General features: G+C 27.4%; 5 protein-coding genes across 5 annotated transcripts; 4 read left to right on the forward strand and 1 right to left on the reverse strand.

The window, feature by feature from the left end:
- Positions 1–20,889: 20,889 nt before the first annotated feature.
- On the forward strand, positions 20,890–22,333 carry LOC132926357 (uncharacterized). Its single transcript, XM_060990709.1, has one exon. The coding sequence runs from the start codon at positions 21,367–21,369 to the stop codon at positions 22,051–22,053; it is 687 nt and encodes a 228-aa protein (XP_060846692.1). The 5' UTR covers positions 20,890–21,366; the 3' UTR covers positions 22,054–22,333.
- Positions 22,334–25,761: 3,428 nt separating this feature from the next.
- LOC132927593 (uncharacterized) lies at positions 25,762–30,110 on the reverse strand. Its single transcript, XM_060992149.1, has 6 exons — positions 29,471–30,110; positions 29,230–29,353; positions 28,921–29,160; positions 28,681–28,839; positions 28,401–28,621; positions 25,762–25,919 (listed from the first exon to the last, which is right to left on the reverse strand). Exons 1-6 carry the CDS (start codon positions 29,732–29,734, stop codon positions 25,872–25,874), a joined length of 1,056 nt encoding a protein of 351 aa, XP_060848132.1. The 5' UTR covers positions 29,735–30,110; the 3' UTR covers positions 25,762–25,871.
- Positions 30,111–30,335: 225 nt separating this feature from the next.
- On the forward strand, positions 30,336–34,756 carry LOC132927594 (uncharacterized). The gene is given in 7 exon segments (XM_060992150.1): positions 30,336–31,043; positions 31,162–31,285; positions 31,355–31,383; positions 31,385–31,595; positions 31,677–31,835; positions 31,895–32,119; positions 34,602–34,756. Coding segments are annotated over 7 exon segments (1,056 nt in total). The 5' UTR covers positions 30,336–30,779; the 3' UTR covers positions 34,646–34,756.
- A 9,799-nt stretch (positions 34,757–44,555) lies between these two features.
- On the forward strand, positions 44,556–50,249 carry LOC132926560 (piwi-like protein Siwi). The gene is made up of 12 exons (XM_060990930.1): positions 44,556–44,796; positions 46,637–46,779; positions 46,841–46,880; positions 46,975–47,117; positions 47,179–47,218; positions 48,406–48,617; positions 48,858–49,043; positions 49,107–49,183; positions 49,255–49,369; positions 49,479–49,768; positions 49,826–49,980; positions 50,044–50,249. The coding sequence occupies exons 2-12, from the start codon at positions 46,645–46,647 to the stop codon at positions 50,139–50,141; spliced, it is 1,491 nt and encodes a 496-aa protein (XP_060846913.1). The 5' UTR covers positions 44,556–44,796; positions 46,637–46,644; the 3' UTR covers positions 50,142–50,249.
- Positions 50,250–64,133: 13,884 nt separating this feature from the next.
- Positions 64,134–65,060, forward strand: LOC132925052 (uncharacterized). The gene has a single exon (XM_060989479.1). The coding sequence runs from the start codon at positions 64,134–64,136 to the stop codon at positions 65,058–65,060; it is 927 nt and encodes a 308-aa protein (XP_060845462.1).
- The last annotated feature ends 7,029 nt before the right edge of the window (positions 65,061–72,089 follow it).

The raw sequence follows: 72,089 nt of genomic DNA on the forward strand, positions 1-72,089 counted from the left end.
TAAAAAAGCCATAATATCTGTTGAATTTCCATAAAATGTATTATAATTCTTTAAAAATTCATAAATTGCTATATAATTCTTAAAAAAAGTCCATTAAAATACTTTAAAAAGCCATATTATCCATTTGAATTCTATAAAAATCCTTCAAAAACCCGATAATTCTTTAAAAGAACCCATTAAATCCTTTAAATTCCATATATTTCATTAAATATTCCAATTAAATCCTTTAAAACAGTCATTAAATCCCAACTAATTCATTAAATAGTCCTATTAATTCCTTAAAAAAGCAGTAATATCTGTTTAATTTCCATAAAATATATTATAATTCTTTAAAAATTCATAAATTGCTATATAATTCTTTAAAAAGTCCATTAAAATCCGTTAAAAAGTTATAAAATCCATTTGAATTTTTTAAAATTCCTTCAAAAACCCCATAATTCTTTAAAAGAACCCATTAGATCCTTTAAATGCCATATATTTCATTAAATAGTCCAATAAAATCCTTTAAAACAGTCATTAAATCCAATAAAATTACAAATAATTCATTAAATAGTCTTATTAATTCCTTAAAAAAGCCATTACATCTGTTGAATTTCAATTAAATATATTATAATTCTTCAAAAATTCATAAATTGCCATATAATTCTTTAAAAAGTCCATTAAAATCCTTTAAAAAGCCATATAATCCATTTGAATTCTTTAAAATTCCTTCAAAAACCCCATAATTCTTTAAAAGAACCCATTAAATCCTTTTAATTATATATATTTCATTAAATATTCTAATTAATTCCTTACAAAAGCCATTATATCTGTTTAATTTCAATTAAATATATTATAATTCTTCAAAAATTCATAAATTGCTATATAGTTCTTTAAAAAGTCCATTAAAATCCGTTAAAAAGCCATAAAATCCATTTGAATTCTATAAAATTCCTTCAAAAACCCCATAATTCTTTAAAAGAACCCATTAAATCCTTTTAATTATATATATTTCATTAAATATTCCAATGAAACCCTTTAAAACATTTATTAAATCCATTAAAATTCCAAATAATTCGTTAAATAGTCTTATTAATTCCTTAAAAAAGCCATAATATCTGTTGAATTTCCATAAAATATATTATAATTCTTTAAAAATTCAATTCTTTAAAAGAACCCATTAAATCCTTTAAAGTTCAAATAATTCATTAAATAGTGTTATTAATTCCTTAAAAAAGCCATTATATCTGTTGAATTTCCATAAAATATATTATAATTCTTTAAAAAGTCCATTAAAATCCGTTAAAAAGCCATAAAATCCATTTGAATTCTATAAAATTCCTTCAAAAACCCCATAATTCTTTAAAGAACCCATTAAATCCTTTAAATTATATATATTTCATTAAATATTCCAATTAAATCCTTTAAAACAGTCATTAAATCCATTAAAATTCCAAATAAATCGTTAAATAGTCCTATTAATTCCTTAAAAAAGCCATAATATCTGTTGAATTTCCATAAAATGTATTATAATTCTTTAAAAATTCATAAATTGCTATATAATTCTTTAAAAAGTCCATTAAAATCCTTTAAAAAGCCATATAATCCATTTGAATTCTATAAAATTCCTTCAAAAACCCCATAATTCTTTAAAAGAACCCATTAAATCCTTTAAAGTTCAAATAATTCATTAAATAGTGTTATTAATTCCTTAAAAAAGCCATTATATCTGTTGAATTTCCATAAAATATATTATAATTCTTTAAAAAGTCCATTAAAATCCTTTAAAAAGCCATATAATCCATTTGAATTCTTTAAAACTCCTTCAAAAACCCCATAATTCTTTAAAAGAACCCATTAAATCCTTTTAATTATATATATTTCATTAAATATTCCAATTAATTCCTTAAAAAAGCCATTATATCTGTTAAATTTCAATAAAATGTGTTATATTTCTTTCAAAAAACATAAATTGCTATATAATTCTAAAAAAAAACCCAAAAAATCCTATAAATTCCATATATTTCATTAAATATTCCAATTAAATCCTTTAAAACAGTCATTAAATCCATTAAAATTCCAAATAATTCGTTAAATAGTCTTATTAATTCCTTAAAAAAGCCATTATATCTGTTGAATTTCCATAAAATATATTATAATTCTTTAAAAATTCATAAATTGCTATATAATTCTTTAAAAAGTCCATTAAAATCCTTTAAAAATCCATAAAATTCATTTGAATTCTTTAAAATTCCTTCAAAAACCCCATAATTCTTTAAAAGAACCCATTAAATCCTTTTAATTATATATATTTCATTAAATATTCCAATTAAATCCTTTAAAACAGTCATTAAATCCATTAAAATTCCAAATAATTCGTTAAATAGTCTTATTAATTCCTTAAAAAAGCCATAATATCTGTTGAATTTCCATAAAATGTATTATAATTCTTTAAAAATTCATAAATTGCTATATAATTCTTAAAAAAAGTCCATTAAAATACTTTAAAAAGCCATATTATCCATTTGAATTCTATAAAAATCCTTCAAAAACCCGATAATTCTTTAAAAGAACCCATTAAATCCTTTAAATTCCATATATTTCATTAAATATTCCAATTAAATCCTTTAAAACAGTCATTAAATCCCAACTAATTCATTAAATAGTCCTATTAATTCCTTAAAAAAGCAGTAATATCTGTTTAATTTCCATAAAATATATTATAATTCTTTAAAAATTCATAAATTGCTATATAATTCTTTAAAAAGTCCATTAAAATCCGTTAAAAAGTTATAAAATCCATTTGAATTTTTTAAAATTCCTTCAAAAACCCCATAATTCTTTAAAAGAACCCATTAGATCCTTTAAATGCCATATATTTCATTAAATAGTCCAATAAAATCCTTTAAAACAGTCATTAAATCCAATAAAATTACAAATAATTCATTAAATAGTCTTATTAATTCCTTAAAAAAGCCATTACATCTGTTGAATTTCAATTAAATATATTATAATTCTTCAAAAATTCATAAATTGCCATATAATTCTTTAAAAAGTCCATTAAAATCCTTTAAAAAGCCATATAATCCATTTGAATTCTTTAAAATTCCTTCAAAAACCCCATAATTCTTTAAAAGAACCCATTAAATCCTTTTAATTATATATATTTCATTAAATATTCTAATTAATTCCTTACAAAAGCCATTATATCTGTTTAATTTCAATTAAATATATTATAATTCTTCAAAAATTCATAAATTGCTATATAATTCTTTAAAAAGTCCATTAAAATCCATTTGAATTCTTTAAAATTCCTTCAAAAACCCCATAATTCTTTAAAAGAACCCATTAAATCCATTAAAATTCCAAATAATTCATTAAAAAGTCCTATTAATTCCTTAAAAAAGCCATTATATCTGTTGAATTTCAATTAAATATTTTATAATTCTTCAAAAATTCATAAATTGCCATATAATTCTTTAAAAAATCCATTAAAATCCTTTAAAAAGCCATAAAATTAATTTGAATTCTTTAAAATTCCTTCAAAAACCCCATAATTCTTTAAAAGAACCCATTAAATCCTTTAAATTCCATATAATTCATTAAATATTCCAATTAAATCCTTTAAAAAGCCATATAATCCATTTGAATTCTATAAAATTCCTTCAAAAACCCCATAATTCTTTAAAAGAACCTATTAAATCCTTTAAAGTCCAAATAATTCATTAAATAGTCTTATTAATTCCTTAAAAAAGCCATTATATCTGTTAAATTTCAATAAAATGTGTTATATTTCTTTCAAAAAACATAAATTGCTTTATAATTCTAAAAAAAAACCCAAAAAATCCTATAAATTATATAGATTTCATTAAATATTCCTATTAAATCCTTTAAAACAGTCATAAAATCCAATTAAATCCCAACTAATTCATTAAATAGTCCTATTAATTTCTTAAAAAAGCCATAATATCTGTATATAATTCTTTAAAAAAAACCCAATAAATCCTTTAAATTCCATAATATTACTTTAAAATCCTTAAAAAAAAACTCTTTGTCAACTTTCATATGTATTGATCACCATTTATGCACCATAGAATTCTTTTAAATAGCGTTAATAATCCGAAAAATTCCATATATTTCATTAAAATGTCCTATTAATTCCTTATAAAGCCATTATATCTGTTGAATTTCAATTAAATATATTATAATTCTTCAAAAATTCATAAATTGCCATATAATTCTTTAAAAAGTTTATTAAAATTATCCAGCTTTTCCAAAATCACTAAGGGAGTCAATTGAATAACTTAAAGCAATGGTAGATGACGATATAATAAATTTCCAAGGTAAACAATTTGTTTTCTTTCACGACAATAAATTGTTTGTTACGGAACAAAATCTTACTTTTATGTAAAGTACAAGTGAATTTTTCGCTGATAGTACTTTCAATTATGTACCAAAATTTTTTGTTCATCTTTATACAATCAATTGTTTTAAATATGGGTATATAAAATACCTGTATAGTATATTTTTTATTACCAAAAAAATCAAAGCAAATTTACGTAGACATGTTATTGTTTTTACAAGAATTATGTGAACAATTTATTTTTAAAAATGTATTGGTTCTTATACTACATTTGGATTTTAAAATCGGCGTCCATGAAGTGGCAAAAGAAGTTTTCCTTAACATTGAAATATATGCATGTCGTATTTATTTAGAACTGCCCTGGTGGCGCAAAGTGAGTTTATTGAATTAAATAAATTTAAATCAATATGTACATTTGGGATATTATGTAGATTAATTCTGAAAAAGAACTTCGTTTAGCCTACATAAAAAACTCCGGTTTGGAAAAATGGTTAAAACTTTTTTTTGAATTACCATTTTTACCCTTTCAAAATATCCAAAATGCGTTTAGTGAACTTATATCAATTTGTCCCGATTTAAATATCAGGAGTTTATTTTCCGACGAATTTTTAAATACATACGTGGAGGATGATTGTTTATTTCACCGGAAATTTGGGCACAAGAGCCAACCAAAAATTCCCGGTAAACATTCATATATAATAAAATGTCTATAATAAAAATAAATTTTGATTTGTTGCATGTTTTTTTTTTTTTTTTTTTGAAGTACGATAAATGGATCCGAAAGTTTTCATCGAACGTACAATGCCCAATTTCATTGCTCCCATCCTTCTGTCCATGTAGTTATTTCAATTCTAAAAGAAACGCAAGAGGAAACGTTTACCAAAATTAAATAAGTATTTAAAGAGGTTGGGTTAAAAAATAGAAAATGCTAATTTAATAAAAGAAACTATAAAAGAATATAAAAAGTATAAAATGCATAACAATATTATAACATATTTATCAAAAATTAATTATTTAAGAGGTACCAATGTATAACATTTTAAATTGAAATAAATATTATTATAATTATTATTTTTAATTATTTTATTGTATATACTTATAATATATTTGTCAACAATTATTTTTTAAGCGGTATCAATGAATCAATGTATAACATTTGGAATTGAAATAACTTATTATTTTTAATTATTTTATTTTATATACTATATTATACCTAACATATTTGTTAACATATTATTTTTAAATATTTTGGACTTAATTCATTTTTTCAATATTAGATTTTTATTGATCACAATAAATTTTAATCTTAATGTGGCAACGTTGTACAGCAAATCGTACGCAATCGTTTAACTTTTTGGGTAAATATTAAAGTTAATTGTTTAACGTACGCAATCGTGTTCCTTAAAAAATGCATCGTACGCAATCATGTGGTAGCCTAGCCAATAGGTGTGTTCAATTTGAAATTAATGATATATATTATTGTATACAAAAAACGATTCTTAGTAGAGACAATCAGTCAGCCTATATTAAAAAATAGGTAACATATATTTTTGAAATATGATTCATATATGATTTAATTTTTAATGAGTTTTGACGTATCGTTCATAATTATGCATTATAATAACTAAATAAGTTATTAACATTTGAATTTTGTATTTAATTTATAAAATGTCATCAATGAATAATAATAATAATAATATACATTTGTGCTTCTGTTATACGCCGATGCATTTGTGTACAACCTTAATAATCTTTAAGCTACCTAACTATCAATTTATTATAGTCATAAAATGTGTGTTTGGTATCTTAATTTAAGCTTAATATTACATAGATAAAATCGCATGATTGTATTGAAAAAAAAACAACGCATTAGATAATATAAAATAACCACATAATATTACAATACGTAATATATTGTATATTGTTCTATTTACAATCATAACATAATATTTGTTATTTATAATATAAAACGCATATCATACAGTAAATAAATAGGCAATAGCTATTTATACCAAATTGTTGTATAAATTATATTATACAGCATACAATTATTTAAAATTTATACAAATAGGTATTTTTCGACAAATTTAAGTACCTAAATATATTTTTTAATTTAAATAATAGGTAATAACTAGGGCCCGGAAGTTCATGCATCTACATGTTTTTACTGAGTAAATCAAAACGTTGCTGGATGAGATAAAAAATTTTAAAAATATATTCATACTTTAAAATAAAATTGCATTTTACTGCATTTTATTGAATTTTAGTACTATTTTTTTTATTATTATTATTATTATTAATATTTCATGATAATGTCGGACTTTGAGTATATTTCAATTTTCAAAATGTATTTGTTGAAAAATATGTGCGTATAACGTTGCCAATATAAAATAAAAACCTGATTAAAATTTTAGGTCGTTGCTTGGTCGGGTTAATAATTGTCATTCATTTGTATTTGAAACCCTATCAAAATATTAAAAATCCTTAGTTGTAAATTTTAATCTTAAAGTAAATATAACATATTAAATTATATTAAAATTGTGGATATTTTTCCCATCTTTTAATTATTATTTTTACCAAAAACGAAAAACACTTAAAACGTAAAAAAAACAAAACACATATTTTAATTATTTTAAACGCATATTTTGATAGTTTTTAATGCATAAACTTTCAGGCCCTATTAATACTATTATCATACCTACTTTTATATTTTGTTTGAATAAACTTAACATTAGATATACCATTTCTAAACACTGCAAAATGACAACATTGATTTCAAAAATTTGTATGATTAAATTTCGCGTTCAACATATAGCTAAATGATGCATAAAAATCAAACAGTTTTTGAAAGAACATCACCTTTTCACAATATAAAGATATGATTTATCCAATATTAAATAATAATAACTAAGGCTTGGATATTGTTACAACGATAAAAGTTATCAAATACTTAAGGTTATAGCTAGACTTCGTCACTTGGGAACTTGATCACATAAAATTCACACAATATTTACTTAACATTGGTAAAATACATTACATATAAATATATAATAAGTACCAATAAGAATTTTAATTTTTAAACTACATTTACATGACATTGTTTTCCTCTAATAAGTAAACTGTTTAATACATGCAAACTATATAGCTGCATATACATATTTATAAATATAATCAAGTCTGTCTAACTAGTAAACTAGTAATTACGTGTTTACGTTCCTGAGGAAAACTGTTAACTATCAATAAACAATATGTAAAGAAAATTAAAAATGATAAACAAAAATTGTAAATGATAAAAAAATATTGTAAGTGTTAATGTACCCTACCAACTGTAATTTTAATACTTCATATTATGTAGTTAAATAAAACTTGAGGCAGCAACATCGATCATTAGAACTTAAATAAAAACTCTTATGTATTTAATAATAATAATACAAAGAAAATAATTATACCTATAATTATAATACGTAAAAATAGAGTAATTTAAATTATAATATTTAAAAAAAAATTATATTATATTTTTAAAATTATATTTAAGTTTATAGTTATTATTATTAAATTTAATATATTATTACTTATTAGTACCACTTTTAAATGTTATACTATTGTTTTAAGTCTGGGATTAATGGAGAATTCGTTCTGATTTTTTGAACACATGTTTATCATTATTCATATTTTGCATAATAATTGCAAAATAAAAATTGATTAAACTTGGTCATCAAATTTGGAATAGATTTTTCATAATCCTAAGCTAATAAATTGTATTAACATTTTATATTAGTGGTCATTAATAATATATAAATAAATCAATGCAAATGGTTTTAACGCAAACAATTAATATTGTAAAACGTGAAAATATTTATGCATTAATAATACTACATAATATTATATCTATTGTCTGTGAATATGTTAATACATATAAATACTTTGAAAATTATATTGAGTATTTAAATATTTATAGTATATTTATAGTATTTATTATGAAAAAATGAAATGTCATCAATACAAGAAAATTATACAACTGATTACCCATTATCTAAATTAGATATTACAATATGTTATTATTGGTTTGACGTAGAAACTACAGGTACAAAATTCATCACTTGCGTCGATAGTCGATAACGAGTTTATTACTTATTATGAAAATATGTACCTCTTATTATTTATTAATTATTATTTATTACCCATGTGACTACTAGTACCTATTCAGAAACAAGAGGTATTATTAAAACCGAAAACCACCCAACTTTGAAAAACTGTATCTCGCTAACGAATTAACGAAAAATAATAATTTGTACGTTAAGATTCATAAAAAGAAATGCCTTACTATTTTATGACATTTTAAGTATAGGTTGCCATTTGAAAATCAAAAGTTGATAGTGATTTTACTATTAAATATATAAAGGTGAAAAAAATAAAAATATTATATAGTTTTAGAAAACCATGAAACTAAATATTTTGAAAAAAAAATTAAAAAAAGCTAACACTTTATGAAATAATGAGAGTACAATGATAAAATAATCACTCTGTATAAAGAAAAACAAATTAAAAATAAGTTTCCGTAACGTTTCCTCTGGTTGACGTACTAATTTATTATTCGACAAAGATACGTCTTTCACAAGAAGAAAAACAAAAATAATTGATCTACAGCTTATCAAAGTTCCTAAAATAGATAACGATAAATACATAACAATTAATAATATCTAGTAAATCATTACTTATTTTAGTAGCTGCCAAACCTATGTATTTTTATTGTTAGGTACTTAAATATTAATATTTTTATTTATTTGATATTTAGATAAATAGATCAGTTAATTATAATATGTTATATTTCAAGTAATAAAAATTTTCTTTTAAGTGTGTTAAATTCATTGAGTGTTGACTGTTGATCTATTTATCTAAATATCAAATAAATAAAAATATTAATATTTAAGTACATAACAATAAAAACACATAGTTTTAGCCGCTACTATAATAAGTGATATATGATTATATAATTTACAGATACACCATTTCCTCAAATTGACATACTTGAAATTAGTCGATACAATTAGAAACGTCTTTCACGAGAAGAAAGACGAAAATAAATAATTTATGATGGAGCTTACCAGTTTTAAAAACGAACGACATTATTTAGAGTACTTCTTTTGACTATTCCAGATCTTTTGACCATTCCAGATTTTTCCACTAAGCACATCAATATAATAATTGTATTAACTTAGAGTTTAAACACATTTTGTCCAAATATAATATGCTATTTCTAAATCAAGGATTATTATAATAAATCTATAAATAATATATTGTATAACTTTTTATGTATATTATTAAAATATAGCTTTCGTTTTTGCAATCGTTTTTTGTTATACCGATAGTACTGTGAATTTAAATTTAAAAATTAGATTTAGTTATCAGTGCTCGAATCGGTAAAAGAAATGAATGAACGTGACGTCAGATTGTTTTAACGGTTTGTATTATTTACTACCTACGTTTATAATGTTTATATGCAGCAGTTAATGCGCGCATTGTGTTAATTCGCAAAAACTGCTGCATATAAACGTAGTAATTGATACGTATAGTATATTGATAGAAAATAATGATATACGACCCACATTGCCAATATTCAAACCACTGGTAACCAGTAAAGCTTTAGAAGTAGGTAAAAAAAATATTGACAAATAAAATGTGTACAATATTACAATGTTATACCTCTATAACAATTTCGTTATTTTTCGTTAATTTTTTGAACTCCATGTCATATTTTTTTTCGTCCTTGTGTGAGACGTATCGAATTATCGGTGATTCATGGTGATGTATTCCCGAGGACTGCTATAAATAAATAGTTTTTAATTTTGCTATAAACTGTCATTAATTTTTTTTTACATTTATTAATATTTATTATTATTATTATTATTATTTACTAATTGATCACATCTTTATCATAATTGACATAACTATTTTAATTTCTGACACGGACTAAGATATACTATATCTAGTACTAGTTATAGTATATCTTAGTCTGTGATTTCTGACTTCTTTTCAAGGCTTCGTTGATTATACGTGTATAATATGCCTATATATTATAATACCAACGTTGTAGCCGCGAATCGAGCTATGATAAAGGAACTATAAGTTAACCATATTTTAAATAGGAATAACAAATTAACAACAAATAAAAATAATAATGACATAGATAAAAACATACATTTATTAATACAAAATTATTTAATTATTAGCCATTTTGTAGAGTTCATTTTTCTGAAAATATTGACGCTTCAACATTTGAATTTCATTAATCTCCTGATTTTTAATATTTTTTTCTAGTTTCAAAAAAAAAAACTGTGATTAATGGTATCAATGTATCAAACGTGTGGCCCAAGTGCTCGTACGACCGGCGAACGCTTTCAGTGTAATTCACAGTTTTTCTCGAAACTAAAAAAAATATTAAAAATCAGGAGATTAATGAAATTAAAATGTTGAAACGTCAAAAAATAACTCTACAAAGTAGCTATCTTCAATTTTTTTGAAAATAATTAAATAAAAAAATATATTTTTTAACTTTTTTACAAAAACATTAAAATAAATAAAAACACGAAATATTCGTAGTTCTTGTCCCCGCAAATCTTAAGACCAGAACTATAATATCTCTATTATTTCAGGAAATATCGCAATGGGTAAATCCACGCGAGACACCCGGTATAAATAATATATATGATGATTCATTAAAATTAGTTCAGGCTCGATTAATAATACATGAATAGAGAAATAAATTGTGTTGGTATAAAGTTACTCAAAATCTCTTTGTTTTGCGTATTAAAATATAATATTATAATATTATTATATTATTAGAATACGTTTTATGCATATTAAAATATTGTATTCGTCTTTGCTATCGTTTTTGTTATACCGATAGTACTGTGAATTTAAATTTAAAAACAAGATTTAGTCATCAGTGCTTGAATCGGTAAAAGTAATGAAGGAGACGTCAGATTGTTCTAACGGTTTATATTACTGTAAAATAAATAGAGCTAATGTAATTTGGACAGTTAGCATTATAGATAGAAAATAATGATAAACCTACAACCCACATTGCCAATATTCAAACACTATAGTAACCAGTAAAGCTATAAAAGTAGGTAAAAAAATATTGACAAATAAAATGTGTACAATATTACAATGTTATACCTCTATAACAATTTCGTTATTTTTCGTTAATTTTTTGAACTCCATGTCATATTTTTTTTCGTCCTTGTGTGAGACGTATCGAATTATCGGTGATTCATGGTGATGTATTCCCGAGGACTGCTATAAATAAATAGTTTTTAATTTTGCCATAAACTGTCATTAATTTTTTTTTACATTTATTAATATTTATTATTATTATTATTTACTAATTGATCACATCTTTATCATAATTGACATAACTATTTTAATTTCTGACACGGACTAAGATATACTATATCTAGTACTAGTTATAGTAGGTGTATCCTCGTACGTGATTTCTGACTTCTTATCAAGGCTACGGTGATTATACGTATATAATATGCCAGATGCCTATGTATAATACCAACGTTGTAGCCGTGAATCGAGCTAACCATATAAGTTTTAACAAAAAAATAATAATAATAATGACAGATAAAAATATTAGTTTTTTTTCTATCATGTTAATGCAGGCATGGACCAATTACGCGCTTTATATTTAGGGATAATTAGTATACCAATCGCGCTTGTATAACATATGCTAAAATGATTGCAAATTAAAACTAATTTATTGATCAATTGATTACTGATTAAAGTGACTGGGTATTTTATAACAGTGTCGGGAATCTTATGAAACGAATTATAATGTAATGTAACTGGTATTTAATTTTGAATAATTGACGATCAAAAAATAACTTGTAAAACGCGAAAAAAAATATTTATTTATTTATATTATATTATGAATTAAATATTTATACTCACAAAAAATCGGTTAGCGTTTTCATTTATGATATAATAATTATACCTAACTAATAGATTTTCCTTAGATATTGTAAAATGTTTTTAGCGCAACTAGTCTATCAACCCTAAAATGTTTAAAGCGCAATTGATAAACTGCCGTTAATGCATTGACACATTGTATATTAAAATTACTTATGTTTTTTTATCTCAATATGTAATTTATTTATTGAAATATAAATATTTATGTTAAAATTATAGGAAAAATTAAGTGAAAAAGAATTGGATTTATCAATGTTTAAAAAACCTGGTGTTTTAGATAGCTGTTTCGAGTTCTAAAAAAAGTGCAATATTTAATAAAGAACTCTCGTATTAGTTTGTTTTGCTATATTATTTATGTGCAAATTTTATTTTAATAAATTTAAAAATCAATAAACAAAATTGTAATTTTTAAAACTGTATATGGGGGAAGGGATTTGATCCATCTATACTCTATATAGCCTTTAAAAAAATACTAGTAATACTTGTTTTTATGTCTAATATTAGATATTATAATAATATTAAATAAATTTCCCAGGCCGAAAAATTGTGCCTATCCGTCCCAGCGTGTCGATTAATATCAAGTATGTCAACTGGAGAAGATGGTGCGTTACGGAAACTCATTGAACTTATTATAAATTGCCCGGTCTATACAAGTATTAACATATAAAATATAATGTCCATAATTTAACATACTAATATACTATATTATACTACAGGGTTATTAAAAATTAATATTTTTTGTTATTTCGGATTATTTAATATTTTATTAACTTGATTTTATTATTAATTGTGAGGTTTTGAAGTTTGAACTGTATGAGTCGGTGAAGCACACTATTACAATTTAGTAATTAGTACGATTGCGCTCGATGGCCTCAAGCCTATATAATGTGGGCCATTCTAACAATTTTCCAATATTATCTATAAGTCAGACTTGGTTAACTCGAAGTCGAAATTCAGTGAAGTTCAATTGTATACTTTATTAATACATTAATGCATTATACACATTTGTCATATCTTTTTTTCATAAACGTATTTTCTTAATATGTAAAAAATATGACAAATATTTATAATGTCAATACGGCCTACAGGCAATACCTATATTTAGGCTCAAGCGCAATTATTGTGGTCTGTTTTTACAGGTAAAAAGATAAAACGGGCCCAATCAAGCTAATTACTAGATCGCAATCCCGTTGGGATTTTCGCATACATGAGTAGGCGGGCGCTATCATATTACACCCGTATGAGCACCTCAGTACATAATAAGGGAAAAGCTACAACATTGTTTTATATTATACTCATATATAATTTATGGGTACACCGGGTAATTCCTTTATAACCAACCGTATAAGTACCTCAGTATTTTTCTCTAGCACAAGAATATTAAGTATAAACTATGAAATATTTATACTTACTAATAGCCGGAACAAAGCAGCTAATTGTAACGCCATTAATCCAACTATTTCTATTATAAAATAAAACATTATGAATTATTATAAATCAGCAAATATATAATAAAACGTTCGATTGTCAGAAGGGAGAGAAGTATGATAGGGGGACCGTCGACCGACTATATAAGGGGGCCCTGGAGAGGACTCCGATAGACGTGATTTACCAGAGTTAGCACAAACATCTTCACATAAGTCGATATCATTATTCAGTCATTTGGACTTAATTTTAACTTTAATTTTTGGTCTAATTTTCAGATTGTAAAACACTTATAATAATTTTCAATAAATAAACACTTAGAAAATATTTGCAAAATATTATTTCATTACACCGCGATTACAACATCACTATTCAATGAACAGTATCAGTTGATTGGCCCACTACAGTAAATAGTAAATATAAATAAAATGACAAAATGATAAGAATAATTGTATTTTATATAAAGGAAAAAACGGAGGAACTTCATCACGTTTCAATTAGAATTACCCATAGAAAGAGAAAAGCATTATTTTTACTATATTAGGGGTAGACAAAATATCTAAATTCCTAAAGACATATATAAACACCACTAATCAACAAAAAAATTGTAGGAAAACTTATGGATAACCTTGTATTGGATTTTTGAACCTTAAGTATAAATCACAAAAATTTTATGAATTTTCAACTTCAAAATTCCTTGCAAATTTTCTCAATTTTGATATATTTCGTAAACATTTGAACTTTAAATAAATATAAACAAAAATTGTGACTAACGATTTTTAATTTTTTTTACTACGATAGGTATAACTTATAATAAACCTTGAATTAAATTTTAAAGATTTTTTGAATAGCCAAATTTTTTTTATTGGCATTTTAAGAAAAAAAACTTAGAAAAGTCAAAATTTTCAATTGTCTATAAGTGCAGGGGCGTATTTAGGCACAGGCCCTATAGGCCCGGGCCTAGAGCGGCAACATTTGGAGGGCGGCAAATTTTAACGATATTTTTTCACAAAATTACAATAAGTATTTTTCATTTGATGAAATCAAACGTATAACTAATTTTTTGTTCGCACAAAATTAAACATCTATTTACATGTACCTACTATATTTATACAAATTTGCCGAGGAAAAAAGTAGAAGAAAAAATTTAAAGTTTTAATATTTGTAATTTAATGTTCATTAATAATGTATATTTTTTAATATAATATTATAATATAATAAATTGTATATTTAAATATGTTTTATAAATAATTTTAGGAGTGATGGAGGGGGAGGCGGCAAATTGGAAAGTGCCTATAGGCAGAAAAACCTTAAATACGCCACTGTATAAGTGGCTTAAAAAAGGTCAAAATATTTTGAAAATTTAATCGTAAATAGATAACCATATAAACATTTGGTGTAAATTTCAAGTATTTACAATGATTCGTTTTTGAGTTACAGTAAAATCAAAAAATCGATTTTGTCGAAAAGTGGTTATGCATAAAAATTCCCGTTTTTCCGTTATTTTTTCAAGGTTTTTCCCGACGCTTTTGAAAACTACTGAACATTTTTTACTTTTGACCCCCCCCCAAAGTACTTACTAGATGAATTTTCATATTCAAAGAGGGGCTGAAGTTAAAAATCGAAGCATTATTACTACTCCAAAACGTGATGACAGACACAAAAAAAAAAATAAAAAATAAAAAAAGAACACACATCATTGTAAAATCAATACATTCATCACTCCATTCAGAATCTAAAACGAGAAACGAATATAGAAATTAGAGATGTAACTGATTATGATAAAATATATAGACAATAATATTTTATTATGAGCCATTTATTGATTTTTATATTACTAAACCATTAACTATACACAATATATAAGATTAAGTTTTTTTTTTTAATACTCATTAATGTATACACTTATTATTCCCAATTCGGAGAAATATAGTGTTTATAATGTAAAATACATATGAGATTTAGAAATATAAAAAAAAAATACTTATGTATGCAATTTATTTATATTTTATTATATTTATTTTAATCTAACATAATACTATCAAAATATACCTACTATTTTAATAACAACTTTTATTTATATTATATCATTATTTATTACTTATGATTTTTATTTTATTTTATTATAGGTATTATACTATTTACCACTAATTCTTTTATGTTATATGATTACCTACATTAATCACATATTTTATTGTATTTATAGAAAAAATTATCATGTAATTACTAACCAGTAGGTTCAATCATATAATCAATTTAAAACTTATTGTCAAATATGTATTAGAATATTAGATAAAACGCATATATACTTGGATGTTAAATCGAAAATTATTACGAGTATATAAATATGATAATAAAATGTGAAAACTTATGAATAATTGTAAAAATCTATGTCTTTTTCAAATTAAAAAAATATTTTAAACAAGTTTAAATAACTTGTATTTTTATTTTTTACTGAATTATAGCTTAACTAAACTCGTGCTAGAAAGATTTCTGTCTTGAGGATATAAATTTTTGTTTATGGGGAAATTCTACGTGCTCTAATGTTCTATATAATACAGGTAATGCGAAATAGACTTATAGATTTCAATACATATATACATAATAAGGGAAAAGCTACAACATTATTTTATATTATATTCAAAAATCAAAAATAATTAATGGGTACACTGGGTATTTCCTTCATCAACAATAGATAAGTACCTCTATATTTTTCCCTAGCAAAAGAATATAAACTATGAAATATTTTTACTAACCAAATAGCCGGAATGAAACACATAATTGAATCACCATTAATACAATTATTTCCATTATAAAATAAAACATTATGAATTATTATAAATTAGCAAATATATAATTAAACGTAAAATAATATATTTAATAATAATTAAAAACAAAATACAAGCAGCATATTGTCATGACACTTGGCTGAGTGTCTACAATTTATAGTAACAAATGGCCAGATAGTTGTTGAATATAGCGATTTTTATATGTTTATTAAAACTATTAATAATTAATACAAAATACATTAAAAAATTAATTTGTATTTCCCTAAAAAAATTCAATCGATATGCATCATATTAGTGTATTTTTATAGTCCTATAGAGATAGACATCCCATATCAAAACTAAAGGGAGGTCCTTTAGTTTAATTCATTCATAATTTTAAATATATTTCAATATACCTATAGTTAATAAATTAATTTAATTTAAATATCATAGTTATCGTACATAAATCACCGATTTCCTCATGAGTTTTCTTATTGAAATTAAAAACAATAATTTGCAATTTTATTTAAGCCCTTGAAAATCAAATTTTGATATTATTGAATATTTAAACGAAAAATATCGATTTGTTCTCAATCTCATACAGTTTTTATTATTCTGTTAAAATAATAAAAAAAAAAATAATCATAGAGACTTGAAACTTTTTTCTTATATTTATTTCATTATTTTCTATGCATCATATAATTTTCATAATATTAGTATAAATTTTAAGCTATGTACAATTGTACCACGAATCTATATTTTTCAACATTATATATGGCATGTAGTGTTCGGTGTTGACTTATTTAATTATAATAACAATTAAACAATACCTCTTTAATGATATAATATAATATACGATGATTCATTAACATTAGTTATTAACCAATAGGTTAAATTATGTAGCTAATCAATGTAAAACTTATTTTCAAATTGTGTAGTAGATAATACTTGATGTTAAATTGAAAATTATTATATGGCGATAAAATGTGAAAACTTATGAATAATTCTAAAAATATACATCTTATTTAAAATTAAAATATATTGTAAGCGAGTTTAAGAAACTTGTATTTTTACTGAATTATAACTCAACCAGACTTATACTATAGAGTTTGAAAAATTTCTATCTTGAGGATATAAACTATTTTCGTAGGGAAATGCTACATGCTCTAATGTCTTATACAATAGAGATACTGTGACGTAGACTTAAACTGCTACGTGCTCTGATGTATACCAATAATATAGTACACAATAAAGGATACTACGACGTAGGCTTAAGTACTAGGATAACAATTACCCATAATATATTATAATAACATGACGCGCAATAAGAATACTACGACATAGAAATAAACATACTACCAAATAATGCGAGAGGGGTAGCTATCGTACCGAAACGGTATTGTGTCAGGTCTAAAAACAATAACAAAAACCACTTTTGACTCTTACCCTCGTGACTGGGAGATGAACAAATCCAGTGATGCATTAACCTAACCCAACCATAACCATAAGCCAACAATTATATATTATAAACATATTTTTAATCACATTTCGAGTTCTGGGAACTCGGACACAGTGATTGCGGTTGACCACCTGTGCGTGGGCAGATCGCCAACGGATGTCATATTGAGATTAATCATCGCACGTGCACTATATTTTATATTATACTAGCTGTTCCCGTGCACTTCGTCGCCACTACAAAATGTACCAGTGTTAAGTTTGGTTGCCTATAATGCTAACAATGCTAACATTTAGCATAAGGATAACAACTATTTTTGGTTTTCTCATTTGGTGTTTTCAGTATTGTATATAGATTATATCTCAGACATATCAATTTTACATGACTGCTCCGCCTAAAGTTGCATATTTTCACAGGATTCAAGGATATAATGTTAAAACCGACATATAATATATGGAATTTAAAAATTCAAAATTATTTCTTTGTTTTGGTGTTGGTTATATTATAATGTTAATATCTTATTATTTTCACCAGAATTAGATTTTTGTTTCTTATGTAGCCTATTGCCGCGTTAGTCCAATTGCATTGTCTTCAAAACTGTCCAAAAACTCGGAGAATGTATAAGATACCTACTTAGATTTGCCAAATAATATTTAAAATTTTAAACTTAATATAAATTTTAATAAATTTGTATATAATATGTACATAATAGTACAAATTGTCCACGTTTTGCAATGTATCTTTTTACCCGACCGTACAAAGTAACCTAGAACCAATTAGAAGATTCGCATATTATTTACAGTGCATACTGCATACCTACTAGTTGCCTCCAATGACCAGATAGTTCAAAATTATATACGAGTTTCCCCCAGGAATTTTCATATTAGTTGTCTCTCGTATAAAATAATTAAGTAGTGGTTCATAAAATCATACACTTCACTAAATAATTATGATTATAATTATATAAATTAAGTTTACATTAACATAATAATTACATAACTAATATTTTACTTATTTTAAGTTGACTCTAAATTGACAAATTTTTCCTATCATAATAGTATTTATCAACTACTATATTTTTATTATGATGATGAACAAATAGTAATTTATTTTTAGTTTATACTGTTATTAATTATTATAATTTTATATCATAAATTCATAAATTATATTGTTATTAACTTAAAAGTCAATACTACGTGTTGTAGAATGATTTAAATAAATTGTGGTATAAAAAGGTTAAAACTAGTTCAAATTTCTGAGTTACAGCACAATAACTAAAATCGCTAAAGCAAAAATAGTATATTATTAAATATCTAATTTTGTAAAAGTTAGTAGGTACTTCAAATGTTAATAAAAGAAAATAATTTCTGATATTTGAAAAATACTATAAAATCAACTCAAAAGGAGCTTAATAATATGTTAATGCTTGACTATTTATTTGAAAATTGAATTGATTTTTAATAAAATTTCGTGATATTGATCAATTTTATTAAAACATGAACGAAAAAACTTATGAAAAAAATTGTGGTTATTTATTTTTGATATTTTTTTAAAATTACTTTAAGTGAAATTTTCTAGGAAATTTGACATTTTGTATTTATTTTTAAACTATTTTTACTCAAAAATTTCATATTTATAATAATAACTTAAAAAACTAAAATATTTTCGATATTATATTATAACATCATATTAATCATCAAATTCTAATATACATGTTTAATGATAATTTCAAATCTCTACGGTTATTCATTTAAGATTTATACCAAAAAAATAAAAACGATTTTATCGAAAACAAGTTAAAACGTAGTTTCTGGTTTTCGTTTAACGATTATTTTATTTAAGTACAATAACTATCATAACTAAAGTATTTACCATCAAATTTTCGTATTACGAAACATTTATATACCTATTTAATTAAAATTTTAAAAAGTTCTTCCAATTGTTTACTATTTACCCTCCTCAATAACGTTCAACTATATTTGTTTTATTATCAATAAGACCACCTTTAAAGTTGGAATCCTTTTTATTGCTTTTAAAAGCGATGAGTGATGACAGACACAAAAAGAAATAATAATAATAATACATACCTATCATTGTAAAATCAATATTACATTATTACCTATAACAATTTGTTACTAGTTATTAAAATAAAATATTACTCCATAAAAATAAATAAATACATTAATTACTCAGAGCTCATGCAATCATTCCTTGTCCGTATATATATTTTAAATTTTATTTTAATCTTATTCGGAAATCAAATGCTTGTACAATTTTAACTTCAAAGATATAAGCTTTATATTCATAAATTGGTACAATTGTCTATATTAATTTGAGTTTTAAGCCGAACAATGTAAAACATTTCTAATAAACATACTATGGTCGACTGTGGACTGTCATTGAACAAGTTGTTGTATAAAAAATATTTCATAAATCATAATAATAAAAGCATTCTTATTAATTACTGAATTTAAGTAATAGTATTAGACGACAGTCGACACATGTACAAATATACGATACACTGGCGGACTTTAACTTTAACTTGGAAATGGTAAATATCGTCAAAGATGATATTGTACTGTACTAAATACATCTATGAATACGATATAATATTATTCTGTGGGTGCAACAACCAGACATCTCCACTTTTTTCGAAAATCACTTTTTTGTGTATTCCTACAGAAAAAAAAAATCACCGTCGATTGGTGCAACAATCAGACATATCCGATCGTTAGATACGGAGATATAATACAAATGGAGATTCTGTTTTTTTTTTTGTTGTAAGAACAAGACTTCTCCGGAGATGTCTTGTTGTTGCGCCGAACATTGGTCATACTGTGTTGACTGTTCTTATCACTGATATGAAATTAATGTTATATTGTTATCATATATTAATTTCTAAATATTGTAGATTTGTAGTTTTATTAAGTATTATTAACTTTAAACTTATAACAAGTTAGTTGTTGTTTGATGTATACAAGTAGTTAAGTTCCTACTTCTTAGTTTAGTACCTACTAACCAGTTGGATGTGAAATTTTATGATAAAAATGAGTGTTTCGACTAAGTTTACGAATAGTTTTGATGACTCTGATTATAATCCATTCTCGCCGGTTGAAGTGTCTGATATATCTATCATATCTGATTTTAATAGCAATCTTGGTTATATTTTAGCTTATGACAGTGACCTTGAAACAATAAGTAACAATAATAATGTCGAAGATGACGGCATTCGTACCATAGAAGATTCCGATGAAGAAAACAGAACTCAAGGTAAAAATAAACGTAAGAATATTTACAGATGGAAACGTAATGTAAGTAAAACTTTGAAGACTGTAAATGTATCCGCAAATGTTTTACCAAAGTATTTGACAGTGAAAAGAGTAAAATTTTAAAATTATTTAATGAAACCTCACAAGGAGAAACAAGATACTTTTCTTGGTGGTTTAATAAAAGTTAATAAAATTATAAGAAAACGTCCCAAGGATTCTAGTAAACCAAAATCTTGTTCTTGTATTTATAAAATCAGAGTTGATCAAAGTGAAAAAGTAGTGTGCAAGAAAGCATTCTGTTTTCTGTTTGGCATACATAAATCTAGAGTGGAAAGGATCATAAAATCAATGCAGAATAATATACCAAGTCCAGTAGATAAGCGGGGAAAACATTTTAATAGAGGAAATTCTAAAAGTGAGAAAACTATTTTTCAGGTAGACACCCACATTAGAAGTTTACCAGCTCATGAATCTCATTATAGTCGCAATAAAAATGAATCTGTTAGATACCTATCTTCTGATCTTAATATGTATAAAATGTATGAGCTTTACATGTTGAAATATGAAAATGAAAATTGGCAACAAGTACTAGAAAATAAGAATATGAAACCAAATCTTTCCTATGACTTCTATCGAAGATACTTTTTAACTAATTTTAAACTTTCTTTTGGCTATCCACGTTCTGACACCTGTCAGGTGTGTGATAAGCTTCAAAATTTAATTAAAGTGGAAACCAATGAAGAATTAAAAAATAAACTACAGACTGAAAAACAATTGCACCTCTCTAAAGCTGAAGTATTGTTTTTAAATACCTGTTAATAAAATTAAGGTAATTAGGTAGTAAGGTTTTATTTTAACAAAAAAAGCAAGTACTTACCTACAGTTGTCTGTTATTTATATTTTATATTAGTTTTTTTTTTCATGATTAATATACGTAATTTGTTTTGTATATCAACAAAAAACATGTATACCTACTACTATTTTCTCTTATTTATTTTTATATTGTTTTTTATCATGTTAACTATTATTATAATTTGTTTTATTTTATTGTTTTTAAATACCTGTTAATAAAATTAAGGTAATAGTTTTATTTTAACAAAAAAAGCAAGTACTTACCTACAATTGTCTGTTATTTATATTTTATATTGTTTTTTTTTTTTCATGAATACTATTATAACTTGTTTTATAATTACTAATAAAATGAAGGAAACATTTTTATTTTTTATTTATTTGTATAGATGTATCAATGTTTAAAACAATGCATATATTATAATGTATTGTTACCGATAATAACATTTTTAGTGCAACAACCAGACATCTCCAAATTGTTTTTGGTTTTGTGAGTACAGAAATTTTATTTTGACAATTTGAGTGTTGGCATCAGTTATAAGACCAAAATTGGATTTAAATTATATTTTTTACAAATTTTTACAATTTTTAGTTATTTTTTAAAACACTATTTTGTCTCTGCTGAACATTTTCATAATATGGAGATGTCTGGTGGTTGCACCCACCTCTTCAATTTTAGTATTTTTAAACGAAAATAATATTATTGTTGTTGTGGTGAACTTACTATGAATTAGTTAAACACATATATAATTAATTGTGCGAGAACCTAATGACGATACGGTGACAGAGTCGATCTACGAAATACTCGAAGTAGACGGACAATCCAACGCGGTACAAGCACTTAACGCGTTATTATAATTTATAAAATTATTTACTTTTTCTTATTTCTTATTTGCTTACTATATGCTGTATTTTAGTAGGAAAGTAATACTTATTCATTTAAAAGGTTACATTTATTCAGTTGTTGTAATATTGTTTTATTTATATTTCATAATTTGTATTATTATTCGATCAGTTTAACTGAGATGAAACGTTAAAGAATAACGCCAAAACCCACTAATACAAAAATCTAGTTCTACTACAGTCTACAGAAAACAATGTTAAATATCAATAAAATTATGTTTAACATTTTTAAGTCTAACGAAAAATTATAGTTGTTTACAATTTCATTAAATTATTCATTAAAACACTTTAAAAGAATCTCAAATATTGGTAGCTATATACATTTTATAAATTTATTTAAAATATTACTCTACACAAATATTGTAAATTGAGATAATGATTGGATTCATTTTTAACTTTTGATTTTAAATTTGTAATACTAATATTAAGTATTTATTATGTTTATGTAAATTTAAAGTATTACATTTTTACTCAACAATATCAGTCTAGTAATAAATAATATTGTTTTCTAAAAATAAAATCTATTCAACAACGCTATTTACAACATTTTGATTTTGTTGAATGTGTATTATCAATAATCACCATATTGTGTAAAATTTAATAATCTATTAAATATACAATTCGATTGTTCAATGTTAATAATTGAGGAAATAAGTTTATTCTAATTGATTTTATACCTGTATGTTCAATAAAATAATTATTTTCATTCATCTACTATAAACAATTTGGAATTCATTAAACAATTAATATATGTATATTTTTTAACTGCAGTTAAAATCTAAATTATGAACAGTTAAATAATTTTTGATATTACAGGTTATATTTTTTTATGTATAAATTGTTTGGATTAATATTTGTATTTTCATTAATTTTAAATAGTAATAATTTAGTATTGACTATACAAATAAAATTTTTGGTAGATAGCTAAATCGATGATTATGAATGCAAATAAAACACAGTATTAAAATATGTCAATCAATATCGTTATATATTAAATAAACACCAATATAATGTATAAAATATGATTCTGAAATTATGTCGGAATGACTAATTTCCATGACTTGTTCAAAATAATTTAATATTATAAAATCCCTTATTATACATCAAATTTAAACTTAATAATTATAACATAAACAGTGCTTTAGTTTAAAAACTGGTGGTCAATAAAAATTATGGTAAATATAATACCTAATACTAAAGTACATTTTAAAAATTAAATTTACCTTAACAGTGTACGGAATTGGACAGTGATCCTCACACAAACAAAAAAAGGAACAATTCTTAAGAATTATTTTCAAAACTTAAAATTGGAATATGTTACAGACTAAATGCATAGATTAGAGATACACATAATACAAAAATAAAAATATAGAGATTGGATGTTATACTTTTATTTTTTTAAGTTTGAAATAGGTAATAAAATTCACAAGGAGCTTTCAGCCATAAATATGATTTTAGTTATAAAATATATGGCAAATTAGAAATGTTTTAAAAAGAAAATGTAACTAATAAAGATATTATTACAATCATATATTATATATTATCAATTTATGATGATAAATCTTCATTTTTTTAAATAAAGACACTTATGAAAATCATATAATAAGTAGGTTTATTTTATATCATTATGGATTTTTGATTTATTACCAAATTCTTTTTAAGCAAAAGTTTATTGTGTGAATGATTCTTTCAATTATATAAAATAGATAAAATTGAATTAAATACTTAATTTTAAATGAATCTCTACTTATCTCTATAATATTTTTGGTATGATTAAATAAATACCTAATTGGAATGAACAAAATTATTTTAAAATTTGTTATTTAATAATTACTTATTATTATTATTATTATTATTAATTTCTTTTAATATTAAATAAAGCCATAACACCCATACTCCAATAACAATAGTTCCTCATTCCTTACAACATAAAAACTAGCTGAGAGGTTATTATAAACTAAGTATATCATAAAAATACATTCATGTGAATAAAAGTGCTTTAATAGACCTTTTAAAACCATTTATAAATGAAAAACACATTTAAATTCAAACTTTTAATTATGATAACAGAGATTATGATTTATTATACTTTTTTTAATATTACTATTTTATTTTAGTTACATTTGGAAACTACATTTTTGTAGTTAGTAACAGGTCTTAAACCAACTGTTTATTTTTGTTATACAAAACTTATTGAAAGTTAAAACAAATTAACAAAATGTATTAATTAAGGTCATTTTGTACTAGAATTCAAAATAATTCAGAAGAAATTTAGAAATATACAACAATTATTGTTCATAAGACAATTTTAATATTAAAATATAACTGTTATCAATGTTATGAATCATGTAAAATATTAAAGAATTTTAGTGAATTACATGAATTTTCAAAGAAAATCTTGTCTTGTGGATATCTATTTTATAAGTTAGATTCATCACAGACAATAATATGAACTATTCAATAATAATATAAAATGTTTCATACATTTTTAATTATGTCATTAGGTTGATAATAAATTTAAAATAGCATTTAAATTATTGAGAAATGGCAACACATTTTTGGAATAAGTTCAATCTAAGTTAAATTTCCTATATTTTAGTTTGTTACTTCTTTGTTTTCCCATAACAAATACATCAATTACACACATTCAATAAACATCTTATTTTATACACCCATTATATCCATTTTAATTAAATATAATGGTCAACTTTGGTAATAGAATAATTATTTTTAAAATAATATATTATTCTAAAAAAAAAATTAAACAAATTAAAATTAATAGCATTATAAACCATAAGTTTAATTTCTTTTAAAAGCAATTACAGATATGAAAAAATTATACATCATGATGAAATAAGTAAAATGAAATGTGCCGCTTTATCTTTTCACAATGTTAGTTTTTCCATCAACAACAAAATTTGTTCCTTTGCTTCCTGTAAAATAATTAAAATATATTATAATATTTAAAAAAAATTTTGTATTGAAGTCAGAATAAATTAAAAAAAATATATATTTAAAAATAATAAACATTTATGACCATGCATGCAGAATCTGATAATAGTTTGATAACAAGTTTAATAATAAGTAATTAACTGTAAATCTATAAGTCATTTTAAGAGGACGCCACACTTGCATGTGTCGTCTCCGTCTTATAAATGTAAAACTTAACACAAACTGTTTTACACGGGAAAGAACCGAGAAGGTTACAGTCATAATAACTAGAGCTAGGATTTATATGCAATAAAAAATTGTAAAATATGCATTTTATTTACCAAACTATGCAAAAACAATTTTTTTTAAATATTAGTTGTTAATAATATTACATGCTATTATTAAATTATGTTTTTTTTAAATTTTCAAATATGAATGACCGGCAATTAAATCAAAGATTTATATTGGACGAAACTGCTTTCCATATCACACAATGTTGTTGGAGCATAATTAAATGACATGATTTATTCCGGATCTAAAGTACGAGTACCTAACATTAACATTTATTTCTTCCGTTTTATAATCACTATTTATAATATGTTACACATTTTTAGAAATGTTTTAAATCCCTTAGTAATCTTCCTTTGTATTAAGTTCATTTTAGTTTAAATAGGTTGTATATTTCCAACAATTCAACAAATAAACGATTAATTATACACGTTTATTAATAAATACTAGTTAAAATTAACAAGATAATCAAAAATTTATATACATGCAATTATATGCATTATGTTCAAAATATGCAAAAAAAAATTGTACTATTATTTAATCAAGAATAAACTAAATCGTGGACATATTTGACAACCAAACAATTTGGACTTAAGGAAAAAAACATGCAAAAGCATAGAAATCTTAACCCTCATTAATAATAACACTTTGTTAAATATTATAATTTTCTTTAAAAACACTGAACAACCGGAATACTCAAAGGTATTCTCCCATTTTATTTGAATTATGCATAAATTATAATTTTACAATTTTAAGACACTCAAAAATATTACTTTTTGCTGATTTAGAAATTTAGAATTTCATTTAGACTTGGATAACATTTTTAATTGATGTTCATATAATGATATTGAACTCAATTTAAACTAATGCTCCGTAATGCTTTTTAATATAAAACAAATACTAATCGTAATTTTATTTTTAATTAAAGTATAGATACAACATGTGTCATTAGGTGATATAGTTATTTTATTTGATACAAAATTAAAATTTAATGAACATAAAAGAAACATTTTAAATAAATCATCCTCAAAACTAGGTTTTCTTAAACACTGTCACTCAGATTTAATAACCCATTTGCATTGAAAAAAATTGAAATTTATCTTAAGGGGATTGGAAGCGATGATTTTCTGTCTATGTCGAACACACACGCAACATAGGATTATCGACGTGTTCTATTTCCAACGCACCGATTGATATTATGAAGCGATGAGAATTCTGAATATGACTTTTCCATATTTTTGATTTTTTGATTTTTACTACTCCAAAAATTGAAATATGTCAATTTTTAATGTAACGTTTTTCGGATTTTGGGAGGATAAAATCAAAAATGTGAGGAAATCAAGTAGACTTTATGACGAATTCAAATCTGTATTCAGAATTCTTATCGCTTCATTATATCAATCGGTACGTTTGAAATAGAACATATCTATAATCCTATGTTGCGTGTGTGTTAGACAAAGACAGAAAATCATCGGTTTCAATCCCCTTAATTTTGATCTCAATTAGAATACAGAATATGCTTTACTATTATCTAGTTTCTTAGTCCTTTAACAATTACTCAAAACCTCGAATCTATCCAATACTCTCACTATTTATTTTTTTTAAATTAAGAGTAAAAACATAATATTGTAAAAGTTATAAATGGAATTTTAGAAATTTTCAATATTACTTTCCTAAAAACTTGTAAAAAATATCTAGATTTAAATTGTTTATTTAAACTATTCAATATAAAATATATTCCTCTTTATTAGAAAATTTTTTTTAAATTCAATGTTAAAAACAGTCAATAATTTTTTTTTTACAAAACTCACATTCTATTTGTTAAATTAATTTACCAAAATATGTTAACTTCATTAGATAATATTCTGCTATATTTTTTTTTTTACTTTTTTATATTTGATACTAAACAAACTTGTAATATAATTTGTAATTTCATTTTATAATGTTATCATTTCTATTACTTTATTTTTTATTACACCTATGTATATTAATTTCATATTTATATAAATATATTCTTACACCATATACACTATACACATATTATTAATTCATATTGTACCTACAACTATAATATTCAATATAATTTTTGTTAACGGTATTTCTGAAGTTTTGTTTCAATTATAACATAAAGATTGATGATTTTTGGGTACAAATATGTATTATTTAGTCAAAAAACCATTAACAAAATAACTTGCCTCATATTTTGATTTATTTGAATATAAATCTCGTAATGAAATCAATGCTTGCTTAAAATCTTCTACCGAAGAGCATATTTCTTTGACTCTGACTGGTGACAAATGGATGAATTGGTTCAATGTTAATAAAACCAAGGTATGATGATTTGAATCAACAATATTTTCCATGCCCATGATTATTGAACTAATAATTTCAACAACTCCATTATCAATATACAGTTCTGAAAATATTATTTATTTTAAAAGCTGCATAGCAGTATTAATACCAATCATAACTTACCCGCTACAACATTACCCATATTACAAACTGTTGAGAAAATTAATAATACCGCTTTAATCTTCAATTTATTAATGGATGTTTGCAATGAATTAAGAATTAAATCTTTTCCTCCATGTGCAATGAATTGCCAAAACACAGATACGTTTCTATGAACAAGACCTAAGAAATTTAAATATTAAACAATTGATATTATCAAAATACAATTATTAAATTGATCACAACATGTTAATAGTGACTCACCGTAAATTGCAAATAGTGCCTTGGTACGCACTTCATAATCATTATCATTTTCTACCAAATACATCAAAGCTTGAAGTTTTGTATTAACAATTGTATTTGTATTTTCCATGAACTTGTTCTGGCAGAATGGATTATTCTGAACCAATTTAAAAATAAAATTGCATATTTTGATACGCACAGACGAATGCTCTGAACGAAAGCAAGGTAAAAAGATATGGAAACCGCCAAGCTTTACAAACTCTGAAAAATACTTTGTTAGATTAATATGTTTATACGGATAAAAAGAAAAATGAAATAGAACATTGGTACCATTTGCATAATCAATTTTGTTAATAATTTCATCAATAACATCTAACGCAAAGTTGAGTTCCTCCACTGGTTTGTTATTTTCGAACAAAATGTTAATGGAATTGTTCATTTCCTCGTGCACATGCTAAAAATTGTATAATAATTTATAAATAGGTTGGAACCCAAATTGGTTAAGTTCCTAATGGAACATTTATAAAACAATTGGAAATATTTTAATCTATTTGAACAGAATAACAAGTACTTGATTGAAATAATCGTCGTCGCTGTCCTCGTCTGTGTTGCTTAAATCGTTGAAGGCGGCACCGTCGGTGTCCGAGCGGAGGTGATGTCTGCGACGGATATATCGGTGACGAAGCGTTGCGACTAAATGGTCTTGGGTCGTCTCCGCCTTCAGCCGGTTGTGCAACAGCGTGACGCGTCGGCTAGGAGGCGGAGACCTGATGACTTGGAGCCAAGGGAAATCGTCACTGAACCTTAACAAACCGCCGATGTTGTTCGACCCCATGTGAAATTTTGTTGAAACTGACGGTGACGGTAAGTGAAGCGATGACTAGTGACAACGAGCGTGAGCGCGTGGTTATAGGTTGTGCGGCCGCGCCGAAATCAATCGCGATCGTAGACGCGGCTGATTATCGGACAAAAAATAGATACCGAACGAGAGCCAAAGGCGGCGGTACCGAATCGCTGTGCGCGTCGTTTCGGTGGAGAGCGTCGGATACGGGGCAAGCACGTGGTTTGAGGATAATAGAACGGACCGAAACGCGGGCGGGCTGATCGGATAATACGGATCGACCAGTGTTATCGTGCGCTGCCGACGTCGCGATCAACAGGCCGTACTACGCGCATGCGTTCTAAGTTCTAACCTCACCAAACCTCTATCACAAAATAACAAAAAAAAAAAGCTGATTTACAGAATAACCAGAAGGGACACGTTTTTAGTCTAACACGGGTTCTTATGGGGCACAGATATGCTACACCTGTTGATATATCAGTGTGACCAGTGGAAAGGTAATTTTCCATTATCGGCGCCACTCCAACGTTCCGTGCGCCATGTCAGCCCGTAAATCAGCTTTTTTTTTTATCTTTGTCCTCCGAGTCACGCCGATAACGTCTTTACCCGCGTTTTTCGGCCATGCCAACGTTTTCCTGTCGTCGTGGTGATTTTGTGATTTTGATAGAGGTTTGGTGAGGTTAGAACTTAGAACGCATGCGCGTAGTACGGCCTGTTGATCGCGACGTCGGCAGCGCACGATAACACTGGTCGATCCGTATTATCCGATCAGCCCGCCCGCGTTTCGGTCCGTTCTATTATCCTCAAACCACGTGCTTGCCCCCGTATCCGACGCTCTCCACCGAAACGACGCGCACAGCGATTCGGTACCGCCGCCTTTGGCTCTCGTTCGGTATCTATTTTTTGTCCGATAATCAGCCGCGTCTACGAATCGCGATTGATTTCGGCGCGGCCGCACAACCTATAACCACGCGCTCACGCTCGTTGTCACTAGTCATCGCTTCACTTACCGTCACCGTCAGTTTCAACAAAATTTCACATGGGGTCGAACAACATCGGCGGTTTGTTAAGGTTCAGTGACGATTTCCCTTGGCTCCAAGTCATCAGGTCTCCGCCTCCTAGCCGACGCGTCACGCTGTTGCACAACCGGCTGAAGGCGGAGACGACCCAAGACCATTTAGTCGCAACGCTTCGTCACCGATATATCCGTCGCAGACATCACCTCCGCTCGGACACCGACGGTGCCGCCTTCAACGATTTAAGCAACACAGACGAGGACAGCGACGACGATTATTTCAATCAAGTACTTGTTATTCTGTTCAAATAGATTAAAATATTTCCAATTGTTTTATAAATGTTCCATTAGGAACTTAACCCAATTTGGGTTCCAACCTATTTATAAATTATTATACAATTTTTAGCATGTGCACGAGGAAATGAACAATTCCATTAACATTTTGTTCGAAAATAACAAACCAGTGGAGGAACTCAACTTTGCGTTAGATGTTATTGATGAAATTATTAACAAAATTGATTATGCAAATGGTACCAATGTTCTATTTCATTTTTCTTTTTATCCGTATAAACATATTAATCTAACAAAGTATTTTTCAGAGTTTGTAAAGCTTGGCGGTTTCCATATCTTTTTTACCTTGCTTTCGTTCAGAGCATTCGTCTGTGCGTATCAAAATATGCAATTTTATTTTTAAATTGGTTCAGAATAATCCATTCTGCCAGAACAAGTTCATGGAAAATACAAATACAATTGTTAATACAAAACTTCAAGCTTTGATGTATTTGGTAGAAAATGATAATGATTATGAAGTGCGTACCAAGGCACTATTTGCAATTTACGGTGAGTCACTATTAACATGTTGTGATCAATTTAATAATTGTATTTTGATAATATCAATTGTTTAATATTTAAATTTCTTAGGTCTTGTTCATAGAAACGTATCTGTGTTTTGGCAATTCATTGCACATGGAGGAAAAGATTTAATTCTTAATTCATTGCAAACATCCATTAATAAATTGAAGATTAAAGCGGTATTATTAATTTTCTCAACAGTTTGTAATATGGGTAATGTTGTAGCGGGTAAGTTATGATTGGTATTAATACTGCTATGCAGCTTTTAAAATAAATAATATTTTCAGAACTGTATATTGATAATGGAGTTGTTGAAATTATTAGTTCAATAATCATGGGCATGGAAAATATTGTTGATTCAAATCATCATACCTTGGTTTTATTAACATTGAACCAATTCATCCATTTATCACCAGTCAGAGTCAAAGAAATATGCTCTTCGGTAGAAGATTTTAAGCAAGCATTGATTTCATTACGAGATTTATATTCAAATAAATCAAAATATGAGGCAAGTTATTTTGTTAATGGTTTTTTGACTAAATAATACATATTTGTACCCAAAAATCATCAATCTTTATGTTATAATTGAAACAAAACTTCAGAAATACCGTTAACAAAAATTATATTGAATATTATAGTTGTAGGTACAATATGAATTAATAATATGTGTATAGTGTATATGGTGTAAGAATATATTTATATAAATATGAAATTAATATACATAGGTGTAATAAAAAATAAAGTAATAGAAATGATAACATTATAAAATGAAATTACAAATTATATTACAAGTTTGTTTAGTATCAAATATAAAAAAGTAAAAAAAAAAATATAGCAGAATATTATCTAATGAAGTTAACATATTTTGGTAAATTAATTTAACAAATAGAATGTGAGTTTTGTAAAAAAAAAATTATTGACTGTTTTTAACATTGAATTTAAAAAAAATTTTCTAATAAAGAGGAATATATTTTATATTGAATAGTTTAAATAAACAATTTAAATCTAGATATTTTTTACAAGTTTTTAGGAAAGTAATATTGAAAATTTCTAAAATTCCATTTATAACTTTTACAATATTATGTTTTTACTCTTAATTTAAAAAAAATAAATAGTGAGAGTATTGGATAGATTCGAGGTTTTGAGTAATTGTTAAAGGACTAAGAAACTAGATAATAGTAAAGCATATTCTGTATTCTAATTGAGATCAAAATTAAGGGGATTGAAACCGATGATTTTCTGTCTTTGTCTAACACACACGCAACATAGGATTATAGATATGTTCTATTTCAAACGTACCGATTGATATAATGAAGCGATAAGAATTCTGAATACAGATTTGAATTCGTCATAAAGTCTACTTGATTTCCTCACATTTTTGATTTTATCCTCCCAAAATCCGAAAAACGTTACATTAAAAATTGACATATTTCAATTTTTGGAGTAGTAAAAATCAAAAAATCAAAAATATGGAAAAGTCATATTCAGAATTCTCATCGCTTCATAATATCAATCGGGTGCGTTGGAAATAGAACACGTCGATAATCCTATGTTGCGTGTGTGTTCGACATAGACAGAAAATCATCGCTTCCAATCCCCTTAAGATAAATTTCAATTTTTTTCAATGCAAATGGGTTATTAAATCTGAGTGACAGTGTTTAAGAAAACCTAGTTTTGAGGATGATTTATTTAAAATGTTTCTTTTATGTTCATTAAATTTTAATTTTGTATCAAATAAAATAACTATATCACCTAATGACACATGTTGTATCTATACTTTAATTAAAAATAAAATTACGATTAGTATTTGTTTTATATTAAAAAGCATTACGGAGCATTAGTTTAAATTGAGTTCAATATCATTATATGAACATCAATTAAAAATGTTATCCAAGTCTAAATGAAATTCTAAATTTCTAAATCAGCAAAAAGTAATATTTTTGAGTGTCTTAAAATTGTAAAATTATAATTTATGCATAATTCAAATAAAATGGGAGAATACCTTTGAGTATTCCGGTTGTTCAGTGTTTTTAAAGAAAATTATAATATTTAACAAAGTGTTATTATTAATGAGGGTTAAGATTTCTATGCTTTTGCATGTTTTTTTCCTTAAGTCCAAATTGTTTGGTTGTCAAATATGTCCACGATTTAGTTTATTCTTGATTAAATAATAGTACAATTTTTTTTTGCATATTTTGAACATAATGCATATAATTGCATGTATATAAATTTTTGATTATCTTGTTAATTTTAACTAGTATTTATTAATAAACGTGTATAATTAATCGTTTATTTGTTGAATTGTTGGAAATATACAACCTATTTAAACTAAAATGAACTTAATACAAAGGAAGATTACTAAGGGATTTAAAACATTTCTAAAAATGTGTAACATATTATAAATAGTGATTATAAAACGGAAGAAATAAATGTTAATGTTAGGTACTCGTACTTTAGATCCGGAATAAATCATGTCATTTAATTATGCTCCAACAACATTGTGTGATATGGAAAGCAGTTTCGTCCAATATAAATCTTTGATTTAATTGCCGGTCATTCATATTTGAAAATTTAAAAAAAACATAATTTAATAATAGCATGTAATATTATTAACAACTAATATTTAAAAAAAATTGTTTTTGCATAGTTTGGTAAATAAAATGCATATTTTACAATTTTTTATTGCATATAAATCCTAGCTCTAGTTATTATGACTGTAACCTTCTCGGTTCTTTCCCGTGTAAAACAGTTTGTGTTAAGTTTTACATTTATAAGACGGAGACGACACATGCAAGTGTGGCGTCCTCTTAAAATGACTTATAGATTTACAGTTAATTACTTATTATTAAACTTGTTATCAAACTATTATCAGATTCTGCATGCATGGTCATAAATGTTTATTATTTTTAAATATATATTTTTTTTAATTTATTCTGAAATCAATACAAAATTTTTTTTAAATATTATAATATATTTTAATTATTTTACAGGAAGCAAAGGAACAAATTTTGTTGTTGATGGAAAAACTAACATTGTGAAAAGATAAAGCGGCACATTTCATTTTACTTATTTCATCATGATGTATAATTTTTTCATATCTGTAATTGCTTTTAAAAGAAATTAAACTTATGGTTTATAATGCTATTAATTTTAATTTGTTTAATTTTTTTTTTAGAATAATATATTATTTTAAAAATAATTATTCTATTTCCAAAGTTGACCATTATATTTAATTAAAATGGATATAATGGGTGTATAAAATAAGATGTTTATTGAATGTGTGTAATTGATGTATTTGTTATGGGAAAACAAAGAAGTAACAAACTAAAATATAGGAAATTTAACTTAGATTGAACTTATTCCAAAAATGTGTTGCCATTTCTCAATAATTTAAATGCTATTTTAAATTTATTATCAACCTAATGACATAATTAAAAATGTATGAAACATTTTATATTATTATTGAATAGTTCATATTATTGTCTGTGATGAATCTAACTTATAAAATAGATATCCACAAGACAAGATTTTCTTTGAAAATTCATGTAATTCACTAAAATTCTTTAATATTTTACATGATTCATAACATTGATAACAGTTATATTTTAATATTAAAATTGTCTTATGAACAATAATTGTTGTATATTTCTAAATTTCTTCTGAATTATTTTGAATTCTAGTACAAAATGACCTTAATTAATACATTTTGTTAATTTGTTTTAACTTTCAATAAGTTTTGTATAACAAAAATAAACAGTTGGTTTAAGACCTGTTACTAACTACAAAAATGTAGTTTCCAAATGTAACTAAAATAAAATAGTAATATTAAAAAAAGTATAATAAATCATAATCTCTGTTATCATAATTAAAAGTTTGAATTTAAATGTGTTTTTCATTTATAAATGGTTTTAAAAGGTCTATTAAAGCACTTTTATTCACATGAATGTATTTTTATGATATACTTAGTTTATAATAACCTCTCAGCTAGTTTTTATGTTGTAAGGAATGAGGAACTATTGTTATTGGAGTATGGGTGTTATGGCTTTATTTAATATTAAAAGAAATTAATAATAATAATAATAATAATAAGTAATTATTAAATAACAAATTTTAAAATAATTTTGTTCATTCCAATTAGGTATTTATTTAATCATACCAAAAATATTATAGAGATAAGTAGAGATTCATTTAAAATTAAGTATTTAATTCAATTTTATCTATTTTATATAATTGAAAGAATCATTCACACAATAAACTTTTGCTTAAAAAGAATTTGGTAATAAATCAAAAATCCATAATGATATAAAATAAACCTACTTATTATATGATTTTCATAAGTGTCTTTATTTAAAAAAATGAAGATTTATCATCATAAATTGATAATATATAATATATGATTGTAATAATATCTTTATTAGTTACATTTTCTTTTTAAAACATTTCTAATTTGCCATATATTTTATAACTAAAATCATATTTATGGCTGAAAGCTCCTTGTGAATTTTATTACCTATTTCAAACTTAAAAAAATAAAAGTATAACATCCAATCTCTATATTTTTATTTTTGTATTATGTGTATCTCTAATCTATGCATTTAGTCTGTAACATATTCCAATTTTAAGTTTTGAAAATAATTCTTAAGAATTGTTCCTTTTTTTGTTTGTGTGAGGATCACTGTCCAATTCCGTACACTGTTAAGGTAAATTTAATTTTTAAAATGTACTTTAGTATTAGGTATTATATTTACCATAATTTTTATTGACCACCAGTTTTTAAACTAAAGCACTGTTTATGTTATAATTATTAAGTTTAAATTTGATGTATAATAAGGGATTTTATAATATTAAATTATTTTGAACAAGTCATGGAAATTAGTCATTCCGACATAATTTCAGAATCATATTTTATACATTATATTGGTGTTTATTTAATATATAACGATATTGATTGACATATTTTAATACTGTGTTTTATTTGCATTCATAATCATCGATTTAGCTATCTACCAAAAATTTTATTTGTATAGTCAATACTAAATTATTACTATTTAAAATTAATGAAAATACAAATATTAATCCAAACAATTTATACATAAAAAAATATAACCTGTAATATCAAAAATTATTTAACTGTTCATAATTTAGATTTTAACTGCAGTTAAAAAATATACATACATTAATTGTTTAATGAATTCCAAATTGTTTATAGTAGATGAATGAAAATAATTATTTTATTGAACATACAGGTATAAAATCAATTAGAATAAACTTATTTCCTCAATTATTAACATTGAACAATCGAATTGTATATTTAATAGATTATTAAATTTTACACATGGTGATTATTGATAGTACACATTCAACAAAATCAAAATTTTGTAAATAGCGTTGTTGAATAGATTTTATTTTTAGAAAACAATATTATTTATTACTAGACTGATATTGTTGAGTAAAAATGTAATACTTTAAATTTACATAAACATAATAAATATTTAATATTAGTATTACAAATTTAAAGTCAAAAGTTAAAAATGAATCCAATCATTATCTCAATTTACAATATTTGTGTAGAGTAATATTTTAAATAAATTTATAAAATGTATATAGCTACCAATATTTGAGATTCTTTTAAAGTGTTTTAATGAATAATTTAATGAAATTGTAAACAACTATAATTTTTCGTTAGACTTAAAAATGTTAAACATAATTTTATTGATATTTAACATTGTTTTTTGTAGACTGTAGTAGAACTAGATTTTTGTATTCGTGGGTTTTGGCGTTATTCTTTAAGGTCAAACTACGTGTAGAAAACGGCTAAGTAAAAAAAACAGTTCTTTAAGCACTATAAAGATGTGATATCATAAATAAATGCTAAGTAAATTGATTTAAAGTACACTTATTTTGTTTCAATAATTTTTTTACTCGGCGAGAAATTATATAGTAAGTACTTTATATGACGCGGCACAAGAAATAACGTGAAAAAAATAAACAAAAGGCATTAAAAGTTCATTATAATTTAAAATATTATAATGAACATTTCTACTCAAAATAATTTCTCGCCAAGTAAATAAATTATTAAAACAAAATAAGAGTACTTTAATTAAATTATTTACTTAGCATTTATTTAGATAACATCTTTATATAGTGCTTAAAGATCTGGTTTTTTTTTTTTTACTTAGCCGTTTTTTACACGAAGTGTTTTTGTTGTACGTACTACGTAGCTACCTATATTGTTTCAGTTAAAATGATCACACATTCATATGTATAGCTTTTACTTAATATTAACTTGTTAAAATGTTAACGATAATAATAATAATATTAATAAACCTTTACAGTTAATTGTTATTAAAAATCAAACAGAACATAATATAGTTACTAAAACAAACATTAATAAATCATAATCAGACATATCAATAATATTTCCGTGTACTTATATGTGCGAATAAGTAAAAACAATATGTATGTTAGATATACAAAAAATATAAAATAATCATATTATTATAAAATAATTTTATATCGGCTTTAATTTACTATTTCAGATTTCAGATATATTTTAATAAAAATAATATCAGAACAGTATACAGTGCCCCTTAATCCGGGTCTTATATAGTAACCAGTTACCTTGCTACAGCTTGTACACGATAAAATTAATTAAAAAAAATATAATATATTATATTAATTTTCCTTCCGAGAATCGGATGGGTATAATAATATTATATCTTATATAGCGTCATATACAAGTGGGTAAATGTACGATCGACCGCAATGAAGTGTGTAAATAAAGATATATAATCATTGTGTGTATTTGTTGTCTCCATCTCATTGTGATACAACTTACAAACGCTTGACATTAAAAATTTACGTCCAGCAGTTCACGTTTCAAATAGTCAGTAAGACAGCAAATATAAATAAAATTAATATACATAAAATAAAATATTATAAAATATCCTTAGAAATATAGTCTTACATTAGGAAATCATTTTTTGTACCTATATACCTAATATTATAATGGGAATTTAATTTAACTAATCCATTATAGAAATCTACTCAATGACGAGTATACTCGGCACCTATACGCAGTGACTCCTTGATTTTTTATTTATAATCCTTTTTTCAAACTTTTATACATTTTTTACGTCAAATTTTATTGGCACTCATTTATAACTAACTACTGTTAAATGCCGGTAAACACTCTTATAATATATTTTTTTTGAGAATTACGATGCACATATAAATAAATATAGGTTAGACATTTTTTATTTTCATGGATTTAAGTTTTATACCCGGTTTAAAATGTAAATGCGCCGATTAACGTATTAAAAAGTAGAACGATGGAAGCTAATCTGTTGTATAGTAGATTTAGAGTGCAGATTTTTGTTATTAAGATAAAGTTTAATCAGTTTAAAAATAGTTTTGGATCACTTTGCACAGTCAAACATTATATAATATAGGAAACGTGAAAATGTGTGCGGTCAGGTAAAAATTTAAATCGCGGAACGGTCATAGCCGTTTTCGACCAAAAATGTACCCTTCCCTTTACGGTCTATTCCCTTTTCGACAGAAAACGACCTTTCCCCTTTCGTTCAAAAACGTACCTTTCCCTTTTCGGCCGATTCACTTTTCGACTAAATTTAAAAAATGCCGATTCCCTTTTCGGCCAAAACAAAAATGTATATAATTTATATAAAAAAAATAAAATAATTGATTTTTCTAATAATTATATTTATGTTTTACATCATTTTTTTTATTATTTCTAAAATGTGTTATTCATTATTTTGTCATAGTTCAAAAACATTATTCACGGGGACTTAAAACACTTATGTATATTTTTATATTTTCTACACATAATGATAATTTTCAAATGCGATGTTTTCGACATAAATTATTAAAATTATACTATATTACTAATAGTAAAATAAGTTACATTACCATTAAAGAACGATATTAAAACATAATATGAAATAAATTTAATGATAAAGGCTGATAGACCATCTCTGCTCAGAATCGTTTTTCACATACAATAATCTATCATTGAATTTGAATTTTTACACATCCGTTATAATGACCATACAGTAGAACGGTATCCATTTGTTCACCTTCTTAAAAGTCACATAGGACTTTTCGGTGTTTGTCTTCAGAGGAACCGATTTACCTATTAAAAGTAGTATCTTTACAAATTGTCTGTGAGACTGCGAAAGTGAAGTTTGTAACATACTTTATAGTTCATACCTAGTCAATACATAGAATAATATGATACAATTGTAGACGTATAATTTTCCTTAAATAAAAGTACAATAATAAGAAACCTATTTATTATTAGAGTTCTTCAAACTGTCAACCTATATCTGTAATCCGTAAAGGACTTACCCAACACACTGCTGAACGCTTATTTCCAAAAGAATACCTAAACAAAACTTAGTTTTATGTCAATGCTGGTCGCTGGAGACTGACGCTCGCCGTACATTTGTATACGAACCACATTATCTGCATGCTAGAAGGCAAATTAAAAGGAAATGTTTTTGGTATAGTACCTACCACCTACAGACATTTTGATTGTGTTGGAGAATCAAACGACAGTACGACACGTATTATATGAGTACATGGATAAATGTACTTATATCAGCAAAACTTACTGTCGCCGTAGATATTTCTGCATATCACAGCTACATTGGCATTTTATACTCAGATACATAGCGCGTCGGGAGGTATATTAAAAATATATTATTATATTATTAATTTATGGTTTTAATCCGGAAAGGAGCCAGTATTCTTTATACTAGAATTTAACAAAATAATATATAGATTGTATACTCACTACTCCCCAAATGTTTTAAATAAAACATCCAAAACTATATATTTATTATTTTTTTATAATTTAAAAACATTATTCTTCATAATTTAAACTTTTATATATTTTATAATATTGTGGATTTCACTATAAAGAACATTTTTAATTTATTTTAAAATATTATTCAATATGTTAATATTAATAATATGTTTTAATTACTTTACGGTATTTACAGGTCAATGTTGTAAAATTTTAAATAATATAAAATAATATAATAAAGTACCTATAAATATTAAATATATATTATTATAACAATTAAATACTAATAATATAATAAATGTAATAATTTCGAAAATAATTATATTATCCTTCTAAAATTTTAAAAGTAAAATCAATTAAGTACTTAAATAATTAGGTATGTACTTGTATCAGATAAAAATATCATTGTGATATATAGGCTGATAGACCGTTTCCGATTAGAATCGTTTTTCGTATACAATGATATATCATTGAATTCAAATTTAACAAACTTATAATAGTGACCCACTCGATATCGACGATGTCCAATGTGTAGCAAAGCGATACCCATGCCCCAATTGCTTACCATTTTAATCATTATTAGATGGTTAGGTATCTATAGTTAATTATAATGACATTTAATTGTTAAGTTAATGGTATAAAGTATAAACTAAATAATTTAGCAATAGTTTGATCAGCTGATTATAATTATAAATTATAATTGACAATTGATAAGCAAAAAAAAAAAAAACAGTTTTTTGTGTATCCAATTAAAATATCGTTTTTCGTAAAATGCTTCATAAATCATATTAATTTTATATTTTCTTCAATGCATATCTATATTATTTTTCTATTTTTGGTATGGTGGTTCCTGGTTCATGTTAACTAACATGTATAAAGTAGGTACAAAAGTAGGCTACAATTAGAACTATGGTCCGAGTTATAGATAAATGCTAAACAGATTTACAAGTCATAGCTATTTGTGAAACTATTATTATCTGAGTGGTAGGTAAGAGGCCAAATTTATCTTCTATACGGGCATAAGTGGTAAATATTTTAGTCTCTACTGAATAACTGAATACGTATACACTCTAAATCTATTCTATACAGCGGATCGACATACCAAGATTTTATTCAATTCAATACAATATAACAATAATACACGAGTACTGCGAAATCGACTTGTTTCGACCTTCTTCAGAATTGTCATTAAATTGTATACTCTTATATTTTATAAATGAAAAAAATATCTGTACAATACGCCTATAATAATGGCCTATACGACTCTGTATGGGCCATCGAATGATACTGTATATAAAATCAGGGAATAATACATTCCAGCACTGTACCTAACGCAGTGACACTTTTGAACTACATCCTATAATAATATAATGGAGTTTTAGAATAAAACACGTCCATTCACAGCTGGAACATCGAACGGCGCCGATGAGACGGAAAAAAAAACTATACGTGCCCGTGACAATGGATATTGGTATCTCAGCAACAATACGAATTTTTATCTTGCCTGCGTTCTTCACCGTTTTCTACGTATCGGTCGGTTTTCGGGACAATCTTATAGTCAGGGTGGCTGGGTGTGGGTGAGGGTTGCTGGACCGTACACTACACTAAGAAAACGTTTTTTTTTTATCGTGACGATAAGACACGTCGATTCAGACACACAGTTTCGGTTATTTTAATATAATTTATAACTAGGGCTCGGATTTATATTTTTTCCTACATATTTTGACAATTTGTTCATTTACGACTTTTTAATAATTATTAATTATGTACGATTGTATTTTACAATACAAACAATTTCCCAAAAGTACAAAATAGTAACAAAATAATACCAATTATTGAATTTAATCTACGGTAGATATAACTTGCTCCTTCAGACATAGTCAAAATGTAATACTGTCCAATAACATCAGTGGAAGCCGAAAGATCATTTAGTCGGTATAAGGCAATTTTACGACCAAATCGAAGATCTTTTTAATTTAAAAATTTAAAAATGGCTGTTATCATAAATTGTAATTTTTTTAGCACATATTTATGTACATATTTTACTAACGTAAATACATATTTTGGTTTCATAAATACATATAAATCCGAGCCCTATTTATAACTATATATAGTGTACAGTTTACTCATGTCTCATTGTTGATTTTCGGTAAGGTACTCTTCGATTTTGTATTTGATCTCGCCTTTGTCACTACGGCGCGTTACAATGGAAATTGAAAACCTACGTATATCATTGCGTATTTTAAGTGTAGTTACACTAAACCATGACAAGTACGACTATATAATATTATAGTTACGAGTTACGACATATTAGTATGTTATATTATGCGCTTTGTGTTCTAACATTCGATTTAGTCGCTATGAAAATCAATTTAAAGGAAGACACATGAGTTACTAAAGTCGAAAACAACCTATTACGAAATCTAAGTCTTCGTAAAATGTGTCAAATAACACAATTCGAAAATGCTTACTTTTTCCCTCCAAATAAAGTCGTATTTCCTCATTGAATCGTATAAAATAAATACCAGTTTATGATAACAGCTTGCCTATAGCCTCTCCCAACTTTACGAACTAATACTCGTCGACCGTCGTGGACTTTATCACTGCTTAGTGCTTGGACAAAACTCAAAAAGATTCAAAATATTTTGAATATATCCATATCTGCATATTCATATTTTATGAAAATGTCATGTTTAAATGCGGTTGTTAATTTTTATATATAACAATAAAAAAAACAAAATCGATTGTTGTAAAGTGATGTGTGTATTTTTTTCTTTAGTACTGCAATTTTTACTTTTGAATTACATAAATCTAGTTTGTGCTACTGTTTACCAGATATCACTTTTAAATTTTAAAATTGAACTATTGAAGCATTTTCGTTTTAATTGTTCCTAAAAGAGGCGGCATACATGCGTTCGGAAACACACACACATAGGTACACATAAGACACGTATCATTATAAAACCAATACGAAGATTCCGCCCAGAATCTTAAATTATTCTCTATAATCAAGATAAAATTATAAATTATTAATATAGTAACTTACAACCGCTAATAAAACATTGAAGATTTCTGGCTGGACTGTGAAAAAATGTACAATGACATTTTACGAAAATAGTCAGTATTATAATAAAAACAACAGCAACAGCATTGCATATTTTAATCTCAGTTTCACTTTTCCTATATCGGAATATCTATCGTAATCATTTTCATGTATCACGTTTTTCGCACACATATTGACAACTAATTTCTAAATAAAATTTTAATATTCGATTTTGAATATCATATACCTAATATCTTATCGTCAATATTTTTATTACGGATATCCAAAAAGTAGACATGCGATAAGATGTCGTATTAGTAGTGTATGTTTCGATTTCGAGGTTTAATCTGTGTTTGTTTTTAATTTTTAGTATACGTAAAAAATAATACTTAATAATACTTAATAATTAATACTTTAATACTATATTATATTAGTAGAATTTTTAATGCGTGTAATAAGGCCTCATAAGGCCATACATGTAATGAATGAACGGTAATTTAATAGCATTTTAAATACTTAATTCGAAATAATATTTTTATGAAATATTCAAGTACATATTATACAATTTTTCATTAGTATTGAAGTATGGTAAACCACATACAATAATATTTTTAAAAGGTTTAACGTATCGGTTTTGTATTATTTTTATTATATTTTAACTATTTTAAGTATATACAATACACATAATACATATTACGAGTATATATTATTATATTGTAATTTTTACAACAAGTAATTTGCTACCAATATTATTCAAAAACATAAACAATGGTTTTGCGGTAATGCATTTTGTTTATACTGCGTAATAGCTAGAGAAAGAAAACAAAATCTAGTGTCAGTACATCCTCTCGACTCTCGAGTCAACTGCACCGGCTTATTTTATATTTCTGCTGCGGAATTATTATAGGTCTAAAGGACCAGGACGACGACATGGCAGAATGGGTTTCGATTAATGTTTTTGAATACATTTTACAGCATGAGCACCAAAAAATAACCAAACTTATAATAATGATAATAATATAAATAATAATATGAATGATTCTATGAATCAAATCAACGTCGCCCCGTACCCGCGGGCCGTGCCCACTTCCAAAACCACAGAGTTGCAATCGTCTCCGTTGCCCGTGTCGAGCGCTACGATACGCTCGACGGCCCTTCCCGTATTATGAATTCCTGCAGAGGGCACTGAGTGCAAACCGGTTCCGTCCAGCACTGTGCTCTGAGACTGTTTCGTCTTCACCCGTCAGTTGTTTTCGAGTCGCACTTTTCGACACTTGTACTGAAATTTTTATTCGTCACCGACGTTTTCATCGTAAAAGGTATGTTATACGTTTTATTTATTTGTTTTAAGAGGATATCGACGCAATGTAATAGAGAACTCATTCGTATGATTTTTCGAGTAATTTTTGCGTAAATATTACTTTATTAGAAATATTAATATTTTTGAAGGTTTGACGTGATCCATTTAATATTTTAATATTATTGTTTGACCTTTAAATTTTTTTTTTAATTTAAATTTATTTGAGACAATATTTAGACATAATATTATCCTTTTATAAATACTATTATCTCCCTTTGAATATTAATGCTCCAACATTTTTTTGTATTACTTTTTTTTTAAGAGGACGTAGAACCTGCATGTGTTGTCTCCGTCTTACACACGTGCGACTGACCTATTATAAAATTTAAAGGTAAGATAATTATCCAGGCTCCACGTAGTCTTTTATTGATAATTATCTTACCTTTAAATTTTAGTGTCAGTTCACTCTAATATCAAAACTAACAGCACAATATTGAAAATGGTGAACGAAAATTTCCCATGTCGCACGTGTGTAAGACGGAGACAACACATGCGGATTCTACGTCCTCTTAAACGCGGTGCTTATTATTTTTCTTTCGTGCCGTAAAGGACATTGCTATTTGCTAAAAAGCCATGAAATAAATTAATATTAAAATATTTATTTAATTATCATATTAGTGAATATTAAATACGGCTAACTTTTGGAACATATTAAATCTGAACGTTTTAGTTACAAATACCGGATTGTGCTCTCTTACTTTCAGCTTATAAAATATCCCAATTTCCATTCTACACATATAGTTTGAATCGGCCAAATTCAATTAAAAACAATCACTGATTATGGACTTATTTAACCAATAACTCATAATATAAATTAAATAACAATATGTATAAATATATTATTTCATAACAGTGAACAAAATGAAATTGTTATTAATTAATTTATTTAAAAAATAATATACTCAAAAAAGGTAAATTAATATACAATGTACATGAAAAAAAAGTTTATTTTTATATTAATTAGGCATTTAAGTACAAATATTTGTGTTCCAATGTTGAAATAATAAAATATGTTTAATTTTAATTATAATAACCTATATAGGTAGTAAGAATTAATTTCTAAATTAAAATTTTTCTTGAAGGGCAGAAATAGTGTTCAAGATTTGTATTGGATTTTCAGTATGGACCTGATTATTAACATATTGTATTATTATAAGTATAACCATTTAGTTTATTTATATAAATAAAGCAAATACTTAAAATATAGTGCTATAATATTTTACCAAAATCAAGGCTTTGCACATCTTTACCATTGGTTATAGAATAAGTAATCTATTTTAAAGTCAATAACTATTTGTACCTAATTGAATGCATCTAATAAAATTTAGCCTGACCCAAAAAAATAACTTAAGATTGGGTGTCTAGAAATCAGTCTTTGTAATACACATAATATATAAACTTAGTTGTTAGGTATGAATTGTGATGATCATTTTTATATGCTTAAGGTAGAGTATAGTATTTATAATATTATTTTTGCTTTACAAATGTTCATCAAATATTTCATAATTCAATTTTTTTTCATATGTCCACCCAACTTTAAATGATCTATAGAGCACATGCTATATTTTATTCTTAGTTAAACTTTTAGAAATAAAAACTGATTTTAGTAGAATAATTTTAAATAGATCAAATTAGACCTTCAAGGGGAAAAGCTCGTGGAAGTCCTCAAGTAGCAACAAATCAACCTGATTTATCAGGTGGATTTCCTCAATTACCAACAAATTAACAGGGGTTTTCTCAGGGAGTTGGAGGACCTAGGCTTAAATTTTCTACATAATCACTACAAACACCAATTACAGGTATAGCTATGCAACGTCCATCTCGTCAGATACAACCACGTGCTGCTGGTGCCCCGCAGCTAATAGCCCCTAGGCTTATTGGACCAAGACCTGTAGTATTCAGCTATGACAATACAGCTCATAGGCAAAATCCAATAGCAAGAGTAAGAATCCTTTTGAAATTTTATACTACTTACATACATTTATATGCAATGTTTTTTAAAGATGCAACACATTACGGGAGGAATTAACACTTTGGGTGCAGGTAATACATTATTTATATATCAAGCTCTTGTATGTATTATGTATATTAAAATTTTCTTAAATTTTCTACATAATCACTGCAAAACCAATTACAGGTGTACCTATGCTACGTCCATCTCGTCAGATGCAGCCACGTGCTGCTGGTGCCCCGCAGCTAAGAGCCTCTAGGCTTATTGGACCAAGACCTGCAGTATTCAGATATAAAAATACAGCTCATAGGCAAAACCCAATAGCAAGAGTAAGAATCCTTTTGAAATTTTATACTACTTACATACATTTATATGCAATGTTTTTTAAAGATGCAACACATTACGGGAGGAATTAACACTTTGGGTGCAGGTAATACATTATTTATATATCAAGCTCTTGTATGTATTATGTATATTAATATTGTCTTAAATTCTATAAATTCAAGTTCTTGTTTATACTTAATAACTTAATATTGAAGTTATTCTTGTTATTATATAATTCAACAATTTGTTTTAGTTTAATTAATTTTTTTTTTTAATTTCATAGATAACTTATAATAATAATTTTTTTACATTTATAAAAACTTAGAAGATACACTTGTACCTTTAGGGCGTGTTGCAGTATGAGGACAAAGACAAATTAATATTGAATATTTTAGGATACCAAGACCTGAATCTTCATTAGGAAAAGTTGGAAAACAGTATAAGATATAATTTAAATAAACTTTTAAATATATTATTAATGTATAATAATTTACATAAGCATTATAATTTTAAAATACTAGTACTGGGTTGCATATGAGAATAATAATCACTTTAAAAATTAAACAAATTAATAGTGATGGCTAATGATTATTAACTAATAGCTAATTGCCTCTTGAATATTTAGTGTCTCCATGACTGGTCCAATTTATTTTACCATTATATTGATCAATTTTTCATGCAACCTAGTTTTAATTTGTATCAGGGTTTTAATTTATAATAAACATGCTAAGAAATATTTTTCCTCCCAAGACAAAGATCATTAATTTTAAATTATCTGTAAGTACTTAAAATAATAATGGTATCTATTTAAAAAAATAAGATTTAATAGAATAATTTAATAAATTTACTATCATTATCAGGTATATAAAATATTATAATATTGGAAAAACTGATTGTGCATTATTTAAAACTATATATACATTTAAAACAATGTTCTCAGCAATTTAGAAAACTGAAATATGTATTATTACATTATAACAAATTTTTATTTTATTATTAATTACATTGAAAATTTAATAACAAGCCCTAACTAAAAACTAACCATAAGCCGCAGTGCTGTTTGTTGAGGTGCACACACTTATGAAACCAATTTGTACAATTTCTTTGGTCTATAGTCTATACAAGCACTTTTATAATATAAATGAATATAATTGTTCTTAGGGAATGTATTTATATTTTTTTGCCCATTTTATGACATAGTCAATGACAGTGTTAATTAAACGAGTTTCTAATGTATTATGATATCTGCATATTAATACTATTTATATTATAAATATGATATCTTTTTCTCAGGAAGTTCTGGGCAGCCAGTAAAATTGTTGGCAAATTATTTTCAAATCCCTTCGTTTACAAATTGGTGTTTGTATCAGTATAAAATTTATTTCAATCCTGAAGAAGATAGAATTGATACTAAAAGAGACTTATTATGTCAGCACCGAGAACGTTTGGGAATATATTTATTTGATGGTTCAATGTTGTTTTCTGGAAGTCGATATGATCCACCAGTAAGTTGTTAAAAGTAAAATATAATCTATTAAATGTTTTTATATTTTATTGATTATTGTTTTCATGATATTAGATTATAAGAAATCAGGAATAATTTAATAGGTAGCAATTTTTTTTTTTATAATTGATTAAATGATAGCCGCTAAATTATGTTAAGGGTTGTTTGTAAAATAATGTTTAATGATTATTTAAGCAACCAAACTTTATGATATTATATTAATTTCAATATTTTGACTTAGACTTTTGATCTTACATCTATACGTCACCAAGATGATCAAAAGGTTGTTATTACAGTGAAATTTACAAATGTAATAGAAACTGGGGATAACGCCAACATTCAAGTGTTCAACTTACTTGTATGTAATTCCCTTCGACAGCTGAGTCTAACATTAGATGGAAATGGCTTTTACAATTCACGAGCTAAAGTACATTTCTTATTCCAAAAATATTTTGTTTATTATTTTTCTGACTCCTTATAATTGCTTTAGATTGATAAGGTTCTACACAAGCTTCAACATTGGCCAGGATACGAAACAACCATTGGCAAACCATTGGTACAACACAGGTAGTCCATTTAAAATTAACTTAACTTAATTCTTATCAAACTTATTTGTAAACAATTGTTTTAAATTACAGAAATAATTACACACCTATGAAAGATATGGCTATAGATACCCCTTTGATTCCCAAAGAACGCATAGATAGACTTACAAATTTGGCAAATCGCCTTGATGATAGAAATACACTTGATGTAAGTTATTTTCATTCTATTTAACTTATGATACATTATACATTTGTTTTTATTCTAATTCAATTTTTGCAAACATTTTTTAATTGATTACAATAATTATGTTATTTAGTTTGTTACTAAATTGAAGGAATGGAATCTGACATTAAGTAATAGACTTGTTGAACTAACTGCTCGAACTTTACCACCAGAACCGATTCTTAGTCGTACTCGAGGGTATAATGGTGGTAATGAAACAGACTGGACAAGGCATTTACGTGCTTTACCAATGTTCACCTCTGCAATTGTGAAGCATTGGGTTATTTTAGCTCCGAGAGACTGTTGTAAAGAAGTTGATGCATGTGCTCAATCTTTTTTAAAGGCTGCGCAAGGAATAACATTTACATTATCTAGGCCTGTCATGTAAATATTTTTTAATGTAATATTTTCTTAAAAACTTACTACAAGTATAATTTTTAGAGTTCCCATGAATGATGGCCGAGTCAATACATTTTTAACGCATATTGAACAAGTAATCAATGAATCGAATCCAACATTGATTTTATGTGTTATTCCATCAGCACCTGATGATATTTATAGTTTGATTAAACGTAAACTATGTATTGATAGAGCAGGTACATTTCTTATATATTTATAATTTATTGTTGTATGTATTTTTCATAAATACTTGTTTTCAGTACCATTCCAAGTAGTACTGTTGAAAAATGTGCATAAAAACAACTTTTCAATACTCGTATGCACCAAGATTACTATACAAATGAATTGCAAATTGTAATATATAGTTTTTGTATGCTTAAAGAATAAGGGATTCAACTTATTAATTCTTTTTATGAATTAATATTTAAATATTTTCATTTTATTTATTTTTAATAATATTGTATGATAAATTACCGGTTTTTTTTTTAACTTTAAGAAAAGCTATTTTTCATATTATTTGGATAATATTAATTTTAACATTTGACAACATTATTGCTATTAAAAAATGTCAACAACTACTATTAATATTTTTTATATTATTGAATAAAGTTTTATAGATTGTATCTTTTTAAATATGTGTATTATTCTTACAATAACTGTCAAATCATTACTTATATAATTATTTATTAATTGGTGTTTATGTGTGTCTCAGCTATCGCACAATTTAATTTTGATGGCAAACAGAACGTAATTTGGCATACGTCTTCTTATTTGGAACAAAGTGTAGTGAAAAATATGGTGTGCACAGTTTTGTTCGCTTTATCTTTATTATTTAAATAGATAGTTAAATAGAATAACATTTTATGAAAATAAATTATAAAATGAAATCTCTTACTTTTGTCTCATTTGACTATTCAAACTAAATATTTTTCAGTAAGTGTATTTACAAAAAAATTGTTTAGGTACATAATATATTTGGTACAGATTTTAAACAATATTAATACTAATCTTGGAGATAGTTAATAGCGGAAAATACACGAACAATTAGCAAATAAGGTTTTTATAACTGATTCACAAATTATCAGTAGTTTTATCATTTGCTTAATACAATAATAATCATGACATATTATGTTATATTATGTTAGTATGGTGTTAGATATGAGATTTACTCATGCAGGGGTGATGTACATTTTTATTTACCTCTGTACATTATACTAAATATTTTAGATTCTGTTATAAAGAATAGTTTAATCAGCACAACTATATTCTATTTAGTTTAAGTTGACCCACTTTATGCATACCAACTGAGTTGCCAGAACAGCCAGATCCCTTCCCCTAAACCAGTGATAGTTGAATAGTTCAGTGATCAATCGCTGGTGTCTGGGTGTTTGGTGATCATCATTAGTAACAGTGCCTGGTTGCAGAAGTCATTCATCATACAACCAAATAATGAATTGCTAGTATTTTTTTTACAATTTTTAGCTTTGCATGACCCACACTTCCTAGTATTAAATAATTTATTATGAATAAGAATTCAATAGAATATTTTATCAGAAACATTTCATGTTTTATTTGTGAAAATATTGTATAATAGGTATATTATGTTTTATATGTAAAGAAAGTACTTAAGTACAATCATAAAATGATTTGTAGCATATTTTGATTAGCGCGCCCGCACTACCTAATGCATACTACAACACAAGTATGTTGAATAATGGCACAAATTAGTATTGAGACTATGAATAATTTGATTATTATTTTAAATCAATTTTTTTACTTAACCAGTGACTATTTAGCTAATGAGTTATTATTTAGAAAAATTTAAAAATTAATTAATTTTTTTTTTAATTTTTGATAACAAAGAACAACAGTAACTGCAGTAACTGATGTAGACATGTGGTTGAGCCAATGAGGAGATTATTTAGTTTGGAATCACTTATGGCTATTCTGACTAAGCATAATCGTTTAACCTTAAGGTTACACTACCTTAGTTCATATTATACTGTAATTTATACTGAATTACTAGTGTAGTGTCACTATTTTTAATAAAAGTTATTTTGTGAACTATCAACATTATATTGTAGTTTATATACTTGGCCTTAATATTATTTGATGTACCTACTTCAAAAGCAATATTATTTTCATTACTCTTCGATTAACCATCTGCTACTTTTATGAAAATTTTTATCTCAATTTGATATTATTCATAATAGTTAAACTATTTTAAAGAACAATAGATATCATATAATTTATTGACTGAAATGTTTATTTTTAAATACTAAATAATATGATTGTACATTTGTACTTAATTACTTTGGTTTTTAGTTTCATATCATATTAAATATAAGCATATTTATTCAGTTTGATTTTTTAGTCTACCCTAATTTATGTATTTACTGTTTGACAAATAAGTTGATGTAATTATTCTATATTTTTGTAAATATATATCCAAACTATTAAGCTTAATCTGTAGATATGCATACAATACATTTAACTGGCTAAAATTGTTAATGACTGATCAATTAAGTCTAATAAAAAAGCAAAAAATTACAACAAATGATTAGAAATTTTATTCCTATAGTGAACTTGCTAAGAGATAGTATATAAAATATAGAAATGTAAGACACTACTGTAACATATAACATGCTACCATTCGAAATTTAAAACAGTCTTTTCCAAGCACTTAATGCATTTTTTAATATGTTGTGGATCACCGCAATTTCAAAAAAAAATATTTTGCTTAAAAATAAGAATACATTGTTCTCATTTTTTGAGTAGAAATCTAAAACTTTACATACACTGTATTATTTTATTAGTATTTCAGATATTTAGAGGATGTCAGCGCATTGATCAAAAGACATTTTGCAAGTAAATAATTATTATTGCTATAATTTCTAAAAGCCAAATCATTTTTTTTTTCGTGAATTTATGAAACATTTTTCAATGATCAAGAGAAGAGATTATCGATGTCTTTTATAAGTATAAATATTAAAATATACGATATCAATTAAGTAAATCAATATCGTGATTGGACGTCGAGCCGTCACTTCAAAAATTTGTTTTATCCTTGCATTTCCCACAAAGAAATATAATGTTCTCTCTCTGGCCCATGCAGAGCCGGATTAATAAAATGAGTGGTCCTGGGCTAACATATTATTAGGGGCCCTAATTTTAAAAATACATTTTTATACTCATATACTTATTAATATTTAGTAGTTCAACAACAACAAAAAAACATTCTCCCTTAAAAAGTAAATTTATATTAAATTATTTATTTATTAAAAATATAATTTAATTAAAATGTTAATATATAAAAAGGCAATAATACAAAAATTACAAATAACTATACAATTAGAAGATTATGTAAAATTCGAACGTTTCGAAGCCGGATATTCTTTATTTCTGTTTTGAAAATACACAGATCCTAATGTTATGCATTCTTCTCTAAAATTAGTATCTATTGTTTCAGGCCAAAGACCAGGATCTTTTGATATTTTTATTTTATTGGAATGCAATATAGATAGATTATTTATGGAAGCACTACTGTTATTAATTAATATTGATTCTGATGAGATTTCGTCTAAATTGTTTAAATTAATTTCTACTTCAAGATCTTTAACTATAGTATTACTATTAAAAGAAGAATTAATTGTTTCATTACTTTTTGTATCGTTTTGTGGTTTGAAAAATTTAAAAATAGTTGGATGATTTTTTACTTCGTCATCTTTTTGTTGTTTTAATTTTCGTTTCTCTGCACCAGAAAGATACTTTCTTGAGGACATTTTATTTTATTAAATTATTTTAAAATTAACATTTACTTTTAAAATAAACGTATAACACGGTGTACAGATTGACGCGACGTTACTTACGAGCATGAACGACAAACTGTTACTGAGTAGGTAAATACAATTACGGTATATTGGTATAATATGTATAATAGAAAATTAAAAGATAATAAAATTAATCATAAAATATATGATATAATTATTAGATATAATCTTTAAATGATACGATTATGATTAACGATAAATGATTGTAATTCCAGGTTTATTTTTATGCGAAAAACCCTCATATCTGGAACTATAAAATAATACATATGAAATAATGAAGTATATTGTGTATAATGTAATTCGAATATTACTATTGTAGGCAATTTTAAATTATTTATATGAATGTATCTAACAATATAAATTGTTATAATTTCTTTTTAAAATTGTACAAAAATTACAATTTTATAATTTTTTTGGGGGCCCTGGGCTATAGCCCTCTTAGCCCCCCCTTAATCCGGCTCTGGGCCCATGTGTAACATAATATACAAAACGCATTTATGCAGAATCGTTTTTTTTTTAATGTTTTAGAGCTATCTTAGAGTAAAATCACCAATCATAAAAACGATAGAGAATACAAATTTGAGGGTATTTGTCTAACTATAGGCACCTAGTCTCAAAACAATTTTATTTTTTTATAATTTATTTTGAAAGTCAAGTACTTATAATAACAATTATTACAAATTTTACTATACAGAATGATATTATTAAATGTTGTATTGTATACGTGGATATTATATAAATGTATATAATATATATACATTATAATAATAAATACGAATAATATAATATTTCATGAAATTTATTTGGTGATATAATATGCTTAATATGCTGTAACAGACCGTATCCGCTCAGAATTCTTTTTCCAATACCTACAATAATTAGTATACAATGATACGTCATTGAATTCAAATTGATTACACCTACTTCGACTAAACGCCGACTATACATAAGAGCAGTACCTAATTTATTGCTAATATTCTAATAATAACGATTTTTATTTTTAAGAACGTCGCATATATTATATTATTTTTCAACATAATAAAAAATTTTTAAACACTAGTTTGAATAATAAAATTCTTATGATTTTATAACTTAAACATCTATTATTACTTGCAACTTATTGTGATATTCACGAATTTTGTTACAACTCTAATAGATATTTAACGCTTATAAAAAAGAATCAAATTAATACGTTCATAATATTTTTGTAATTTAATATGTTCTTATTATTTTATATACCTACTTTAAATTATATACTTATGTGACATATTTTATATGATTTTAAGGCATATACAATATTATATAATTATATATTATTACATTTTATTCATATAATTTTTTAATTCAATCAAATATGTTATAGCGTATAGTAAATAGAAGTTTCAAGTCCCTATACATTTTATTTTTGGGGATATTATAATAAGATCATTTTTAAATAAAAAATAATTGAAAATTGGAAAATTGAAAACATTGCACATTTTTATTTTTAAGATTTTTTTATTACCGTTGTCAAAACCACTTATAATATATTTTCAGCTATAAAAAGTAGAAATCAAATATGTTTTATTATTAAAAAAGAACAATTGAATAAGACACGAATCGAAAAAAAATCGAACGTTTCAAATGTCTATATATAGCGGCCCGCGGGCCGGATCCGGCCCGTGACCATTTTATAAAAATTAGAAATTTGTATAGGTGTAAAAAAAAATTATTATTTATAAAAAAATGTATTTTATTAAGTTTTTAAGAAAATATTTTACAATTTTTAATTTTTATATAAAAAAAATGCATTGGATTTTAGAATATTAATATAAATAAATTAGTGTAATAGATGCTACCTACAAATAAATAGATAATTTAATAATTTAAGTATATAGATTTTAGAATATTAATAAAAAAAAATTAGTGTGAAATTTGGGCTTGTTAACAAAGAAGTTCTAAGATTCCCTAAAAATATATTTTTAAGCATTTATTTCTACACTTAGTTAGCGAAATACCTAAATACCCTCTTCAAAAAAATAAAAAAATATGATAAATATTTACCTTCACAATTGACGTATTTGTTTTGATGTTTACTTTCATAATGTCTTTTAATATTAAATTCTTTAAATACCGCCACAGTTTCGTAGCATATCAAACACATAGCTTTATTTCGATACTCGATAAAAAAATAACTTAGATTCCAATTATCATTAAAAACACGGCATTCGGTATCAATTTTGCGCTTTTTATTTTGAGACATCTTAATGTGCACCTACAATTTCTAATGACGAAAAGTCGAAAATAAACTAACAACTATAGCGTCAAATATTGAGAGCTTTAAATACATACGATTTGAGTTATAAATTCGATAAGTGAACAAAGATAATATTATATCGGATATAATATATCCGATAAAATGTACAATAGATATACCTATGACTATATATAGTCTATATTTTATCGAAATGAACAAAAAAAAACCCGTGAAGCATATACGGCCCGCAGTATAAATATAAATTTTGAATGTGGCCCGCAAGTTGAAAAAGGTTGGGCACGCCTGATATATAGTATAAAAAGATACGAAATATTTTTAAAATTATATAATTTCCAATAATTGCTTTTATAAATAAAATCAATGATTTAAGTCTCTTTATTACTTTTTTTAAAAATAGAATTATTACAAAAATAACAAAATCGATTTTTCGAAAACTGGATTTGCGTGAAAATTCCTGTTTTCTAAGTTTTTAAATTATCTTTTATAAATAATAGGCATTACATGTCTACATGCACAACTCTTTGATGTGTGACTGTATGAGACATTCCATAGGTACATTAAAAAATATATTTATTACCAATTATACAAATCAATAGCTTATATTCTCCATTTTTACCAAACTTTAATTGGTAATTGCTAAAGTAATTATATTTTAAGAATATATTAAAAATCGAGAATATTAAAAAAATTATGTTTTAAATAATAAATATTTTCCTAATACTTATTATACGTTTAATATTATTACACAAAATGATATACATTTTTGATTAAATATACTCGTATTGTTTATTAGTTTATTACCAATAATAGTTCATAAATACAAATTAAAACTTATAAATAATATTAAATAGTTAAACACTGTTTAAAGCTAATATTGTTTACTAATTTTTGTATCAAATAAAATATAATTGTCTAATGTACAATGCTTGAATAATTATGAAGAACCGTGCAACACAAATAAACCGACTATTTTCCTATTACCGTTTAACAATTAATAATTAATCTATTATTAGTTGAGAGTTTGAGACATAATTAGTTCATTTTACGTTTAACCTTGAACAAACTATAGTCATTAGTCAGATTGAAAAAAAAATTCCTATAAAGATAAAAATATTGTTTTTAATTCAATATTGGTTTAAAAATACAATTAATAATTGTTTAAATTTAATAATACAACCGGAATTGAAACATTAAATATTGTTTCTTCGAATCCATTATATTTATAAAAATATGTCTACTGCATTATCATTTTTATAGTTAAAAATAATAATTAATAGTTATATACTTATGTCTTATATCTATTTACTTTTTATATGCGCGATTCACAGTGATTTTTGTAAAATACTATGTGATTGATCGCCGCGACAAATCTTGCGATGTATGTTCAGTAAAGTTGTTTGCCGCGACTCGCGTGGACAAGATATAAGGTTACCAAAATTAATAACAAATTATTATGATCATAAATTAGTTGCGAATTCGCAATATATATATATATAAAAATATGACACTGTCGCAAAGTGTTACAAATATAATATTATAATAATACGGGGGCCCCAAAATAATAATAATAATAACATATGAATAATTACAGTCATATGAGTTTTACAATAAATTATATCATAAATAATTAATTTAACTTTAAGGCAAAAAAGTGTATAATACGATATAAAAAAAAAATAAACCTGATTTCCGGTAGCGGTGTCGATCTATCTTCCCGGGTCCGAGTTGGCAATCTTCATTGGTATAATAAAATATTAGGATTAACTTGACGACGTAGCAATATAATATTATAATAAATACCTATATATAGAAAATACGGTCGCAGCGGTTACCGTATATATATTACAACAACCGAAAATGGTAGTTGGCCGATAAATGGATAAAAACGCGATCGCACGTTGAATATCAGAATATGACATACAAATCACAATTATATCGGTTCGCACACGACGCAACAATAATAAATAAAAGTAATACAACTGAATACGAACGCGAACAATGAAAACGCGAACTTAGCGTGTGTGAAAAAACACCCGTTTTTCAGGTGTCACCAGACATAAGAACCCGGGCACACGGGTACAGTGCGTGAAGCCTACCGTGGCAACACACAAGTCGACCGGTTTGACGAAAGTCAGAAAAAGGTGTGAAGATGGCGCGACAAAGTTGACGCGTCGACCGAGACGGCGGCGACAAGTTCGCGGCGACAAGTTCGCGGCGATCACAGCTTGACCACTCGGGAGGGAAATAGACAAGTGTGATGACCGGACTGTCACTTGCGTTGTGATGGCCTTTGACCCGGCTGAAACGCGCCAAGAGGATCGGTGTTCGTACACTATGTATATATGATTGCTAAATATTGTTAAAAGTTAATATTATCTACTTATTTTTGTATCGAATAATACATAATTTTTGAATAGGTATAAATAATATGATTTACAGTATGTAATACGTATATTTTTTTATTATTGATGGTTATATAATAATAATTTTGTTATTAATAAACCATAAACGCTGTTTACCGCACTAACGACTGACTTTGAATTGGTAACATAGTGCAATCTAATTTTTAAATATTCTTTACTAACAGGCAACAATCGTTGCACTATAGTTGTGTAGTGTGAGCACGAATAATCTCGTCATTCAGCGGAGCGGCAGTTTGTCTGTAGTGATTATCAAATTAAGTCAAAATGTCCTATTAACGCTAATCGTAGGTACCAGAATATGACACATTCATACATTATATAACTGCATCATATTGAGAACTAATTGCTACAAGTGGATATGAAAAACGGGTCACGGCCCACGGGAGGGGGGGACGCTCATTTTTCGTACTCCTGTCTAAAATCACAATAATTTATGGTATTTGTAATTTGTCGCAGTATAAATTATCCTTGTCGTAAAATTAAATGTCAATTCTATGAGTGATTTTTCAACAAATTTTGTAACTTTTCTTTGTAATAACAATTGGCCACAGTTGAGTTAATTGCTCATTTTTTATAGGAAATCTATGAAAAAAATAATAGGTGCTTATAAACAATAAACCTAACTAAATTAACGTGGATATAAATGTAGTACCAAAAAAAAAATTTAGTATAATAGAAAATTATTATAAGTTACAAACACTGAGTAACGTTTTTGTAATGTGTACATATTGTACACATATTGTTTCGAACAGATTCGTATGTCATTCAACGAAGTCGCAGCCACCGAATAATCGGATCAGAATCGAATCGCACGGTTGTCAGTTCATTATAGCGGCACACGAGACAGGCAGTTCAAACGATAACGATGCACCCGTAACGCGGGACTGACGAGTCACTGGAACGTCTGGAACTGTGCCATCTGCTCACTAGATCCGACGTACGCGCGACCCGTCATTTCTGCGGAACGTAACCCGCCGTAGCTCCGCCGCAGGGCCAGATTTAGGACTAGGCTACCTAGGCTATAGCCTAAGGGCGCCACGACTTGGGCGGCGCTAAGCCGTGGATGGTGAAATTTTTTTTTTTTTTGTAAATACTATAATATAAATACTATCTGCAAATTTAATTTACGAGAATTTATATAGTTGAACTTAAATATTAGTAATGAATAATGTTAATTATTATAAATTAATTCGCTATTGTAAATATATATTATGTTACGAGCAATGTGGAATACCGGGCAATGTATACACTGCCCGGTTAATGTAAATCACGAATTTTTTTTTTAACCAACTAATATTATTTTTTATTATTATTATAAGTTATAATTATAACCTATTTATAGTATTGATTTTTTTTAAAAACAATGATTATTAATTTTATTGTATCATATAATATTACAAATATTTTGACGGTATAACAAAACAAATTAACAAGTATGTACATCATTTTATTTTTATAAACGACACTATATACTTCATTACTTTGTACTTTGTCATGTTTTAAAAATGGAATCCAAATTTTACGAACATTTGAACAAAGTTATCGAAACGAAAAATATTAACAGTACTTGTATTAGTAAATCTAAATATTATGAAATAATTAATTATTTAAAACAACTGAAGCTAGAGAAGAAAATCAATTAAAAATTAATGAAAAATATGACGTAATAACAGTATTAGGAGAAGAAAAATTAATTATGCCAGTAGGTAACTGTAGAAGGTAATTGTGTAAAATTATATGCTTATAATGAAGAGTTATTTAAAATTTTACATGAAATACATTTATCTATTGGGCACGGTGGTGAAAATCGTATGGAATATGAAATAAATATAAAATTTAAAAATATAACTAGAGAAATAATAATGTCATATTTAAATTTTTGCGAGTCATTATGTGAGAGAAAAGTAAATACATTGAAAAAGGGATTGGTGGTTAGACCAATTATTTCTTTGGAACTATAGTGTCGTTTTCAGTACAAAAACTCTACTGGTTAGTCGAAAATATCAATTATTGTTCATTTGTATTGTTGACTGAAAATTTTTAATTTAATCATTATACATTTTTGTATAACCATAAAATTGGTAAATTAATAAGGAGAGGGACTCTCAACTCTTATTGAATAAATGATGTTCCAAGGAATAGGGGCGTTTGTTTTTTATTAGCCTAGGGGAGCCTTTTAAGTAAATCCGGCCCTGGCTCCGCGCATGTCGAAAATGACGATGACGCACAGGGAAACGAGTTTTTACGAATATACGTTCTGTTTGTGAAACATAATAATTAAACACTTACGAATAATGTATTCCTAAGAGTGACTGTATGTCGCATAATACGTGAATAAAAAGAAATAAAATATGCAACGCAAATATTTAATACAGATGTGACGATCGGTGTTCAGTGTTCACGCAAACAAAACACACCAAATACTGATGCACTGTCCGAACGGTGCCCGACTTATACATAGGCCACGGTAGAATTTTGTTTGTGCATTCCAGAACTTGAGCTAAGGAAATGTTAGAGCTGCGAATAAGTATGAATATAGATATGAATAAAATCACTATTTAATAATACAAGCAATATAGTGTGCAAGCAACATAATATGCTAAAAATCAAAGATTCTTTTTGACAAAAAATATATACCTGCAGTTTCAAAGTTAAGAATAGCGTTATTAGTGGTTGTTTAAATATTGTACTGCGCAGTAAACAATACAATACTTAATATCGAAAATTATATTATAATATAAAAATAAAAATGTTAATAAGCCAACTATTTTTGTGATAAATAAAAATAAATCCTTGAATGGATCGGAATAAATACACTATTTAATAATAAAACAATATGTGCGTTTTTTAATCGAAAATTATTCTAAGTCCAAATGACCAAACCCTGATATATATACTGGCGACTGGCCACTGGCTTAAAGGCGTTTACGAAATTTAAAAGAATAAAATATAAGTTTTATTTATTTTATTTGATATTTAATGGTGTAGAGTAGATTAGTTTACAGTAAAGGCTGCCTTTCCTAATCGCGCAAGTCTGCCCGGGGTGGGTCTTGCTACGATACGACGGAGGAAAGACAATGAATGTCAATGCTGGTCGTTTCGCCGGGCTTTTTATATCTGGTTCATTAGCGATTAAACCCAACTGGTCTCGTGTTCTGTGACAGATGACACGAAGTCAAGAAACCTCAATAGTGCAATCACCGATGAACGCACAATTTCAATAAAAGTTATTATAAGAATAAGATAATTATAATAATAACAAGGAGAATGATAATAAAAAAAAGCCAAAAGGTAATAAACGGCATTGTCCATACATTATAATTATAAAGAACCGTGTAAACTGTGTAACACGAATAAATCGATATGAAATATTAGCCTATCTTATACGAATCTTTCTTCCGTACCTTTCCCCCCTGATACAATGGACGTTTCATAAAATGAAACAGTTTTATTAGTTTTTTTTTTGTCTAATGATCGATAACAAATTTCTGCTCAATCAAAATTTTAAAAAATTAATACACTTTGTAATGATAATTATTATTAAAAAAAAAAAGTCAGTAGTAATCGTTCGTTTCAGTAAAGAAACTTTCTTTCAATCTTTAACATAGGGGCATAGGCGCAACTTACTAAGCCCGCCCAGTTTTTGTTAGTGTCAATAATTAATACTAGTGAATATAGTTATGTATAATGTATATTATAAATATGATGCATGATATAAATATGTGTATAATATAAATTTAGCCTACCCAGAAATAAAACTCCAGTTGCACTTATGCATAGGGCCATAGGGGGCTATTTTGGGTAAAATATTAAAATAAATTGATCTAGTTAGTAAACTTGTTAGGTACTTAACTAGGTATCTCATAAACTAAATAATCGAATTTCGATTTTTATGTATCGAAATTATTCAAAAATTACTCTACTTCAGAATATGAAATCAAAAATGAATGTTTCATTCAAAATAATAAAAACTTTAAAAATAAAGACAATATATATATATATATATATATGTGTGTATATATTTTAGAAAGCAATTTGTTTAATTTTGATTAGAAATTTCACAAAAACGGTAAAAGCTTTGAAATAATGAATGCTGTTGAATAAATAAATTATCCAGTACATTCACATTTACGTATTAATTATTTTCTTAAAATTTTACATTTTCGAATTTATTTTAGATAATCTCATTAAATAAATGTATTTTCTATTATAAGTATTCACTAGTGATACTACACGTTCCAACGGGATGCTTTAAAATATAATATTCAATAAATGTGTTGAACATACAAACAATTTATTGATTTATTAGATCAAATAAATGTTAAATTGGTTTAAATGATAAACGGTGTATAAATAATTATAAATATGAACGGTTACAAATCAATACCGATATAAGTTAAATATAATGAGTTTTATCTCATCTCTCTTATTTTATCCGTATTCATATGTTGTATTTGTATATATTATATTATATTATATTATACTCAATACTCATCAATTCATAATTATTGTTTAAATTTATTATTTGGATCCCGCATTTTTTAAGGATATGATTATATTATAGATGGGCTCCATTTAAATTATTATACCTATGTCCTTGTGAGCGAATCACCACGTTATAGATTATATTATTCAGTGAAACCTCCCGTAACAGACACCTCTAAATAGCGGACATTTTTTGGGAAACGGGGACATTTTTACTACTTTTCTATAAGAAAACCTCTTAATAACAGACACATTTATGGCATTTTAACGTTTGATTTTAATCATTTCTATCGTAACTTTGTGGAATTATAAAATGCATCAACATACAAAATGACTTCGCGTCAAAATACGAAACAATCTAAAATAACTGATTTTTTTAATATATTATGTTAGTTTTAATTTTTATATTATCAATTGACAATATTTTTTATCTTTTTACCTTAGGATTTTATAACGATAATAGCAATAAATGATAAATAAATAAATACCGGACACCTCCAAATACCGTAATCATTAATAATACAAAAATATATTTGTTTTATTAACTCTGACTTTATACTACCGTCATGTAAATATTATCTATATTGTAAATTGGAATACATTTTTACATCAATAAAAATTATTATTATTATTATTATTTTATTTATAATATATTGCTTATTTGTCTGCTAATCTCAAAAGTTGTTATACACAGTCGTCAATTGTTTTAAATCTTTTATTTTTTTTTTAAACAACTATATACCAACGTGTAAATACACGTATTTTTCTACGTGAATAGCTGAAATTTTCTTTTAAATTTGGTGTTCGGGCACCTTCCGATTATCGTATACTAAATTATTGTATCGGCCAATCGGTCAGATTATACTGCTAATATAACTATATTATAGGTGGTTATATACGAGGGTGACTAAAATCGCAAAACTCAATACCAGGATCACATACATAGGATATTTGTCTTGGCAGCCGGTCAACCATCTCGGGGCCGACTGTGGTTTACAATGACTTTAACGCATTGTGGCGATATCGGAGCACCGCCACTACGCGCGCCCTAAATTATTGTATTATATTTTTGTTAACTAAATTGTATTATATTTTTGTATGCCGTACGGCAGTATTATTGTATTATTATTACCGTGTTGTCCACCTGTTTTCATGTCTCCCCCCCCTCACTCTACCGCGCACGACGCGCTCGACGTAGTTTCGACGGCTCCGGCGGTCATCACCTCCAACACTCTTTTTCTTGCGCCCGAATCGCAACGTACGCGCTCCACTTTTACGTAACGTTTCGTCCGACTCGTACGACCCCACGCCTCCATAACGCGAAATACGTTTTACGTCGTTTATTAATCGCCACGATGTCAGAAGACGGTGTAGTAAAGGTTACGACGAGCTCGACCGCGTCGACAAAAGCTGAACCGAGCATCACGGTGCAAACCGCGACCACGTTGTTGCCGTCGTCCACAGAGTTGGCCGCCGTCACACACGTGCGTCTGCCCGGTTTCTGGCACCACTCCCCGCAACAGTGGTTTACACACGCGGATGCTGTTTTCCACTCAAGCCGAATTCGCAGCGATCTATCACGCGTCAACCATGTTCTCGCATCGCTCGACGAAGACGGCATTCGCGCAGTGTCCGACATTTTGGGCGAAGACGCCAAGTATGACGCCTTACGCGCGAGGCTCATCAGCACGTATACCGTCCCCCGCGCCACGCGTTTCCAATCCATTATGCAGCCGGGTGGTATGGGCGATCGCACGCCATCGCGCCTGCTGCGTGACATGCGAGACGTCTATCCGGACGATATGGACGACGCGTCGCTGGAGCAATTCTGGATGCAAGAGCTCCCCCCAGCCGTTCGCACCGTCATCGCCGGACTCTCCGGCCCGCTGGACGCTCTTGCCGAACGCGCAGACCGCGTCATGGAGGCAGCTCGTGGAGGCACAGAGTTGGCCGCCGTCAACGCAACACCCAGGTTCCGCATCGCCGCGGTTTTCCCACCATCAGGCGTACTAGAGCCGGAAGAGGCTCGGGAAGTCGCCGCCGCGAACAACAACATCGACGCACGATTCAACGCGCTCGAGAGCGCTATTCACACGCTAAGCGCACAAGTCGCAACACTTACCTCGAACCACCCAGCACGCGACGCTCCACAGCCACCAGCGCCCACACGCAGCAACACCACGACGGCCGGCTGGTGTTATTATCACGGGCGCTACGGCCCTGACGCGCGGAAGTGCCGCGACCCTTGCACTTTTGTGCCCGCTACGTTGAAAAATCCGTAAGGCGGCGGTGTTCGAACAACACCTCGCCGCTCGAACCGCTCACCGACTCTTCGTCAACGACACCCGTTCCGGACGTCGATTTCTTATTGACTCCGGCGCGGAAATTTCGGTGATCCCACCCGACGCATTTTCCACTCAATCTCATACCGACATCAAACTGGTAGCCGCCAACAGCATACGAATAAAAACCTACGGGCCCAAACAACTACAGCTCGACCTAGGTCTCAAACGACTTTTCGCCTGGACTTTCGAAATGGCAGACGTAGCTCGACCGATCATAGGAGCAGATTTTCTCCACTACTTCGGGCTATTGGTAGACATACGGCACAATCGTCTAGTCGACCTCACACAAAAATCCTCCGTGAAAGCAATTTCCGCCGCGGACACGCCAGACACCTCAATCTGCGCTGTGGCTCGACCATCGAAGTGGACATCATTACTGCTCGACTACCCCGAAGTCACTCGCGAATCGCCAGTTCCAACCAAATTTTTGCATGATGTCGTACACGAGCTTCATACGACAGGACCGCCGCTGTTCGCACGGCCACGACGATTACCGCTCGATCGCCTCCAAGTAGCACGTACGGAGTTCGAATATATGCGACAAAAGGGTATTTGTCGACCATCGTCGAGCGCGTGGGCCAGCCCGTTGCTTCTCGTTGCTAAAAAGGACGGCACCTTTCGACCGTGCGGAGACTACCGTCGACTTAACGCCGTGACAATCGCCGACCGTCATCCGCTCCCGCACCTACACGATTTCACCGCGAATTTAGTCGGAAAAACCATTTTTACGAAACTCGACCTCGTTCGCGCGTATCACCAAGTACCGATCGCGCCACAAGATATGCATAAAACCGCTGTCACGACACCGTTCGGTCTCTTCGAATTTCCTGTAATGTGTTTCGGCTTACGTAACGCCGCGCAAACTTTCCAACGAGTGATAAACGACATTTTACGCGGGTTAGATTTCGTGTTCGCGTACATCGACAACGTACTGATTACGTCACGCGACCCGGACGAGCACATCAGACATGTCCGCACCGTACTCGAACGCTTCCAAAAACACGGCATCGCAATAAACCCCGCGAAGTGCGTTTTCGCAACCGACACCATGCCTTTCCACGGACACGTCATCGATAAGGACTCGTGTCAACCGAACGCCGAACGCGTTGCAGCGATACACGAGTGGACGCGGCCAAATACAAAGAAAGAATTACAACGCTTTCTGGACACGTTGAACTCTTACCACCGCTTCATACCTAAAGTCGCTGAACTACAAGCACCGCTCTACGACCTCGCCGCCGAAATCAAAAAACGAAACGGCCCGCTGCAGTGGTCAGATGCAACACGCGCCTGTTTCGACACCTGCCGTCGAGCCCTCGTGGGTACCGCGCAACTCACTCGCCCGGACTCCGCGTTACGGCTCAACACCGACACGTCGAATATCACCGTAGGCGCAGTGCTCGAACAATGCGTCAACAACCAGTGGCAACCACTCGGATTTTTCTAAAAAAAACTGCCGAGCAGAAATACAGCACGTACGACAGGGAGCTCCTCGCCGCGTACTTGGGAACGCGTCATTTCGTACACATGATCGAAGGACGAATCACGACACTCCGCACCGACCACAAGCCGCTCACATACATGTTCACGCTCAAAACCGAAAAAATTATCGACCGACAGGTACGCCAAATCTCGTTCTTATCGCAATTTTTACACGGCGTCGAATACGTACAAGGGAAGGACAACGTAGTTTCCGACGCACTATCGAGAATCGAGATCGCCGAATCAACAGAATTACCGTCCTTACATCAATGGGCACGCGATCAGGCCAACGACCCGCAGCTGCAACGCATCATCACGGACAATTCGGCGAGTTCACTTCAACTTCTACCACGCACAACGCCCGACGGAGTCCTTTACGCCGACTATTCAACAGGTAACGCCCGTATGTACGTGCCGGCCAAACACCGCCGCCTGGTTTTCAACGCGCTACACGGACAGGCTCACGGCGGATGTCGCGCGACACTGCGACTCATCAAATCTCGATATTGCTGGACGGATATGGACCGGGAAATCACACGGTGGACACGATGCTGCGAACCATGTCAACGAGCCAAGGTAAATAAACACACGTCATTGTCGATCACTCGGTTCGCCCCGCCCGAGCGCCGTTTCGGTCACATTCACGTCGACCTAGTCGGCCCGTTGCCGCCGTCCAACGGGTTTAAGTATTTACTCACCGTCGTCGACAGATTTACACGCTGGCCCGAAGCATGGCCGATCGAAAACATTTCCGCCCATGCAGTCGCGCGTTTGCTTACGACAAACTGGATAGCGCGTTTCGGCGTACCCGACGCGCACCGTTTTCCTTTTTTTTTTTCTCTTTCCGAGGGGGAGTAATGTGGCGATATCTGAAAACCGCCACTACGCACGCCCTAAATTATTGTATTATTAACTAAATTGTATTATATTTTTGTATGCCGTACGGCAGTATTATTGTATTATTATTACCGTGTTGTCCACCTGTTTTCATGTCTCCCCCCTCACTCTACCGCGCACGACGCGCTCGACGTAGTTTCGACGGCTCCGGCGGTCATCACCTCCAACACTCTTTTTCTTGCGCCCGAATCGCAACGTACGAGCTCCACTTTTACGTAACGTTTCGTCCGACTCGTACGACCGCACGTAACGACCCCACGCCTCCATAACGCGAAATACGTTTTACGTCGGTTCCGACATTGTACCAATTGTACCACAGTGTTCTAATTTAATTTTGTTTTCTGCCGTGTAATAAACGTCTGTATCGTCGAACGACGCTCAACAACTTTTGCGAGTCAAGTTATTTATTGGACTCCACACGACCTCGTGCCACTTTCCTAACCGCTTCTACGAGCGTTTTATTAGCCGTTCGTGTTGTGTGGTATTGTAGGGGAAAATTCCCCAGATCGCCTACAGCTTCACAACACCCACACTAAAGCATTATTGTCCTTTGTGAATAGAACCAAGTACCGTTTACGAATGGATTGTAGTGGTCAATCGGTCAGGCTATACTGCTAATATAACTATATAGATGATGTTATTTAGGAGGGTGACTTAAAACGCTATATTCGGTACCAGGACCACAAGATATGTAAGATATGCAGAACGATCATCCCGGTCTACAGAATAAGAATATCGGTAGATCGGCCGAGCAGGGTGGTAGGTAATAGCTGGTATATGTAAATTTTTATTTTACACTTATATAATAAATAATATACTGCAGAGACAGCAAAATCTACCACCGTAGGTTCTAAATAAGTAATCTTCTAAATGATATATTATTTCAATATCATCAGTTTGATAACTTATATACTATAATTATTTAATTAAAATGTATGAAAATGAAATGTACAATAATATTTTCATTTTTAAGACATTATCATCAGTTTGATAACTTATAATATTATATAAAATTTAGTATATTTTTTTTACATAGTACCTGTCTTTCGCCGTGTAAGAACTTACATACGTATCTTTATTACGTGTAGGAACTTTTATACACCATATATTATGTAGGAATTAACGTATGTAATTCTTTACCTGTTACTCTCGTGCAGAAACTTACAATTCCTCATAATAATTATGTTCTACTCAACACTTCACAGCTGTAATAACCATTGGGTCTAACACCTGAAAAACTCAAACCATCCAACTTTAAGCAGCTATAAGTCGCGGACGGTTAAATGAAAAAAAATAATATTAACGTTTAAATTCATAAAAAATAGCCTTATCATTTCGTAATATTTAAAATATAGGTTGTCATTTGAAAATCAAAAGTTGATAGTAGTTTCACTATTGAATATAAGAGAGAAAAAAATAAAAATGTTATATAGTTGAGAAAAGCATAAAACTAAAATTTTTGAAAAAAAAATTGAAAAAAGTCAACACTTTTTTAAATTTTGATTATAGGTACAATGAATTATGATAAAAGAATCACTCTGTATAAGCTTCTATATACAATTTTGTTACTGGGTCAAAATTGAATTCAAGATCTCACATACTTTATCGTATGTTTGTTAACAAATTTAAAAAATATACATAGACACACTGTTTAGAAATAAGTTTTAAGTTTTTGAGTAAATATATAGACAATTTAAAAATGTTTTTATTTTCAATTATAAAAATCAATAGTTTATATTCTCCATTTTTACCAAACTTTAATTTGTAATTGCTAAAATTGCTAATGTAATTATATTTTAAGAATATATTAAAAATCGAGAATATTTAAAAAATTATACTTTAAATAATAAATATTTTCCTTTAGGTACTTTTGATATTCTTATGCAAAATTATACACATTTTAGATAATACTCGTATTATTTATTAGTTTATTACCAATAGTTCATAAATACAAATTAAAATAACTTATAAATAATATTAAATTTGTAAACACTGTTTAAAGCTAATATTATTGTCTACTCATTTTTGTATCAAATAAAATATAATTTGGACAATGTACGACAATGTTCGCATAATTATGAAAAACCGTGCAACACAAATAAACCGACTATTTTCCTATTACCGTTTATCAATGTATGTATTATTTATTGAGACATAATTAATTAATTTTACATTTAACCTTGAACAAACTATTATGGTCAGATTGGAAAAAAATCATTCCTATGAACTATAAAGATAAAATGATTATTTTTTTATTCAATATTGGTTTAAAAATACAAATTATTGTTTAAATTATACAACCGGAATCGAAACATTAAATATTGTTTCTTCGAATCGAATCCGTTATATTTATAAACATATGTCTACCACATGCATTATAATTTTTATAGTTTATCATTCTGTAGATTTTTGAGTCACAGAGATTTTTGTATAATTATAAAATATATATGATTACTAAACATTGATAAAAGTTAATATTTTCTACTTATTTTTGTATCGAATAAAATATAAATCTCGAATAAATGGCATTAACCATTTTATAAAGAACTGTACATGAAATGAACCAATATTAAATATTAGACATTTTACATATTTCATTTCATTTTTATTATGTGTGAATAAAAAAATTTTTTTTTTACTTTGTGAAAAATCCCAAAAAATTAATACAAGTTTCCTCATATTATGTTTAGTTATTACTGGAATTAAAAAGTAAAATTTATATAAATGTTTTTTATGAGTGCCTGAAGTTAAAAATTTGATGAAATTAGATTCATGTATAAAATAATGATTTCTAATGAAACAGTTTTATTAGTTTTTTTGTCTAATGATTGATAACAAATTTTGGCCTATTCAAAAGTGTTGATAAATTAATACGCTTTGTAATGATAATAATTAATATTAAAAAAAAAAAGTCATAGTTAATAGCTATCGTTTCAGTAAAGAAGCTTTCTTTCAATCTTTAACATAGGCGGTTTTTTCGGATAAAATAAATTGATCTAGTTATATATAGTTAGGTATAACTTAACTAGTTATCTCATAAACTAAACAATCAAATTTCGATTTTTATGTATCGAAATAATTCAAAGAATATTCTACTTCAGAATATGAAATCAAAAATGAATTTTCCATTCAAAATAATAAAAACTTTAAAAATAAAGACAAAATATAATAAAAAATATATTTTTTTTTTAGAAAACATGTTGTTTAACTTCGATTAGAAATCAAATAAAAAAAATATTTCTCAAAAATGTTAATAGCTTTGAAATAATGAATGTTGTTGAATAAATGAATTACCCAGTATATTTACATTTACGTATTAATTATTTTCTGAAATTGTTACATTTTAGAATTTATTTTAGATAATCTTAATGTATTTTCTATTATAAGTATACACTCTGGATAGGCTACACGTGCCAACGGTGAACGGGATGCTTTTAAATATAATATTCAATAAATGTGTTGAACATACAATTTATTGATTTATTAGATCAAATAAATGTTAAATTGGTTTAAATGATAAACGGTGTAGGTTTAATTATAAATATTAACGATTACAAATCAATACCGATATAAATTAATTATAATGATAAAAGTTATATCTATATTCGTATGTACACAGAATATACCAATATGTATGTAGTTGTATACATAATAATATTATATAATTGCCTCTGAGATTTTTTGAAAAGGGGAGTAGGTGGTGGTCGTTGGGTCACTAGTTGAAAGTGTAATATGATATACTAAATAGGTAGTCAATAATGATCTGAAATAATATAATAAGTTGTATTATATTATAATGCATTTATGCATTAATTAATTAAACATTTAAAAGATACTTTACAGGATTTTTTTTAAAGCCCCACTCCCTCTACCTTCCGCAATAATAGTGGTGAATGAGTACATGGGGTATTTGTAACTTGTCTCTGGAAAATTTTTAGTTTGCCACGCCACTGTATAATATTATACACAATACTCATCATTGTTTAATTTTATTATTTGTATCACGCATTTTTTAAAAATATGATTACATTGTGTGCCACCGTGTAGTCTCCATTTAAGTTATTATACCTGTATCCTTGCGAACGAATCACCACGTTATAAATTATATTATATTCGTGTTTGCTGATCGATGAGTTTGTTTTAATTATAAATATACCTAAATAGCTACTCTACTGACTGTGTGAGCAAATCACTTATTTTTTTTTATTTATCTATCCACCAAATTACTATCATTAATAATAGGTACAAAAATCTATTTGGTTTATTAACTCTAACTTTGTACACTTATAACCGTCACTGTAAATATTATTCTGTATGACTGTATTCTAAATTGGAATACATTTTTACGTCACTAAAAATTATTATTAAATTTAAATATTTTATTTTTCTAAACAACTATATACCAAATACACGTATTTTACTACGGGAACAGCTGCATTTCTTTTCAGGTACCTTCCAATTGTCGTATACTAAAATATTATTATAGTGGCCAATCGATCAGATTATACTGCTAATATACCTGTATAGGCATAGGCGTGTCCACGGGGGGTGCAGAGTATGCACCTGCACACTCTGCGATTTCAGGTG

Source organism: Rhopalosiphum padi, chromosome 3 (genome assembly GCF_020882245.1).
Source record: "Rhopalosiphum padi isolate XX-2018 chromosome 3, ASM2088224v1, whole genome shotgun sequence".
Classification (NCBI taxonomy): domain Eukaryota; kingdom Metazoa; phylum Arthropoda; class Insecta; order Hemiptera; family Aphididae; genus Rhopalosiphum; species Rhopalosiphum padi.

Coding starts and splice junctions, on each gene's coding strand:
- LOC132925052 (XM_060989479.1), top strand. CDS start 64,134: ATGTCAGAAGACGGTGTAGTAAAGGTTACGACGAGCTCGACCGCGTCG.
- LOC132926357 (XM_060990709.1), top strand. CDS start 21,367: ATGAAACCTCACAAGGAGAAACAAGATACTTTTCTTGGTGGTTTAATA.
- LOC132926560 (XM_060990930.1), top strand. CDS start 46,645: ATGCAACGTCCATCTCGTCAGATACAACCACGTGCTGCTGGTGCCCCG. Junction 46,780..46,840: donor GGCAAAATCCAATAGCAAGA/GTAAGAATCCTT, acceptor TGTTTTTTAAAG/ATGCAACACATTACGGGAGG. Junction 49,184..49,254: donor AAACCATTGGTACAACACAG/GTAGTCCATTTA, acceptor TTTAAATTACAG/AAATAATTACACACCTATGA.
- LOC132927593 (XM_060992149.1), bottom strand. CDS start 29,734: ATGGGGTCGAACAACATCGGCGGTTTGTTAAGGTTCAGTGACGATTTC. Junction 29,161..29,229: donor CAAAATTGATTATGCAAATG/GTACCAATGTTC, acceptor AGTATTTTTCAG/AGTTTGTAAAGCTTGGCGGT. Junction 25,920..28,400: donor CAAATAAATCAAAATATGAG/GCAAGTTATTTT, acceptor ATTATTTTACAG/GAAGCAAAGGAACAAATTTT.